Source organism: Moschus berezovskii, chromosome 14 (genome assembly GCF_049115385.1).
Source record: "Moschus berezovskii isolate FMDL1 chromosome 14, NW_MosBer_1.0, whole genome shotgun sequence".
In the NCBI taxonomy this organism is placed as follows: domain Eukaryota; kingdom Metazoa; phylum Chordata; class Mammalia; order Artiodactyla; family Moschidae; genus Moschus; species Moschus berezovskii.
The window spans coordinates 84,564,822-84,636,910 of NC_142473.1; the positions used below are offsets into that span (position 1 = coordinate 84,564,822).

The 72,089-nt window shown below is 39.2% G+C and overlaps 4 protein-coding genes and 1 pseudogene across 4 annotated transcripts; 3 read left to right on the forward strand and 2 right to left on the reverse strand.

The window, feature by feature from the left end:
• Positions 1-10,254: 10,254 nt before the first annotated feature.
• On the forward strand, positions 10,255-11,226 carry LOC148775740 (olfactory receptor 5M11-like). The gene has a single exon (XM_088843424.1). It carries the CDS (start codon positions 10,255-10,257, stop codon positions 11,224-11,226), a length of 972 nt encoding a protein of 323 aa, XP_088699550.1.
• Positions 11,227-21,665: 10,439 nt separating this feature from the next.
• On the forward strand, positions 21,666-22,622 carry LOC148775741 (olfactory receptor 5M5-like). Its single transcript, XM_088843426.1, has one exon. The coding sequence runs from the start codon at positions 21,666-21,668 to the stop codon at positions 22,620-22,622; it is 957 nt and encodes a 318-aa protein (XP_088699552.1).
• A 25,156-nt stretch (positions 22,623-47,778) lies between these two features.
• Positions 47,779-48,738, forward strand: LOC148775742 (olfactory receptor 8U3-like). The gene has a single exon (XM_088843572.1). The coding sequence runs from the start codon at positions 47,779-47,781 to the stop codon at positions 48,736-48,738; it is 960 nt and encodes a 319-aa protein (XP_088699698.1).
• Positions 48,739-57,952: 9,214 nt separating this feature from the next.
• Positions 57,953-59,065, reverse strand: LOC148775743 (olfactory receptor 5AL1-like; annotated as a pseudogene).
• Positions 59,066-70,922: 11,857 nt separating this feature from the next.
• LOC148775744 (olfactory receptor 5AL1-like) lies at positions 70,923-71,864 on the reverse strand. Its single transcript, XM_088843573.1, has one exon. It carries the CDS (start codon positions 71,862-71,864, stop codon positions 70,923-70,925), a length of 942 nt encoding a protein of 313 aa, XP_088699699.1.
• Positions 71,865-72,089: the final 225 nt, after the last annotated feature.

The following is a 72,089-nucleotide window of genomic DNA, read 5'->3' on the forward strand; positions in this document are numbered from 1 at the left end:
CCAAGTCATATACTCTTAGTATATCGGAGAAGGCAATGGCAAGCCACTCCAGTACTCTTGCCTAGAAAATCCCATGGATGGAGAAGCCTGGTAAGCTGCAGTCCATGGGGTCGCTAAGGGTCAGACACGACTGAACGACTTCACTTTCACTTTTCACTTTCACACATTGGAGAAGGAAATGGCAACCCACTCCAGTGTTCTTGCCTGGAGAATCCCAGGGACGGGGGAGCCCGGTGGGCTTCCGTCTATGGGGTCACACAGAGTCGGACACGACTGAAGTGACTTAGCAGCAGCAACAACTCTTAGTATATGCTCTCAAAATATCATCTAACTTTAGATGAGAGAACTTTTCACAAGTGTAATTTTAACATTTTTGTGATTGATTTAGTTTATTTCATCCCCAGGATCATCACCTTCAAGCTGACTAGGTCTATGTTGCCTTTGTTCACTAATTTACAGCCAGTAAATATTCCAAAACCTAGACTACAGGTGGTTCAGTAAATATCACTTGATTTAATAAACTGTCATTATGCCTTTTGCATTATAATTGAGTAATTCAAGCTCTACTCTCTTCAACTTCCCAATGATTTTCATTGGGAACTTCCCATGATTTTCACTTTCAGTGAAAGAAGGTTGCGCAGTCGTGTCCTACTCTTTGTGATCCCATGGATTGAATCCTACTGGTCTCCTGCATTGCAGGCAGATTCTTTACCAACAGAGCCACTACGATGTCCTCTAATTGTTAATAATTTAAAGCCAGATCTTACAACTGCAATGCTTCACCCTCCCACCATAAAGAAGACATGCTTTAAGAACACAAATATCTTTTGACTTTCTCTTAGACTCTCTTCATTAAGCATGTGTGACAAATAGAATGCTCTCCCTGGACATTTGTTAGTTATGTGGATGAAGGAATTGATGGACAAATGAATGCCGCAGTATCCAGTTCAGGTCAGTTCAGTTCAGTTCAGGTCAGTTCAGTTCAGTCGCTCGGTCGTGTCCGACTCTTTGCGACCCCATGAACCGCAGCATGCCAGAACTCCCTATCCATCACCAACTGCCAGAGTCTACCCAAACCCACGTCTGTTGAGTTGGTGATGCCATCCAACCATCTCATCCTCTGTCGTCCGCTTCTCCTCCTGCCCTCAACTGTTCCCAGCATCAGGGTCTTTCCAAGTGAGTCAGTTCTTTGCATGAGGTGGCCAGTGTATTGGAGTTTCAGCTTAAACATCAGTCCTTCCAATGAACACCCAGGACTGACCTCCTTTAGGATGGACTGGTTGGATCTCCTTGCAGTCAAAGGGACTCTCAAGAGTCTTCTCCAACACCACAGTTCAAAAGCGTCAATTCTTCTGTGCTTAGCTTTCTTTATAGTCCAACTCTCACACCTATATGTGACTACTGGAGAAACCAGAGCTTTGACTATATAGACCTTTGTTGACAAAGTAATGTCTCTGCTTTTTAATATGCTGTCTAGGTTAGTCACAACTTTCCTTCCAAGAAGTAAACGAATTTTAATTTCATGGCTCCAATAACCATCTGCAGTGATTTTGGGGTCCAAAAAAAAAAATAAAGTCAGCCACTATTTCCCCATTTATTTGCCATAAAGTGATGGGACCGGATGCTATGATCTTATGTTTTTGAATGTTAAGCTTTTAAGCCAACTTTTTCATTCTCCTCTTTCACTTTTATCAAGAGACTCTTTAGTTCTTCACTTTCTGCAATAAGGGTGGTGCTATCTGCATATCTGAGGTTATTGATATTTCTCCCGGCAATCTTGATTCCAGCTTGTGCTTCTTCCAGCCCAGCGTTCCTCATGATGTACTCTGCATATAATTTAAATAAGCAGGGTGATAATATACAGCCTTGACGTATTCCTTTTCCTATTTGGAACCAGTCTGTTGTTTCATGTCCAGTTCTAACTGTTGCTTCCTGACCTGCATATTGGTTTCTCAAGAGGCAGGTCAGGTGGTGTGGTATTCCCATCTCTTTCAGAATGTTCCACAGTTTATTGTGATCCACACAGTCAAAGGCTTTGGCATAGTCAATAAAGCAGAAATAGATGTTTTTCTGGAACTCTCTTGCTTTTTCCATGATCCAGCGGATGTTGGCAATTTGATCTCTGGTTCCTCTGCCTTTTCTAAAACGAGCTTGGACATCTGGGAGTTCACGGTTCACATATTGTTGAAGCCTGGCTTGGAGAATTTTGAGCATGATTTTACTAGCATGTGAGCTGAGTGAAACTGTGTGGTAGTTTGAAAATTCTTGGCATTGCCTTTCTTAGGGACTGGAATGAAAACTGACCTTTTCCAGTCCTGTGGCCACTGCTGAGTTTTCTAAATTTGCTGGTATATTGAGTGCAGCACTTTCACAGCATCATCTTTCAGGATTTGAAATAGCTCAACTGGAATCCATCACCTCCACTAGCTTTGTTCGTAGTGATGCTTCCTAAGGCCCACTTGACTTCACATTCCAGGATGTCTGATTCTAGGTGAGTGTGAGTGATCACACCATGGTGGTTATCTGGGTCATGAAGATCTTTTTGTACAGTTCTCCTGTGTATTCTTGCCACCTTTTCTTAATATCTTCTGCTTCTGTTAGGTCCATACCATTTCTGTCCTTTATTGAGCCCATCTTTGCCTGAAATGTTCTCTTGGAATCTCTAATTTTCTTCAAGCGATCTCTAGTCTTTCCCATTCTATTGTTTTCCTCTATTTCTTTGCATTGATCACTGAGGAAGACTTTCTTATCTCTCCTTGCTATTCTTTGGAACTCTGCATTCAAATGGGTATTATCTTTCCTTTTCTCCTTTGCTTTTAGCCTCCCTTCTTTTCACAGCTATTTGTAAGGCCTCCTCAGACAGTCATTTTTTTTTTCTTTTTACATTTCTTTTTCTTGGGGATGTTCTTGATTTTTATCTGCTGTACAGTGTCACAAACCTCCAGAGGATATGCAATATTATGTAAACGTGTCACATTTCTTTCTAAACTGTTTGATATTTTTAAAAAAAGTTATCTATTAGTCTGTTTGAATCCCAGCCTCACAATTCATTAGTTATCTCTCCCAGAGAAATTAATTAACGTCTACTAACCTCAGTTTCCAATCTAAAAAATGAAGACAATAGTACTAATGGCCCATGGCTTTGTGAGGATTAATTAAGCTAATATGTGTAAAGCGATAAGCCTAATGCTGGCATATACTAAATATTCAGTGTGTCTGATCTATATAAAGCTACTCCAATTCCATTGTCTTTCCAAAACATTTTAAACAAGAGAGTCCCATATCATCTCCCTACAGAGTTTCAGTTTCTAGGGATAAAGATATGTCTTCAATGAATGCAAAATTACCTGAGAGAGAAAAGCTGAGATCTGTTGTTCAGTCACTGAATTAAATGCACACTGCACTCCCCTTAAATTATTCAGCACACATTTGCCCTTCAATTGTTATCTCCAGGGACCTTAATAGCTGTGAGTATCACATCCCTCAAAAATGTTTGCAGTCTAGTGGTGGCAACAGAAATACAGTAGACAATGAAAGCAGTAAGTTAGCCAAGGATAGGGCAGAGTGGTAATATAATGCAGCATGGAGGTTAGTGGATTCAAGGGAATAGATCGATCAAGATCTATAGATCTATTAGAGCCTGGAGAACTACGTACGTGGATTCGCAACATTGTACTAGAGGCAGTGATCAAAACCATCCCCAAGAAGAAACACAAAAAGGTAAAATGGTTGTCTGAGGAGGCCTTACAAATAGCTGAGAAAGAAGAGAAGTGAAAAGCAAAGGAGAAAAGGAAAGATATATCCATCTGAATACAGAGTTCCGAAGAATAGAAAGGAAAGATAATAAAGCAACTTCAAGTGATCAGTGCAAAGAAATAGAGGAAAACAATAGAACAGGAAAGACTAGAAGCTCTTCAAGAAAATTGGAGATACCAAGGGAGCAGTTCAGGCAAATACGGGCTCAATTTGGGAGAATGGCATTGAAACATGTACATTATCATCTGTGAAACAAATTGCCAGTCCAGGTTTGATGCATGATACAGGATGCTTGGGGCTGGTGCACTGGGATGACCCAGAGGGATGGTATGGGGAGGCAGAGGGAGGGGGTTCAAGATGGGGAACACATGCACACCCGGGGCAGATTCATATCAATGTATGGCAAAACCAATACAATATTGTAAAGTAATTAGCTTCCAATTAAAATAAATAAATTTTTTAAAAAATTAAAAATAAATTCTTAAAGCCCCCCCCTCCCCAAAAAGAAACTGAAACAAGAATTTTAAAAAAAGGTTAGAGAAGGAAAGAGGACAGACTGGGACTTCAGGTTGAGGAAGGGCAGCTTCCCTCCCCACAATTGCAAAAGTGGTTTTGAAAGTATCTTTGGCATTAATTTCTCATTTAAATACTTTCTTCTCTGCAATCACCCACTTTCTATTTTTTTTTTCAGTTTTCTAATTTCATTGAAGCTTTCAATGGTTAAGTCAAAGATCTCTCTCAGCAAACGTCACATCGCATTTGAAAATATGTGGGTTATTTTCAAATATATTTTGATATCAATTTCTAACATAATTCTCCAGTGATAAGAAAACAGACTCTGTATGGTTTCAATACCTTCAGACCCTGAACATTTTGTACCTTCTTTTATGTCCCAGGATATGTTCCAGTGTCTCTTAGTTTATAGTCTGTGGGAACTTGAATAAAATTTGTATCTTGGCTATCGTTTTTCCCGTGGTCATGTATGGATGTGAGAGTTGGACTGTGAAGAAAGCTGATTGCTGAAGAATTGATGCTTTTGAACTGTGGAGCTGGAGAAGACTCTCGAGAGTCCCTTGGACTGCAAGGAGATCCAACCAGTCCATTCTGAAGGAGATCAATCCTGGGTGTTCATTGGAAGGACTGATGCTAAAGCTGAAATTCCCAATACTTTGGCCACCTCATGCGAAGAGTTGACTCACTGGAAAAGAGTCTGATGCTAGGAGGGATTGGGGATGGGAGGAGATGGGGATGACAGAGAATGAGATGGCTGGATGGCATCACCGACTCGATGGACATGAGTTTGAGTGAACTCCGGGGGTTGGTGATAGACAGGGAGGCCTGGTGTGCTGTGATTCATGGGGTCGCAGAGAGTCGGACACGACTGAGCGACTGGACTGAACTGAACTGATTGTGTGAAAATTGTATAAATTTTAATTATGTTGAATTGGTTCATGGTGTTTTCAGGTCTACTATATCCTTCTATGTCCCTATATATTAATTGTATTAATTTTTTAGAGTTTTATATTAAAACTCCAACTAAAAATCCGTTTTTATACTTAAAAATAATTATGAAATACAGTGGCACTTTATGTCACTTCATTCTGTATTCCCTAAGTCTCCTGCAGATGTGTTACCACACTTTTGTAATTTAAAAATAAAAGAAGAAAGAAAAAGAAAAACTAGTCAGTTGGGTACAGGAAGGCAGAAATTCAAAACCTACCCTGCCACTGTCTAGCCATGTGGTGTAGGGTTTACTTTTCCTTTAGTGGAGGGTCTGATTCTTTAGCTGAAATGACAGGAGGGACTCCCTACCTCCAAGTGTCATTCTGAAGCATCAATTAAATTGCCTGTGGGAAAGTGCTCCACGCATAAGAAGTGCTCAGTAAGGTAACTGCCAAATACCTCGTCCATTTCACAGTCCTGCTCATGCCTAATCTTGCCCAGGGTATGTACGTCTATTAGGAAGGACATTGCTAAGAGCCCTGGATTTTAGGGGAAGAGGAAGTTTCACTATAAAAGAAAAAGAAAAACATAAACTAAGACCATCTTCAAAATGTGAAAATGAAATCATTGCTTGCCTTCCACGTAACTCTCAGGGCAAATAATGAATTAGAAAATATGAAAAAATATGTCTGAAACATACGATTAGCTCTTTGATCCCTCTGTGTTACAGTGAATCCCCAAAGGGCTGATTCCTAATGACACACTTGTTTCTGCTGCTGCTAAATACTTCTGAGATTTGCTTTAAGAATAGGCTCCTACCTCCCAAATCCTGCTAGAAATGCATCAATGGTATGCAGCTTAGAGAGGCATCAAGGAACTTTCCTAAGCAGACGTTGAGAAAATAGGTTCATATCCAAACCAGAAGTAAGTCTTTGTATGTCTTATTTTCAAGTCAAGGAGATTGTCGTAAAATCTCAAGCAGGTCCACCAACTTTTACACTGTTTCTCAAAATATGCGCATCAAACCTTCATGTTTCCGTTGCTGTTGTTCAGGCTCCTGGTCGTGTCCGACTCTGTGCCACTCCGTGGATTGCAGTGCACTGGGTTTCACTGTCCTTCACTGTCTCCTGGAGTTTGCTCACACTCGTGTTCACTGAGTCCGTGATGCTATTCCGCCGTCTCTGCTGTTGCCCGCTTCTCCTCCTGTCCTCACTCTCGAGCTCTAGCCCACTGAGCTGGGTTCCTGTCCAGGGTGATCTCACCAGGGCTGAATTCCTGCTTTCTGGATTCTGTCTCCTTCCTTTCTTTCTTCCTTCCATCTCTTTTTGCAGAAGAGAGGATACTCTCCTGCTCCATATACCCTATTGTCAGTTCTGCTGGCCTGAGTGCTGTAGGGATGGCTGATTTCATGTACATATAACCAATGCAGTTGATAGGGCTCTGTTTTCAGAAACTTTACAGATTAAATATAATGTTCTTCCTCACTGTCTTGAAATCCTTAATTATTTTTGAACAAGGATGTTGCATATTTTCTCTGTTGCTGGATTGTGTCTATTGCGTAGATTGTCCTAGTTACCCAGGTTGAATGATTTGTAGCTTTATACTGCCCTTGAATTGGTCCTTTGCTGTCTCTTCCTCCATCAGAGAGATGCTCTCCTTGGCTGTGAGGGAGTAAACCCACAAGTCCTGTTCGGAAGATGCTCACCTGTAATTCTAGGCTAACAAAGGTAGCCAGGTCAGCTGTGATTTTCTTTCTTATGCCCCACAGATGTTTTCGTATCTCTCCACTCTCGTCGGGGTATGCCTGGATTCACACAGGCCACTGAGACTGTGAATCAAGACCGTTTCAGATCCCAGAAGCCATCACTATGTGGCGTATAATAAACAAGAACTTCTGCGATAGTGGAGTGTCCCTTCAGTCTAATTTCCTGCTGTGTATTAATAAACCTGAAATCTCTACACTCTGATCTTTTTCTTTCTAGCATTTTCTCTTCCAGTGACTACTACCTATTCTCTGTCTGGGATTCTTGGGTGCTGAAGAACATGAAAAATCTCCTAAGCCACCTTGTTGCTGGAATATAAGCAGATAACCTGATTTCACTTATTTATTGCCAGACACTTCTTACAGGAAAGCTGAAATAAACCACCAATTAACTTATTTTTCTCCAGTGAATGTTGTGATATCTTGATAAAATCTCATAGGCAGAGATAAATCAGTCTCTCAATGAAGTGAAACATTTGTGCTTTAGTGGAGGTATCAGCTCTGACTTTCTGCATTCCTCTGTACGAATTCTGTACATGCACATGTAGGCCTCATCTCAGTTCAGTTGTTCGGTTGTGTTTGACCCTTTGTGATGCCATGAACTGCAGCAGCCAGGCTTCCCTGTCTATCACTAACTCCCAGGGTTTACTCAAACTCATGTCCATTGAGTCTGTGATGCCATCTAACCATCTCATCCTCTGTTGTCCCCTTCTCCTCCCACTTTCAATGTTTTTCAGAATCAGGGTCTTTTCCAATGAGTCAGCTCTTCGCATCAGGTGGCCAAAGTATTGCAGTTTCAGCTTCAACATCAGTCCTTCCAATGAACACCCAGGCCTGATCTCCTTTAGGATGGACTGGTTGGATCTCCTTGCAGTCCAAGGGACTCTCAAGAGTCTTCTAAAACACCACAGTTCAAAAGCATCAATTCTTTATGACTCAGCTTTCTTTAGAGTCCAGCTCTCACATCCATACATGACTACTGGAAAAACCACAGCTTTGACTAGACGGACCTTTGTTGACAAAGTAATGTCTCTGCTTTTTAATACGCTGTCTAGGTTGGTCATAACTTTCCTTCCAAGGAGCAAGCGTCTTTTAATTTCATGGCTGCAGTCACCATCTGCGGTGATTTTGAAGCCCCCCAAAATAAAGTCTGTCGCTGTTTCCATTCTTTCCCCATCTATTAGCCATGAAGTGATGGGACCCGATGCCATGATCTTAGTTTTCTGAATGTTGAGTTTAAAGGCAACTTTTTCACTCTCCTCTTTCACTTTCATCAAGAGGCTCTTTAGTTCCTCTTCACTTTCTGCCATAAGGGTGGTGTCATCTGAATATCTGAGGTTATTGATATTTCTCCTGGCAGTCTTGATTCCAGCTCGTGCTTCCTCCAGCCCGGCGTTCCTCATGATGTACTGTGTATACAAGTTAAATAAGCAGGGTGACAATGCACAGCCTCGTTATACTCCTTTCGCGATTTGGAACCAGTGTGTTGTTCCACGTCCAGCTCACACAGACCTGCAGGTTCCCAAACGTACACACATGGTGTCTTTGCTCTGGTCCTCGTCCTTGCTCGAATATTCTCCTTTGAATTGCCTGATTGGTTTTCCTTTCTCTTTCAACTTGTTATTTAAAAAGTCGCTTTAACATGAGTTCCTTGTTAATGTTGCTGTTTAAAATTTAAACAAACTTTCCTTCATTTTCTTTCTTTTCCTCCATGCCAGAGTCATTTGAAACATTATTGATTTATTGTGGCATTATCTTTCTGTGTCCCCTAGAATGTGAATGCCAGAAAGGCAGCTATTTTGAAGCTTTGGTTCATTTTTCCGTCTACAGTGCATAAATACATAATGTATTAATTACCAATAAATACTTTTTGGGCTACTTTGTGATGTCCGTAAAGATTTTAGAGTGAAACAAAACAGATATTATTATTCCCATTTAAAATAAGGAAATGAAGTGCTTCTGGGTAAGAATTATTATCTATTATCAGTAACTACTATTAGCATATTCCATATATTAAGTACTTAATATACAATGGAAGGGACGTATAGGTACAAAAGTGCTTTTTTAAAGTGTATTTCTAAATCATAACTACAGTAAGTTTTAGTCATTCATTTGGAAATGAGACAAGAATTGGGCAAGTTTAGAAAAAATGAAGTGTGAAAGAAATAAAAATATAAAAGCATGTGGGGAGTCAAACGAGGGGGCTCAGCACTTATTTAAAGTGAGGATGAGCTAATAAGCTACAAACTGTCACATGTCTAGACAGATGGAGTCATGTTTAATAACTTAAATACTGTTGATGCCAAGCTTGTCTCTTTTCTTTATGAAAACACTGTGTCATTGCTGTCGACCATCCTCAAAAATACTATGTGAGAATTCATTTCATCTAACAATTCTTTGTTCGTTGATTTGTCATGTGTTTATAGGACTCTGGTGACTATGCCCTTGTGTTTTGTTTTGTAATTACATTTTTAAAGTGTGATTCTGGGAACATCTGTGTTAGGATCATCAGGATAAATGTTAAGTGTGAGATCCCACTGTCCCATGTGACTTTCTGACACAGATGTTCTGTAGATTATCTTGATTAACAAGCTTTTTGGAGCAATTGTTTTGTCAAACAGTTTATAAGCCCTGTTTTTCCTATGAAAGATATAACACTGTGAATCGTTCTGTGGGGATTCAGAAATAAATAAAAGATTGCAAATTGTTTGGTATTTCATGCTCACGCTATTTTTTTTCTTTTCTTTTTTAAAGTAGTATATAAATATGCCCTTAGAAATCACAGAACAGTAATGAAGAATAATTTACTCTGCCCTTTAAGAACCAACAAATAAGTATGAAGTGGATCCATTTTAGTGATGTAATGTGCTAAAGAAAAAATGAGAGGATATAGGATGTGTGAGAAGTATAAAGGGATTAACTCAATTTTATGTATGATGGGAGGGGAGTGAAAGGACAGCCTTGAAGCTGGGCTGTAAAGATATGTAGAATGCAGAGCATAAACAGGGCAGAGAGACTGGGAATGTGCAGTTCACTTATGCCCATGGACACAGATGCAAGCATCGTCATCTTTAGGTGCAGATGTAGGAACAAGGTAGGTAAGAGATGGAAATAGAACAATGTAATAGTTCCATATTAAAGAAGCTGAAACAATGGCCTAGTGGAAGCAAAACATCAGCTTACCATAGTATTCATTTTGAATGATCTGGAGGTACAGATAAACATCATTTCAATAGTCCGTAATAAAAAGTGTACCTTCACATCTATGATTCCATCTGTTTCAAGTGCAGGAAATGCCCCTCACCAATGACACCGTGCTAAGAGAATTCATTCTCCTGGGGCTCACGGATCGCCCAGAGCTCCAGCCTCTCCTCTTTGCACTGTTTCTGGTCATTTACCTTGTCACCCTCCTAGGCAACCTGGGCATGATGGTTTTAATCAGACTGGACTCTCGCCTCCACACACCCATGTACTTCTTCCTGACTCATTTATCCTTTGTAGACTTGTGCTATATCTCTACTGCAGCACCACCGATGCTGACTAACCTATTATCACAGAAGAAGACCATCAGCTTTGCTGGCTGCTTTGTACAATGTTACCTTTTCATAGCACTTCTCCTCACTGAGTTTTACATGCTGGCAGCAATGGCCTATGACCGTTACGTGGCTATATGCAACCCTCTGCACTACAGTGTGAAGATGTCCAGGTGCGTCTGCATAAGCTTGGCCACATTCCCTTATGTCTATGGCTTCTCAGATGGGCTCTTCCAGGCCATCCTGACCTTCCACTTGACCTTCTGTAGATCCAACATCATCAACCATTTCTACTGTGCTGACCCGCCACTCATTAAGCTTTCTTGCTCTGATACTTATGTCAAAGAGCATGCCATGTTGACATCAGCAGGCTTCAACCTCTCCAGCTCCCTCATTATCATCCTGATTTCTTATGCCTTAATTCTCACTGCAATCTTCAGGATCAAGTCAGCAGAAGGAAGGCGCAAGGCATTCTCCACCTGCGGTTCCCACATGATGGCTGTAGCGCTATTTTATGGGACACTCTTCTGCATGTATGTAAGACCACCAACAGACAAGACAGTGGAAGAATCCAAGATAATAGCTGTTTTCTACACCTTTGTAAGTCCAGTACTTAATCCATTGATCTACAGTCTGAGGAACAAAGATGTAAAACAAGCACTGAAGAGAGTCCTCGGAAGAATAGTCACTAAGATGGCCATGCCTCAATTTCCAATAAACTGTAGCTCTTAATCTTTGGCTTAAATGTCTTTACATTTATAAGACCTGTTTTCATATTCTTCGTGTCTGTGTTTCAATTGTTCTTCGGACTGAGAGTAAATAAGCTGTACTTAGTCTAGACTGCCTCTTGATGAAAGTGAAAAAGGAGAGTGTAAAGGTTGGCTTGAAGCTCAACATTCAGAAAACAAAGATCATGGCATCTGGTCCCATCACTTCATGGGAAATAGATGGAAAAACTGTGGAAACAGTGTCAGACTTTATTTTTTTGGGCTCCAAAATCACTGCAGATGCTGATTGCAGCCATGAAATTAAAAGACACTTGCTCCTTGGAAGGAAAGTGATGACCAACCTTGATAATATATTAAAAAGCAGAGACATTACTTTGCCAAGAAAGGTCCGTCTAGTCAAGGCTATGGTTTTTCCCGTGGTCATGTATGGATGTGAGAGTTGGACTGTGAAGAAAGCTGATGGCCGAAGAATTGATGTTTTTGAACTGTGGTGTTGGAGAAGACTCTTGAGAGTCCCTTGTTCTGCAAGGAGATCCAACCAGTCCATTCTAAGGGAGATCGATCCTGGGTGTTCATTGGAAGGACTGATGCTAAAGCTGAAACTGCAATACTTTGGCCACCTCATGCGACGAGTTGACTCACTGGAAAAGACTCTGATGCTGGGAAAGGTTGGGGGCGGGAGGAGAAGGGGACGACCGAGAATGAGATGGCTGGATGGCATCACCAACTCTGTGGACATGAGTTTGAGTGAACTCCGGGAGTTGGTGCTGGACAGGGAGGCCTGGCGTGCTGTGATTCATGGGGTCGCGGAGAGTCGGACACAACTGAGCGACTGAACTGAACTGAACTGAAGTCTAGACTGCTGTCCTTTAATATGTTTACCTGGGTTGGCAGTAGTAACATTTCCTTGGGTATTATTAGAAATGAAGCATAGAATTTTCTGCACCTCAGATCAACTATTTCAAAACTGCTTTTAGAATTAAATTTTAGGTACTTTGAAGTCGTTACATTTTGAGGAACCCCTCTCTGAAAATTCCTGCTAGGTATTCCCTGGAGCACTGGCATGCTCTCACTGCTTATACAGTAAACAGGATACACATGCTCTGAGCTCAGTTCTTTGAATTTATTCTCTTTTTCTCACCGTCTATCTTGAGGGGCTAAGAATCCTTAAGAAGACCAACCTTCTGCACTCTTCCCCGAACTTACTAAGTAACACTGTGAACTCTGGGTCACGATAGTGTTTTTCTGGTTCTTATGAATGCACTTGTTTGATGGTCAGTCTGGAAGGAGAAGAGAGAAGAATATATTCATCATTCTTTTCCCAGACAGCTGTTTGTGGATCTGATTTGAGGTCTCTGATCTGTAGGGACCTACTTTCTCCCTCAGATCTGCAAGTGTGAATACACATACTCAAGTCGAGAGAAAGAAAAAACGCTTTTTGTGTCATTGATCTGAAAAATTTAGATTACTTGGGGCTACCTTTCACTTTCTTTTCTAGATATTATTAACAAAAATTTGAAATATTGATTTGAGTCTTGTTTCTTTTCTTATATAAAAGCTTTATATAATTCACATATGTATTGCTTGAGTTGAAAGTCATTCACTTTGCTATATTTTATCCCTGAGTTTGCAATATATTCTTTTTTTTTTTCTGTGCCTTTGTTAACTTGTGCACTATTTAGATGACAGTGTTTAATCAGCATATATTTGGGATATAAAGATATATTTCTTTATCACGTGTTTTTAATTTATCGCTGTTGTCAGAGATGATATATCTTATGATTTTAACTTTGAAAATGTATCAGGACTATGTTTATCCAGCTTTATTGTATGTATTTGACATTAAATATTGTATAAGCTTATGATGTGATATTGTAAATATTTTGATATATTGTATTACAATCATCATAATAATATTAGCTGTCACATCTATCACCTCACAAAAGTACAATTTTTTGTTGTTATTGTTTGGTGGTGAAAACCTTTAACATCTACTCTCCTAGCACTTTCATAGATACATCATGTAGTTAAGTGTTGTCATTATACTGTATATTAGATTCCCAGAAATTGTCTTACAGCTGGAAGCTTGTTCCTTTGGCCAACTTCTTCCCATTTCCCTAACCTCCAGGTCCTGATAATCATAGTTCCATTCTATACTTCTGTGAGTCCAATGTTGCAGACTCCACAAAGAGATCAGAGTATTTAATTATTTTTGTTCTGTTTGTTTGACTTGTTACCCTTAATGTAATATCCTCAAGGATCATTCATGTTGTAGCAAATGGCAGTCACCCTCTTTTATTTCGACTAAATAATACTCCATTGTATATGTCTTCATATATATATATATATTTATATGATATAAACCATAGTAAGAGCTTTGATTTCAATATATCCTTCGGATGATATGTTCTACTGAAAGATTCACCTGTCTCCAGATTTTCCAGTTAGACTAAGAACTACTTAAGCACATGGTTTATACCGTTTTTATCTTTGTATGTCTTGAATAAGATAATAATTGAATACTTGGTAAATTGGAAGAAAATGCAGTCATGCTATCTTCACCTTTATCCTGTATATTTTCTTTTGTGGTCAAATAAATAACATTGCTAAATTACATGCTCACCAGGTTTCCATAAAATATTACTTTCCAACATTGGATCTCACACTTTGCACTGACTTTATTACAACTCATTATGATATCTTGTCTGAGTGATTTTCCTCCCTGTGTCTTATAATTTAATCACTTTATTCTGGATATGAAAGTCTTTTTAACAAGCATTCACTCAATAGTAATTTAGGGAAAGCACTTACAAAAACACCATTCAGATTGAAATGATAACACAGAAACATCATAGTGTATGCATTACGTAACCATTTTATATCTTTATTAATTGTTTTATTGACCCAATTGAAAAAAAGTGGTGATCCATAATGCAAAAATCTCTTGATAATCCAAAGCCATCAGTTCAAAAATTACTACAAAATGATGCAATTTCATGGTGAAAATGTCAAGACTCTAATGAGTATAAATCCATATAAATTAATATTTCTCAGGAGATTTCTCTTGCAATAACATTGCAATTATTTCTTCAGAGTGTGCTGAAAAATGCTTTAGGGATAAAAGCTGCAGATTATAAGGTGGGTATAAATCAGTCTCAGCAGACTCATCGCTTGGGCTGCTAGTATCTCTGAGAGAGCCTCCCCTTGGGTCAGGTAGGAATGAAAATTCTGACCTCTGTACCCGCACTATCTCTGTTTCAGTTTTGGATCTTCAGTAGGAGTCAGATGACAACAAGAGCAGTTTTGAGTCACTGTGTACATATTCCTTATTTAGATTGGTCTGTGTTTACACTCATCATTACACAAATACCATTAGTTTCATTCATTCAGTAATTTAACAGACACTGAGTAACCATATTACAGTGAGGACTTGACAATCATATAAACCTCTTTAGAATAACATCTGTTGAAAGAATATCCCACCCCGCCCCCCAAAAAAACACTGTATGAAGTTATTTAAAAGAGAGACAGATTCAACAGGAATTATACTCATTCTAGCAAAAAATAAAACTCATTTAAAATTATTTAGACACAGTCTGATATTGAATAGATGAGGTCTCTGAAGTCCATGAGAGAAAGTCATCAATGGCAAGATAACAAAATTATTTTCTAAATGAAGACTCAAGAGAGATTTACTGATATAGCATTGGGTAGTAGGAAACCACTGTGTGTACTCTAATCAGATAATGCACCTTGTCCTTACATTTGTGAGGTATTGGACTGGAAAGACAAAGGAGGGAGAAGCGCTGGAGTTTATTATGGCCCAGCAGACAAGGGCGGCTCTCCTTGGGAAATTTGTACTCATTTGAGATGCGTGAGTCCATCAACTACATGACTTATCTGTCTTCTTCATTTACTATCTTAAAATATCATCACTTGCCAATCTATTCTTAGAGACTTATCTATGTCTTTACGACCAGTTGAGATACTTTCTAGACTGAAGCTGAATTTCAGCAACTCTTACTTCCATTTTCTGCTGTCCTTTTCTTGGCTTCAGTATACCCTATTCTCCTACTCATTTCATCTTAAAGGACCACAAAATTGTAGCCTTGGGCACTTAAAATTTTTAGCAAAAGTTGACAACCGTTCAAAATTATTTTAAATGGACCCGGAAGGGGGCAAATTTTACTCCTATAAACATTTCAGTGAGTAGTATTCCAGGTAACAGTGTCACGTGAAGAGGTGACCTTTGTACTTTCACTGATTGATATTTTTGTTGTGGTGGTTTGCTTTTCTTGGTGAGGGAGAAGAGGAAATTCTTGGAATTCCAAGATACTACCAAATATTTACTATGTTTATCAATTTACCATAAATGGCACTTGTGGTTTTTGGATCAATAATTCCTACTAAATTGTAAGTAAAGCTTTTTTTCTTACATCTGTACATAGCAAAGTATAAATATATATGGATATCAATATCCTTGTGAATCAAATTCATTAGGACAAACAAATCTATATTTTCTCTGTTACTTAGCTTATTCTGGTTTGTTCCAATCCAGAGGAAAGCAGTTTCACATTGTTGAGCCAGTGAAACCTAATGTGTAGTTTTATTTCTGTAATAAAAGTAACCTAGACTTTCAAAATATGGTTACTGCCTACCTTGACCACTAATGACCCAGAATTTCAAACTGGGCATTAAAAGAAAAAAAAAAGGATATAAATGTCCCATGAGAAAACCATTTTTAGAAGGATGTCTAGTTCCTTGACTTACTGAAGTTTACTTAATGTTTGTGTGTGATATTTCTCCAACAGAGAGCAAAATATTCATGGTTATTTTAAAACTAGTTCAGCAATGTCTCCAATAATTTTTCTCCAAACTTTAAACTTTTTATTTCGTATTGAGGTATAGCTGATACAATAATTTAATGCAAATTACTTAGTATTCCATATCAGAAAAGGAGTTAAAAATGAAAGAGTTGTGGAGGGTAAATTTAGTTACCCCTGTGATAAGTATCAAATAAACAGTGTTTCTAACCAGAGGAAATACTGGGTACAGTAAAAATTAAATGGAAAGCTATCAAAGGTCATTTTCATAGCCATTGGACATGAGTCTTTGACATATCTCAAGCTCTATAAGCATTTGCTTATGGAAACAGAACTAATCTTGAATTGAATTTCTATTAAAAGTTCAGATATTTTCAGTGGAAAAAAAAGGCTTTAGCTCTAAAGCAACAACTGAATTTATCAAAAATCTTTAATGTTATTTTTATTTGTAAGATGCACGTTTAAGTTTTCAAAGAATTTTTAACTGAGAATTATGTTTTCCAGTTACTATAGGCCGTTAAAGTGTGAGTGAAACAAAAAATGTAATTAGGGCACTCTTGATAATAGCGTGTGTCATGGGTGGCAAAATAGAGGTGAAAAAGAGAGAGGAGGAGAAACTCAGGCGGACATGGTTTTAAAAAGATCTTAATATTACTAATTCCAACACAGACAATTTAAAATGTGTGAAAATTATAAATACTTGAAAGCACTTAAAATATTTGCTTTCATGGTAGCCGTACTGCACAGGCTTAGCTGCCCCGCAGCGCGTGGGAGCGTCCTGCCAGGGATCAAACCCATCTCCGCTGTGTTGCCAGGCAGGTTCTTTACCACTGAGCCACAGGGAAGCCCTGCTGCGTAGTTTTGAAAATAGTAATATAAAAATCTCAGGTTATAGCAAACAATGTTTATCTCTGTCCCATTCAGTTCAGTTCAGTCGCTCAGTCGTGTCCGACTCTTTGCCCTGCCCCATTATCCTCGTTATTAATACATCTTCTTTGTATCAGTGGCAGGATTTTTCTAAAGGTAAAATAAAATAGAAAAGCATAATTGCTTCGTAAAATTGAAGCAACCATGTGCATGGGAGGAAGTACTCCTATCAAAATATAGTCTTTTTTTTCCCCCGAATTGTGCTCATTGAACCCATTTAAAGGAAAGAGTAGGAAGTAGTCAGATTAAATTCTCTCTTTATTTATATATATATATATTACATTTGTTTATTTTAATTGGAGGCTAATTACTTTACATTATTTTTAATTATATCTGTCTTTGTCTTTCGTTGCTCAGTTGCTAAGTCGTGTACGACTCTTTACAATCCCACGAAGTGTAGCATGCCAGTCTTCTCTGTCCATCCCTAGCTCCGAGTTTGCTCAAACTCATGTCCATTGAGTCGGTGATGCCATTCAGCCATCTCATCCTCTGTTGCCCCTTCTCCTCTTGCCTTCAATTTTTCCCAGTATATGGATCTTTTCCATTGAGTCAGCTCTTTGCATCAGGTGGCAAAAGTGTTGGAGCTTCAGCTTCAGCATCAGTCCTTCCAATGAACACCCAGGACTGATTCCTTTTAGGATGGACTGATTTGATCTCCTTGCTGCCCAAAGGACTCTCAAGAGTTTCCAGCACAGTGGTTCAAAAGTGTCAGTTCTTCAGAGCTCAGCCTTCTTTATGGTCCAACTCTCACATCCATGCATGATTACTGTAAAACCATAGCTTTGTCTATAGGAACCTTTGTTGAATTTTTGTCTTTATTAGTTGTTAATGTAATACAGTGACCAAACAGGTGCTAGTATTTAGGGCATAAGTGTAGAGATTTAAAGATTAGATAAGTATCTTTATATCATTGAAATGGAAGCTTTCTATATTCTAAATGAATATTTTCCAAATGGACTTGTCATTCTGGTGAGTGAAAGAATTAGTCGCTCAGATGTGCCTGACTCTTTGTACTCCATTGATTGTGTCGTCCATGGGATTTCCAGGCAAGAATACTGGAGTGGGTTGCCATTTCATACTCCAGGAGATCTTCCCCACCCAGGGACTGAACCCAGGTCTACCTATAATGCAAGAGGATTCTGTACCAGTAAGCCAGAGAAGCCCAAGTGCTTTGGAAAGAGTACTCCTGTTATTTACATAAATTCTGGTTCTCTAATTATTGTATTTTCCTCCCAAAGATCGATAGATTTAAGCCCTGCAAGTTATTTGTTTGACAAATTAACAGAAAATGTTGGATCTAATCCATCTCCATAATTTGGGTAGAACACATACACTCTGGAAAAATTCAAAGATTTGTTACCTTGTAGCTTTCAAGGGTATTCACCCTTCTTTGCCTGTGATGGGGACTTTCAGTTTATTTGACCATTTGCCAATAGAATAAAAACATTTTATTTAAAATGTTTTCTTTTGTAATGTAAAAAATCCATCCTTGTAGAAAATTCATCCTTGGAAATATACCTGTGGGTCTATTTGATTTCTCTTGAAAGCCTTTTGTCTCTGCATGTTCATTCTATCTGAAAGTACTCTTTACTCTTGTGCTTGTAGAAAATACTTAGCTTTCCTTCAAGCTCTTGTTAAATGTTATTATTCTTTGATCCATATGCTGATTCGAGAACACAATGAACTACTCCATTCAAATCTTTATTATTGAACTAATCACTTCTAATGCTATTTTTCTCTTCTTTTATCTCCTTTACCATGAAGACACCAAACAGATCTTTTGAGGCAAGCACTGTTACCATTTACCTTTATTTCCCTGGCAAAGTGGCTCACATACATGTAGGACTGACTGCTGTTTGTGCACAAAAATTACCTTATTATAGTGACTAACTCATATGCCGTCTTGGAAGTATAAAAAATTAAAGTAGATAACTTCTGAGGATACTTCAGTCAACCTCTAGGAACAACTTAGATACTGTAAACATAGTCAATATATTGTTATCTGCATTTCAATAGATCAAGCACACATATTTCTTTTGTTATGCTCTGGTTAAGAACAGGTTTAAAATTCAGATTATTTGCCAATACTGTATTTTGCAAGTTTTACATAAAAAACAATAAATTCTAGTATCTCTTTAAATTTGGAAGTTCTTAAGATCTTAGCTCTTAAGACTTCTCTGGTGGCTCAGATAGTAAAGTGTCTACCTGCAATGCGGGAGACCTGGGTTCATTCCCTGGGTCGGGAAGATCCTCTGGAGAAGGAAATGGCAACCCACTCCAGTACTCTTGCTTGGAAAATCCCATGGATGAAGGAGCATGGTAGGCTACAGTCCATGGGGTCACAAAGAGTCAGACACGATTGAGCGACTTCACTTCACTTAAGATCTTAGAGGGTTCAGTTAATAAATAATCTGTCTGCAATGTTGGAGACTCAGGGTCAATCTCTGTGTCAGAAATACCCCCTGGAGAAGGGAATGGCAACCCCCTCCAGTATTCTTGCCCGGAGAATTCCATGGCAGAGGAGGATGGTGGGCTACAGTCCTTGGGGTTGCAAAGAGTGACACAACTGAGAGATTAACACACACACACACACACACACACACACACACACAAGATCTTAGAACACACAACTTGGAATGACCAGTTAACATTAGACCATCCTGAGTGGCTGCTGACCATTTACCTTGGGAACCACCTCCTCGTTCACTTAAGTTCATTCTTATAATCACTCTGACGGGCTTCCCAGGTGGCACAAGTGGTAAAGAACCCACCTGCCAATGCAGGAGATGTAACAGACAGAGGTTCCGTCCTTGGGTCAGGAAGATCCCCTGGAGGAGGGCATGGCAGCACACTCCAGTATTCTGGACTGGAATATTCCATGGCCGAGGAGCCTGCTGGGCTGTAATCCGTGGGGTCTGACTCACAAAGAGCCGGCTATGACTAAAGCAGCTGGGCACACAGGCACACACTCACCCTTCTGATCGAAATGGCTATATGTAAGCATATAGCTTACAAAAAACACACGACAACATTGAGAATCCACAATGAAAATATACTGACTCTGTAATGAGAAGTCTGGAACAAGAATTCCTCATTTCATTCTTTCATTACCATTTATATTGTCTGAACTGATAATCTTTTCCTGAAAGCACAATCCTTTCATTATAATTGTATCATGTAAACTCTGCATTCAGAATGATTCTATCTCTGTTAATTAGTATTGCTTTTTGTTTTATAACTTCTGGACATTGTAAGTCTGTAAAGAAGATAATTGAACTATTTATTATATAAATTGACCTATATTGAATTGATTGAACTATATGCTGCTAGGAAGGTTAGAGTCAAATTTCTGTTCCACTAGCAGCACACAGTTACCAAATTTTGTTACATGCTATAAACTCCTTAAGTGCTACCTTAGATAAATGAAAAATGAATAAATAAATGGGTAAGCAAACAAAACTAGGATCTAAGTTTTTGCTACTTCTCTTTTCCCCTATCCAAGTCTCTCTTGTTTTATTCACATAAACTCTTCTGAATGAAAAACTCTTCCTCTAATTCATACGGGACTTTGTTATTTCCAAATCTGGAGCCTTTGCCTTTGGTCTGTTCACATAGGAATGCTACATCCTCCTGTACTGAAGGGAGATAGTAGCAAAATGGGAAGTCCCTGGTGGCTGAGACTGTAAAGACTCTGGCTGCAATGTGGAAGACTCAGGTTTGATTCCTGGGTTTGGAAGATTCTCTGGAGAGGAGAATGACTACTCAGACTAGTATGCTTGCCTGGAGAATTCCATGAACAGAGGAGGCTGGCAGACTGTAGTTCATGGGTTAGCAGAGAGTTAGAGATGAGTGATCAGTAAAATAGGCCTCAGTAATTTTTCTTCAAATTCCTATAATGCGGGACTCTCTAATACTCAGTGGTAAAGAATCCACCTGCCAATGCGTCCCTGGGACAGAAAGATCCTCTTAAGAAGGAAATGGCAACCCACTCCAGTATTCTTGCCTGGGAAATCCTATGGACAGATAAGCCTGGTAGGCTATAGCCCATGGGGTCTCAAAAGAGTAGAGCATGACTTAGCAACTAAACGACAACAACAATACAGTAAGTAGGAAATACAACTCTCAAAGTTTTAATTTCTAAGTATGCACCTACTGGGAAGCTTCCATGGTGGTCCAGTAGTTAAGACTCTGCTTCCACTGCAGGGGGCACAGGCCAGGTCCCTGATCCCTGGTCAGCTAACTAAGATCCTGCATGTGGCATGACTAATAAACAAATAAATATGCACATACTGTTAAAGACTGCAAAAGTATTTCCAAACATTTTCACCATTTTGTCCAGTAACATCCCTGGGACCAATGATGAATCCACAATTTTATAGTAATCTGTAAGTAACAGTTGGTGGTTGAAGCCATTTTCAGATAAACTTTGGGTCGTACTTCCCTCACTCCAAAATAAGGTGGAGACACAGGAGCCATTCTGTTTGGAATCCTCTGCACATATTATACACGGCTATTAGGGGTTATGGCCTTATTCAAAGTCTTCCCTCCTTCAGTCTTAGACCATGTCTGAAAATAGGTGTGTGCGAGGGTAACTGGGGGTAGAGGAAAAAGAAAGAAAGGGAATACAAGCGAGAGAGAAGAAACGCGTGATGGACTTCTCATTCACTTCTTATTTTAATCCATCTAGTGAACAATGCTGGCACCTAAGAAAATGGGCAGAGGAAATTCCAGCTTGGTGACTGAATTTGTCCTCTTGGGATTAACAGATCGTCCAGATCTTCAGCTCATCCTCTTTGTGCTGTTCCTGGGGATCTATCTGATCACTATGGGAGGGAACCTTGGGATGTTGCTATTGATCAGGATAGATTCGCGCCTCCACACCCCTATGTACTTCTTTCTTGCCAGTTTGTCCTGCTTGGATTTGTGCTATTCCACTAACGTGACTCCCAAGATGTTGGCGAACTTCTTATCAGAGAAAAAAACCATTTCCTACACTGCTTGTTTAATCCAGTGTTATTTTTTCATTGCCATGGTGATTACTGAATATTACATGCTAGCTGTGATGGCTTATGATAGGTACATGGCCACCTGTAATCCTTTGATTTATAGCAGCAAGATGTCCAAAGGGGTCTGCATTCGCCTGATTGCTGGTCCATATACCTACGGGATCCTTTGTGGCCTGATGGAAACCATGTGGACATATCGCTTGACCTTCTGTGGCTCCAATGTCATTAATCACTTCTATTGCGCTGACCCACCCCTCATTCGACTCTCCTGCTCTGACACTTACATTAAGGAGACATCCATGTTTGTGGTGGCCGGATTTAACCTCTCCACCTCTCTTCTCATAATCCTTACCTCCTACATCTTCATTCTCACTGCCATCCTGAGGATGCATTCTGCTGAAGGCAGGCGCAAAGCTTTTTCCACCTGTGGGTCCCATCTGGCAGCAGTGACTGTGTTTTATGGGACCCTGTTCTGTATGTACGTTAGACCTCCCACAGACCGGTCAGTGGGGCAGTCCAAAATCATTGCTGTTTTCTACACTTTTGTAAGCCCTATGTTGAATCCCATCATTTATAGTTTGAGGAACAAGGATGTGAAGCAAGCCTTTCAGAAACTGATCAGGAGAAATGTACTTCTGAACTAAATTGCAGTGTCTTTTCTTTACATATTAAATAAAAGTTATACTTATGGGAACTGGATCCAAGTTTTACTGCATTCTTGAAATGTCAATTTTAAATCCATGATTAAAAACTATAAGCTATGACAGAATAGTTAAAGACTCTGTTTATAATTTCACATGCGATACATGAGTGTATTGTGTGTAAAGTGTGTGAAGTTGCTCATTCATGTCAAACTGTTTGTGACCCTGTGGACTGTAGCCCACCAGGTTTCACCATCCGTGAGATTTTTCAGGCAAGAATACTGGAGTGGGTTGCCATTTCCTTCTCCAGGGGATCTTCCTGACTCAGAGGTTGAACCTGGGTCTCCCACATTGCAGGCAGACTCTTTACAGTCTGAGCCACCAGAGAATCGTGTCAAAGGTTGGGCATTATATTTGTAGGTATTTCACTTTTACATTTTATATGTGTATATATACATTAGTTTTATATTAAAAAGTTATACATTCTCAGTAAAATGTTTAATATCTAAAAGAATATAAAGTAAAATATTTCCTTCTCTTTGCCCCATCTGATCTTCCATTCTTACTTCTAAAATTGACCATTATTAACAGTTCTTTATTGTCTATATCCACAAATCAATGTATGGCATGGCTATATATATATATATATGTGCAAAACTGTTACTAACACATGTTGACTATGGTGAGCTAAGTTTAGTAGTTTATAATTTTGTGGTACTTACCATGCAGGTGCTTTGAACACATGGTTTATAGAATGTGATCACAACTGCTGATAAGACTTGCTGTCCCCTTGGGGAGAAAATGTATGATGCCACCCTCATGTCCATGACTGACATCCATTTATTTTTACACCTGTGACAGTCATTTTCAAAAGGACATTTTCCTCCTTAGGCCATAATGGGAAGTAAAAATTTCCCAACAATTAATTTTTATATATTAACTCCAGAAACAAAGAATGGCTCATACAAAGATTTAGGGTTTGCTTCTGGAGGAACTGCATCATCTCTAGAGTCTATCAACGCCATTCCAGCCTTCTGGGGTTTTCACGCTTCCTCTCCTCTCTAGTCTATTTTGTCTCCTCTCTATTTTTTCGGGATGTGGCAGATGTTTTCTGTCCATACCACAGTTCAAGTTTTACCCACAATTGTCCTTTGTCACAATCAATTCTTCTATATCCAATTTGGTAATTAATTATGGTGACTCACCTGTAAGCATTTTAATGTTAAAAGTGCAAATATTAATACTAGTTGATTTGAAGTTCCATAGCCCAGGCAAAGTTGATGAATGCTTAGTGGGTATCTACAATGAGCCAGGAATGGCTTCATGCACCAGTGAAACTGCAAGGAACACTAGTGTTGCACAGTTTTACAAAACTGTGAAGATACAAGTCAGAAAATTTTCGTTAAGTGCTATAATAAAGAAAATGAAAGGGCTGATGCTATAGAGGAAATAATCCATTTATTCTGAGTAAATTGCAGTGAGTCTTATAATTGCACAAAACAAGAACTTGTTCATCTTTTGTGCACCTGTCAAAATATACCCATAAGTCCCAGTTCAATATTATGTCAGACCAGGCAGGGTCTGAACAAAATCAGTGTTGAATGTTACTTTCAAAGGAAAAGGATGACACAAATTTTATTACCCCTCAACTGACGTATTTTTTTCTCATTTGTATTTCAAAGCATCCTTTTCACCTTAGACCTTATTTTTGCTCAATATTTCTTGCAGAGTAATGTTTTATAGTTATTAATGCTATGCTATCCTGTACAATTATTTCAATCTTTTCATTACTAGATATTGTTTTGAAATAACTTTAATTTGAAAGTTAGATTGCCTATAAATTCTGTTAAAACATGCATACAAATAACTAATCTTTTAACTTTTAACATTCAGTTTTAAATTTTACTTAAATATCTAGGTATCTATTATTTTTAAGCATACAAACATATTCAGTTGGGTAAAACTAGCCCTTTTATTATTTCAAATGTTGTGATTGAAGGGTCCATGTCTCTATCTTTACAATCTAGCCAGGCTTGACGCTAAATAAAGATTCAGTAATGATTTGCCAACAAAGGTCCGTCTAGTCAAGGCTATGGTTTTTCCCGTGGTCATGTATGGATGTGAGAGTTGGACTGTGAAGAAAGCTGATCGCCGAAGAATGGATGCTTTTGAACTGTGGTGTTGGAGAAGACTCTTGAGAGTCCCTTGTACCACAAGGAGATCCAACCAGTCCATTCTAAGGGAGATCGATCCTGGGTGTTCATTGGAAGGACTGATGCTAAAGCTGAAACTGCAATACTTTGGCCACCTCATGCGACGAGTTGACTCACTGGAAAAGACTCTGCTGCTGGGAAGGGTTGGGGGCAGGAGGAGAAGGGGATGACCGAGAATGAGATGGCTGGATGGCATCACCGACTCTGTGGACATGAGTTTGAGTGAACTCCGGGAGTTGGTGATGGACAGGGAGGCCTGGCGTGCTGTGATTCATGGGGTTGCGGAGAACTGGACACGACTGAGCGACTGAACTGAACTGAACTGAATGATTGCAGCATTAAAAAAATGCCCATTTTGAACTTGAACAAAGTACGTGTCTCCATTTTTACATATATAAGAAAGTTTTTGAAAGGACTGAGTGACTCTGAGGAAACATTATTTTTAAGCCAACGGTTCAGTTCAGTTCAGTTCAGTCGCTCAGTTGTGTCTGACTCTCCGCGACCCCATGAATCACAGCATGCCAGGCCTCCCTGTCCAGCACCAACTCCCGGAGTTCACATAAACTCATGTCCACAGAGTCGGTGATGCCATCCAGCCATCTCATTCTCCGTCGTCCCCTTCTCCTCCCGCCCCCAACCTTTCCCAGCATCAGCCTCTTTTCCAGTGAGTCAACTCGTTGCATGAGGTGGCCAAAGTATTGCAGTTTCAGCTTTAGCATCAGTCCTTCCAATGAACACCCAGGATTGATCTCTTTTAGAATGGACTGGTTGGATCTCCTTGCGGTACAAGGGACTCTCAAGAGTCTTCTCCAGCACACAGTTCAAAAGCATCCATTCTTCAGCGATCAGCTTTCTTCACAGTCCAACTCTCACATCCATACATGACCACGGGAAAAACCATAGCTTTGACTAGATGGACCTTTGTTGGCAAAGTAATGTCTCTGCTTTGTACTGTTCAGAAATTCAGCTGATCCCGTTGTCACTGATGTTTGTAACTGACACTAGCTATAGAGTGCTCCTGGTTATGCGCTCACGCACACATGTTTAAGGCATAAGAGGATTTCACCCACTACTTTCATGAGCTGTTGTTGCGCTATCTAATCATCTCACCCTCTGCCACCCTCTTCTCCTCCTGCTACCCCATGGACTGCAGCAGCCAGGCTTCCCTGTCCTTCACCATCTCCCAGAGCTTGCTCTAACTCATGCCATCCAACCATCTCATCCTCTGTCGGCCCCTTCTCCTGCTGCCTTCAGTCTTTCCCAGCATCAGAGTCTTTTCCGAAGAGTCTGCTCTTTGCATCAGGTGGCCAGATTTTTGGAGCTTCAGCTTCAGCATCAGTCCTTCCAGTGAATATTCAGGACTGATTTCCTTTCAGATGGACTGGTGTGATCTCCTTGCTGTCCAAGGAACTCTCAAGAATCTCCTCCAGCACCACAATTCAAAAGTATCAATTCTTTGACATGCAGCCTTTATGATCCAACTCTCACAACCGTATATGACTACTGGAAAAGCCATAGCTTGGACTATATGGACCTTTATCAGCAAAGTGATGTCTTTGCTTTTTAATATGCTATTTAGATTGGTCATAGCTTCCCTTCCAAGGAGCAAGTGTCTTTTAATTTCATGGATGCAGTCACCATCCACAGTGATTTTGGAGCCCAGAAATATAATGTCTGTCAATTATTTTCAAATTCTATTTGCCATAAAGTGATGGGACTGGATGCTGTGATCTTAGTTCTTTGAATGTTGAGTTTCAAGCCAGCTTTTTTTTTTTTTAGTTGGAGACTTATTACATTACAATATTGTGGTGGTTTTTGCCATACATTGACATGAATCAACCATGGGTGTACATGTGCTCCCCACTCTGAACCTCCCTCCCACCTCCCTCCCCATCCCATCCCTCAGGGTCATCCCAGTGCACCAGCCCTGAGCACCCTGTATCAAGCATCGAACCTGGACTGGCGATCTGTTTAACATATGATAATATACATGTTTCAATGCTATTCTCTCAAATCAAGCCACCTTTTTCACTCTTCTCTTTCACCCTCATCCAGAGGCTCTTTAGTTCCTCTTCACTTTCTGCCATTAGAGTGGTATTATCTGCATATCAGATGCACCTTCCTAAGGAGCAATAACTATGGTAACATAGCTACGTTTTCCTTCCAACCTATCAGAAAGATCAGTGGCTCTAACTGATAGTTTTCTTTAATGAAAACCAGTCCTGGTGTATTTAAACAAACAGTAGAATATTCCAGGGAACAGTAATGCTGTAAGTCTAATATTTTTATTCATAAACGTTTTCTTTGGAGTAGTGGATATTTGAAGAATGTTTAGACTTTCACACTCACACATGCACACATGGAGGAGAGAGAAAGAAATAATCATACTTTTCAAAGGTCAGGCACTGTTTTAATATTGGCTTGGCCAACATGTTCGAGTTCTTCCATCAGATATTGCAGAAAACCCGAATGAGTCTTTCTGGCCAACTTAATATCTGTTGTTTCATTTAATGTTATCCCAATACTATCATTCCTGTTTTAGAGATGAGCATACAGAGACTACAGATTACTCACATAAAATCGCATAACTTAGAAGACTTTCAAATATGTTTGACTTCCAAGTTTATTGCTTCTTTTTTTTAATCTACTAAACCATCTTTTTCTCACTATAGTTTGTTGAAGACAAAAACCACACAATGAATAACGCTATCATTTTCAGTCTTCCAATAATGTTATTGATCAGGCATTTAACAGTTGCTGGACGCTGAATCATATAGTCCACTATGAGAAGACATTCTATTATCTTTAACAAATTCAACATGCTTAATAAAGTAATATTGGTAATCAGATCCTGACTCCATCATTTGTCAACTAAATTAACAGTTAAAAGCATGAACTCTGGAATCAGATTCACTGAGCACATTACTCAAACTCCCCCTGCCCCAGTTTTCTCATCTGTGAGATTAATATACAGTGCTTGGTCATAGGGAAGCTGTGTAGAGGAAATGGATTAATACCTAAAATATTTAGCACAGTGTTTGTTACATAATTTGCACTCACTCAATAAAATTAACTCATTTTTTATTATTAAATAGAAAATTGCTCCCTTGTTTGAGATTCTTTCTTCTCATAGCTTTCTTTATTTTTCCATTATTACATTTGTTACTGTTTAGATATAATACCCTTACAATTTTGGTTATTTAAATAAAACCTATGTTTCCTGTGACACTGTAAACTCTTTTAAAAAAAAGTGAAAAGTGAAACCCCTCAGTTGTGTCCGACTCTTTGCGACGTCATGGACTGTAAGTTGCCAGACTCCTCTGTCCATGGGATTTTCCAGGCAAGAATACTGGAGTGGGTTGCCATTTCCTTCTCCAAGGGACCTTCCCAACCCAGTGATCAAACCCGGGTCTCCTGCATTGCAGGCAGACTCCTTACTGTCTGAGCCACCTAGAAACCCTTTTTAAGTAAGTGCCTTAAGGCCAGATATAATGTTTACTCCATTACTTAGCCTGGTGCATAGTCAGTGTTCCCTAAAACACAAGTATGTGATAGAAGATAGGCAGATAGAAGTACAGAGAACTCTCACAAAGCGAAAATTACAGCTTAAGTCTTATAATGTGGAGAGAATTAGACATCATCTTAACATACTGATGACATCACAAATGTGTATAATTTATTCATGTGTAAGAAATCTGGTTTTATTTTCTTAAACAGAAAAGTTCATCTGGAAATGTTCAGAATAAATCAGACAAGAAAAAAGGATTTGAGCCTCCTGAAACTGACCAGCTGTTCAATTTTGCAACTTTTCTTCTTCATCTTATTCCTGTTTCCCTGTGTGCTCTTTCTTGTTGAAAACTTGGACCTAACTTTGAGATTAACACCATCATCTTGTCACTTCGCCAATCTGCCCATCTCACGCGTTCTGGTTAACATTTTGTTTAAAAAGGTAATTTCCTTGTCCAACTTATTTGAAGAGTATAATATGATTCCATTCCTGGTAATTCAAGATTTCGCTCCTGTTTCTCTCTGTGACCATTACATCCATATGATTACCTACTTTTCATGTAGTTTCATGTGTTTTTCATTAGTTAATTCCAAAATGTGCACTCATGGGGCTACCCTTGCCTATATATGTGATTTTGCATGGATTTGTATACAGAATCACAGTTGTTTCCTGCAGAGCTGGTGATATGGAGCAACATTATGGTGTCTTGCCACTTTGTAACTACTAAGATCAAATGAAATTGTTATTTATTGTAGATCATACTGGAACTCCAAAATATGAATAAGAATATATGGTAATCTCAAAAATTTACATTTTTGCAAATGAATTTTCCTTCTTTTTAATATTTGAAAACCAGAAAAATATCCCTGTGTTTTAATCCTCTTATGAATATGGCACTTCCTGGGAAGAATGAATAGTAAAATTGAAGTAGTATCTCTCCTATACGTTTGTGAGTCTTCATTTGAACTGCCAAATAAATACAAAGCATATAAAAAACACCAAAGCTGAATTACTGCATATTTTTCTTTATACTAGGTCTTATTTTAAACTAGAATGTTTTTCTTTCTGGCTTACTTTGCTCTGTACAATAGGCTCCAGTTTCATCCACCTCATTAGCACTGATTCAAATGTATTTTTTTTAATTGCGAGTAATACTCCATGTCAATGTATGGCAAAACCAATACAATAATGTAAAGTAATTAGCCTCCAATTAAAATAAATTAACTTAAAAAAAAGAATCTGACTCAACTGAAAAAATAAACTAGAATGTTGTGAAGTAATTAGCCTTCAATTAAAATAAATTAATTAATTTAAAAAATTTTAAAATATATACTATAATGATGTAATCATGAAATCACTAATCCTTGATTCAGTTCAGTTCAGTCACTCAGTCATGTTCAACTCATTGCAGCCCCATGGACTGCAGGATGTGAGGCTTCCCTAACCATCACCAACTCCTGGAGCTTACTCAAATGCATGTCCATCAAGTCGGTAATGCCATTCAACCATTTGATACTCTGTTGGTCGCTTCTCCTCCTGCCTTCAATTTCTCCCAGCATCAGGGTCTTTTCTAGTGAGTCAGGTCTTATCATCAAGTGGCCAAGTAATGGAGTTTCAGCTTCACCATCGGTCCTTCCAATGAATATCCGGGAGTGATTTACTTCAGGATAGACAGGTTGGATCTCCTTGCTGTCCAAGGAATTCTCAAGTCTTCTCCAACACCACAGTTCAAAAGCATCAATTTTTCAGCTCTCAGCATTCTTTATACTCCAACTCTCACATCCACACATGCCACAAAGTAGCATACAAAGTGACTTCTGAAAAAACCATAGCCTTGACTAGATAGACCTTTGTTGGCAAAGTAACATCTCTGCTTTTTAATAGGCTGTCTAGGTTGATAATAGCTTTTCTTCCAAGGAGAAAGGGTTTTTAATTTCATGGCTGCAATCACAATCTGCAGAGATTTTTGAGCCCCCAAAATAAAGTTTCTCACTGTTTCCATTGTTTCCCCATCTATTTGCATGAAATGATTGGACCAGATGCCATATTTGTTTTCTGAATGTTCAGTTTTAAGTCAACTTTTTCACTCTCCTCTTTCACTTTCATCAAAAGGCTCTTTAGTTCATCTTCACTTTGTGCCAAAAGCGTGGTGTCATCTGCATTCCTGATGTTGTTGATATTACTCCCAACAATCTTGAATCCAACTTGTGTTTCTTCCAGCCTGGCATTTCTCATGATGTACTCTGCATATAAGTTAAGTAAGCAGGGTGACAATATACAGCCTTGACATACTCCTTTCCTGATATGGAACCAGTGTGTTATTCCATGTCCAGTTCTAACTGATGCTTCTGGACCTGCATATAGATTTCTCGGGATGCAGGTCAGGTGGTCTTGTATTCCCATGTCTTTAAGAATTTCCACAGTTTTTTGTGATCCAAACAGTCAAAGGCATTGGCATAGTCAGTAAAAGAGAAGTAGACGTATTTCTGGACTCTCTCACTTTTTCTATGATCCAATGGATGTTGGTGATTTGACCTCTGGTTCCTCTGTCTTTTCTAAATCCAGTTTGAACATCTGGAAGTTCACAGTTCATGAAAATATGAAGCATGGCTAGGAGAATTTTGATCATTACTTTACTAGCATGTGAGATGAGTGCAACTGTGCAGTAGTTTGAGCATTCTTTGGCATTGCCTATCTTTGGGATTGGAATGAAAACTGACCGTTTCCAGTCCTGTGGCCACTGCTGAGTTTTCCAAATTTGCTGGCACATTTAGTGCAATACTTTCACAGCATCTTTTAGGATTTGAATTAGTTCAACTGGAATTCCATCACCTCCACTAGCTCTGTTCATAGTGATGCTTCCTAAGGCCCACTTGACTTCACATTCCAGGATGTCTGGCTCTAGGTGAGTGATCACACCATCGTGATTGTCTGAGACATGAAGAGCTTTTCTGTATAGTGTTTCTGTGTATTCTTGCCACCTCTTAATATCTTCTGCTTTGCTTCAGTTCAATTTAGTTCAGTTCAGTCGCTCAGTCGTGTCCGACTCTTTGCGACCCCATGAATCACAGCATGCCTGGCCTCCCTGTCCGTCACCAACTCCCAGAGTTCACTCAAACTCACCTCCATCGAGTCAGTGATACCATCCAGCCATCTAATTCTCTGCCGTCCCCTTCTCCTCCTGACCCCAATCCCTCCCATTATTAGAGTCTTTTCCAGTGAGTCAACTTGTCCATGAGGGGCCAAAGTATTGGAGTTTCAGCTTTAGCATCAGTCCTCATTAGGTCCATACAATTTCTGTCTTTTATTGAGCCCATCTTTGCATGAAACATTCCCTTGGTATCTCTAATTTTGTTGAAGAGATCTCTAGTCTTTCCAATTCTATTTTTTTCCTCCATTTCTTTGCACTGATCACTGAGGAAGTCTTACTTATCTCTCCTTGCTATTCTTTGGAACTCTGCATTCAAAGTGATGTATCTTTCCTTTTCTCCTTTGTCTTTAGCCTCTCTTCTTTTCTCAGCTATTCATAAGGCCTCCCCAGACAACCATTTTGCTTTTTTTGCATTTCGTTTTCTTGTGGATGTTCTTCTTCACTGCCTCCTGTACAATGTCATGAACTTCCGCCCACAGTTCTTCAGGCACTCTATCTATCAGATCTAATCCCTTGAATCTATTTCTCATTTCTGCTGTATAATTGTAAGGGATTTGACTTAGGTCGTACCTGAAGGTCTGGTGGTTTTCCCTACTTTCTTCAATTTAAGTCTGAATTTGGCAATAAGAAGTTCACAATCTGAGCCACAGTCAGCTCACAGTCTTGTTTTTGCTGACTGTATATAGCTTCTCCATCTTAGGCTACAAAGAATATAATCAATCTGATTTTGGTATTGACCATCTGGTGATATCCAAGTATAGAGTCTTCTCTTGTGTTATTGGAAGAGGGTGTTTGCTATGACCAGTATGTTTTCTTGGCACAACTCTATTAGCCTTTGCCCTGCTTCATTCTGTATACTTGCCTTGAGAACCCCATGAACAGTATCAAAGGGCAAAATGATAGGATACTGAATGAGGAATTCCCCAGGTCGGTAGGTGCCCAGTATGCTACTGGAGATCAGTGGAGAAGTAACTCTAGAAGGAATAAAGGGATGGAGCAAAAGCAAAACCAATACCCAGTTGTGGATGTGACCGGTGATAGAAGCAAGGTCCGGTGCTGTAAAGAGCAATATTGCATAGGAACCTGGAATGTTAGGTCCATGAATCAAGGCAAATTGGAAGTGGTCAAACAGGAGATGGCAAGAGTGAACATAGACATTCTAGGAATCAGTGAGGTTGGGGGCAGGAGGAGAAGGGGACGACCGAGAATGAGATGGCTGGATGGCATCACTGACTCTGTGGACATGAGTTTGAGTGAACTCCGGGAGTTGGTGATGGACAGGGAGGCCTGGCGTGCTGTGATTCATGGGGTCGCGGAGAGTCAGCCACGACTGAGCTACTGAACTGAACTGAACTGCTTCATTCATACTCCAAGGCCAAATTTGCCTGTTACTCCAGGTAGTCTTGACTTCATACTTTTGCATTCCAGTCTCCTATAATGAAAAGGACATCTTTTTTGGGTGTTAGTTCAGAAGGTCTTGTAGGTCTTCATCAATTCAGCTCAGGCACTCAGTCATATCTAACTCTTTGCTACACCATGAACCACAGCACGCCCGGCCTCCCTGTCCATCCCCAACTTCTGGAGTCCACCCAAATCCATGTCCAATGAGTTGGTGATGCCATCCAACCATCCTATCCTCTGTCATCCCCTTCTCCTCCTGCCCTCAGTCTTTCCCAGCATCAGGGTCTTTTACAACAAGTCAGCTCTTCACATCAGGTGGCCAGAGTATTGGAGGTTCAGTTCCAACATCAGTCCTTCCAATGAACACCCAGGATTGATCTCCTTTAGGATGGACTGGTTGAATCTCCTTGCAGTCCAAGGGATTCTCAAGAGTCTTCTCCAATATCATAGTTCAAAAACATCAATTTTTCGGTGCTCAGCTTTCTTTTAGTCCAACTCTCACATCCATACATGACCACTGGAAAAACTATAGCCTTGACTAGACATCTAGGTTGGTCATAGCTTTCTTTCCAAAGAGAAAGCGTTTTAATTTCATGGCTACAATCACCATTCGCAGTGATTTTGGAGCCCCCCAAATTAAAGTCAGCCACTGTTTCCACTGTTTCCCTGTCTATTTGCCATGAAGTGATGGGTCTGGATGCCATGATCTTAGTTTTCTGAATGTTGAGCTTTAAGTCTTTATAGAGCAGTTCAACTTCAGCTTCTTCAGTGTGACTGGTCGAGGCATGGACTCAGAGTTTTTTTTTTATTGTGATATTGAATCGTTAGCCTTGGAAACAAACAGATCATTCTGTTATTTTTTTTGAGATTGGATCAAACACTGCATTTTGGACTCCTGTGGAATATGATGGCTACTCCATTTCTTCTAAGGGCTTCCTGCCCACAGTAGTAGATATAATGGTCATCTGAGTTAAATTCACCCATTCCAGTCCATTTTAGTTCACTGATTCCTAAAATGTCGGTGTTCACTCTTGCCATCTCCTGTTTGACCACTTCCAATTTGCCTTGATTCATGGACCTAACATCCCAAGTTCCTATGCAATATTGCTCTTTACAGCATCGGACTTTACTTCCATCACCAGTTACATCCACAACTGGTGCTGTTTTTGCTTTGGCTCTATCTCTTCATTCTTTCTAGAGTTATTCCTCCACCAATCTCTGGTAGCATGTTGAGCACCTACCAACATTGGGAGTTCATCTTTCAGTGTCCTCTCCATTTGCCTTTTCATACTGTTTATGGATTCTCAAGGCAAGAATACTGAAGTGGTTATCCTTGATTGTGCATGTCCAATTCAGTTACTTGAAACAAAACAAGCAAAAAAAAAAAGTGATAAACTATTTAAGTATTCCAGCTGTTTCTGAGGCATTGTCCTTTGTTTACATCTGTCTCTTCCATTGCCTGTGACCTTCCTAGTTGAAGGATTTCTGATTCAAATTATTTGCTTTACATCTACTGTGTTTTTCACTTAGATGTTGTAAATTGTAAGTTGCTTTCTTTATTCTTTGTTATGTGAGACCTAAGAACAATAAATACCCTCTGTTTACATCATATGTCATCGAAATTCAACTTTTAAAAACATAGGATTAATTTGTTGTGTGACCTGCAACAAGAATCTAAGCTATTGTTTTTCCACACAGCGAACTAATTTCCCTAATATTATTAATTAAATAATCCATCTCCTTCTTATTAATTTACAGTTAACAATACTTTAAAAGTATCAACTCATTTACTAAAATAACTCAATAAAATCCATGAGTTTAGAGTTTTAGAAAACTTGATAGGTTTAGAGCATTTTTATATGCTTCACTTTATGAAAAGAAAATGTTTTTTAAGAACATAAATATAGTTGACACCTGAACAACATGGATTTGACCTGCATGGATCCACTCATATACCATTTTCTTTTCAATAAATACTATTGCAGTCCTACTCTATCCAAAGTTGGTTGACTCCTCAGATGAAGAACTGCATATCTAATGCAAAGTTAAGGCAAATTCTACAACCAGTGGCATTTATGTCCTTAATCCTACATTGTTCAAGGGTCAAATGTATATGTATACATCACAATAAAATTTGATATACAGACAAACATGAAAAATATATAGCATAAATCATCCACTACAGGTAACTACTCTTTAAGTTTGAAGACAATTCATTTTTCCTCCATGTTTTATGTACTTTATTGAAATATGCTCACAGAGTAGATGACGCTTTACTACTTACACTGCTCCCTGCCTTTTTTTCCCAGCAAGTCAGTCATTCATCAATATCCAGGGGTGGGGGGCTGGTTCTAAGACACCTCTCCTCCCTCCCCACCAAATGCAGGGGTGATAAATTCCCTTATACAAAACGGCATAGCATAGCACAGTTGTCCCTCCAATTCAGAGGTTCTGCTTCAGTGGATTCACCAACCATGACTCCTGGATAAATTGCCAAATTCAGGGTCCACAAAAATAAAATCCTGATGATATATCAGGATTCTGGGCTTCCCTGGTGGCTCAGATGGTAAAGAATCTGCCTGTAATGCAGAAGACCTGGGTTCAATCCTTGGGTCAGGAAGATAGAATGGAAAGGGGAATAACAACCCACTCCAGTATTCTTGCTTGGAGAATCCCATGGGCAGAGTAACCTGGCAGACTATAGTTCATAGACTTGCAAAGAGTTGGACACCAGCGACTGACACTACTATTACTACAATATCAGGATTTTATATACCATGCAAGATTCTTTCCAAAATATGTTTCTAATACTCTGTTATATATCCAATTTTAATATTTTGTCACTTTTTCTAATTAGTAAAATGCTTCCCTGGTGGCTCAGTAGTAAAGAATCCACCTGCCAATAAAGGAGACACAATCCCTGGGATAGATCCCAAGGAGAAGGAAATGGCAGGAAGATACACTGGAGGAGGAAATGGCAACCCACTCCAGTATTCTTGCCTGGAAAATTCCATGGACAGAAGTTGCTAGCTGACTACAGTCCATGAACATGACTTATGACCAAAAGAGTTGGACATGACATAGTGACTGAATAACAACAAATTAGAAAATACCAATTCCATAATAAATTCTCCTACTCAAGATTGGTTTAGAATGGCCCAATATTTTTAAGATTAAATACTGGGAAGCAGTAATGTTGAGTAAGAAAGTGAGTCTCCTTTACCATTTTTGCTGTTGTTGTTCAGTCACTAAGTTGTGTCCGACTCCTTTCAACCCCATGGACAGCAGCACGCCGGTCTTCCCTGTCCTTCACTATCTCTGAGAGTTTTGCTCAAACTCATGTATGTTCAGTCAGTGATGCCATCCAACCATCGCATCCTCCGTTGCCTCCTTCTCCTGCCCTCAAACTTTCTCAGCATCAAGGTCTTTTCAAATGAGTTGGCTCTTCCCATCAGGTGGCCAAAGTATTGGAGCTTCAGTTTCAGCATCAGTCCTTCCAATGAATATTCAGGGTTAATTTCCTTTAGGATTAATTGGTTTGATCTCCTTGCAGTCCAAGGACTGACTCTCAAGAATCTTCTCCAGCATTACAATTTGAAAGAATAAAGTCTTTAACTCTCAGTCTTCTTTATAGCCCAACTGTCTCATATGTACATGACTACTGGAAAAAAAAAAAAACACACAAAAACAAGCAAACATAGCCTTGTACTTACTTTACTGCAAAATTATCTTCTTTGCAGCAAAGCTCTTTGCAAAGTTGTTTGTGTTTGTATGCTGCCTCCAGTGTGTGTACTCCCAGTCCTCATGAAATCATTCCAGTCATCCTTTTACTCCCATTATTCAATATAGAGTCCCCTTAACAAAATCATGCTATTTAATCTATCAGCCATATTTGCCATAGTTTTTCCTTCTTTGATGAATTTTCTCACATTAGAATTTTCATGCCCCCCTGAATTTCTTCCTGAATATCCATCCTTAGTTTCATTGCTGGTTTCTCTTCATTGCCTTGACCTCTAAATGTTGGACAGACACAAGTTCAAGTCCTTGTCAGTTTCATCTGTTTATATCTACACGTTTTCCTTTACTTGTTAATTTCATTCAATCTTATTCCATTTAACAGTGTCCATATGCAAATTGTTCCCACTGTAACTCTTCACCTTAGTACATTCTGCATTCTAAACTCTCATATTCAACATCGGATTGATGGCTTTACTTGGTAGCGCATTAAGCATCTTAGATTTAGTGTCCAAAACTGAGTTTCTAATACCATTCCCTTTCCTTTCTCAGGTCCGTTTCTCTCAAACTCCTCTGAATCCTATGATTGCTCCAGGCAAATACCTTAAATCACTCTTGACTTGGAGGAATTCAGAGTGCTACCTTCCAGTTTATCTGGCATCCAACTTGGTTTACCAGCTAGAATGCTACTCCATGTTTATATCCATCATCCTTTCAGCTAGGTTCCCTGTTCCTATCCTTTTTCTCTTCAGTCGATCGAAAAGCAGAGTAATTTGTTAAAAGAGTAAATTAGGTTATCTCACTCCCTGGCACAGAATCCTCCAATCGTTGCCCATTCCACCCAGTATAGAAATCAGATTCTTTTTTATGGTTTTTTCCAAATTTATTTTGAATTGGAAGATAATTGCTTTACAATGTTGTGTCTACTTGTGCTGTACAACAATGTGAATCAGCTTTACATAGACATACCTTGTCTTCTCAAGGAAACTCCTCTTGAGTTTTCCTCCCAGTCCCCCCTCCATCCCATCCCTCGAGGTCATCACGGAGCATCAAGTGAGCTCCCTGTCCTCTACAGCCATTTCCCACCAGCTGTCTATTGCACACATGGTGGTGTATATGCCAATCCTACTTTCTCAATGTGCCCCACTCTCTCAGATATGCAGATGACACTGTTCTAATGGCAGAAAGCAAAGAGAAACTAAAGAACCTTCTGATGAAGGTGAATGAGGAGAGTGAAAAAGCTGGCTTAATACTCAACATTCAAAAAACCAAGGTCATGGCATCCAATCCCATCACTTCTTGGCAAATAGATGGGGGAAAACTGGAAACAGTGCTATATTTTATTTTCTTGGGCTCCAAAATTCCTGCAGAGTGTGACTATAGCCACAAAATTAAAAGATGTTTGCTCCTTGGAAGAAAAGATAATAAATCTAGACAACTTCTTAAAAAGCAGAGCCATTACTTTGCTGACAAAGGTCCATATAATCAAAGCTATGATTTTTTCAGTAGTCATGTAAGGATGTGACAGTTGAACCATAAAGAAGGCTGACTGCTAAAGAACTGATGCCTGCAAATCATGGGGCTGCAGAAGACTCAGAGTCCCTTGGACTGCGAGAACATCAAACTGGTCAATCCTAAAGCAAATCAACACTGAGCATTCACTGGAGGGACTGATGACGAAGCTCCAAGGATTTGGCCCCCTGACGTGAAGTACTGACACACTGGGAAAGACCCCTATGCTGGGAAAGATTGAGGGCAGGAAGAAAAAGGGGGTGACAGAGGATGAGATGATTGGATGGCATTACTGACTCAATGGACATGAGTTTGAGCAAGATCCAAGACATGATGAAAGACAGGGGACCCTGGCGTGTTGCAGTCCATGGGTTTGAAAAGAGCTAGACCTGCTTAGGGGCTGATCGACAGCTCTTCTTCCTGGGTCCACAAGTCACTTCTCTATGTCTGTGTCTCTGTTCCTGCCCTGCAGATAGGCTCATCAGCACCATTTTTCTAGATTCCATATATACACACTAATATATGATATTTATTTTTCTTTTTCTGACTTACTTCATTCTGTATAACAGGTTCTAGGTTAATCAATATCACTTCAAAAATTTTACAGGAGTCCACAGAACTGGGAATGATTAGCCTGTTTATGGCTTTATGACTACATTTATCTTAATTCTTCCCCCTCCCCCCATTCCCTTCTTTCTATATATATATTTATTTTTTAATATTTTGGGGCATGCCAGCTTGCGTGTGTGTGTTCTAGGCTCCTCTGTCCATTGGATAATCCAGGCAAGAATACTGGAGTGGGTTGTCATGCCTTCCCTCAGGGAGATCTTCCCAACCCAGGGATCAAACCCATGTCTCCTATATCTCCTGCATTGGCAAACTTGTTCTTTACCACTAGAGCCACCTGGGAGACCCCGTGGTTGCATTTGCTCCCTCTGCCTAGGATGCCTTTCTTTGACTTCTCAATCTTTCACCCCCTGGACACTTTCAAGTGTGAAATGTGAGAACAGTAGAGTTAGATTATCTAGGCCCAAATTCTGGCTTGGTTGGTATGTGCCATGACAATACTTATTTATATAATGCCTTGTGTTTTGTTTTCAACATCATAGAAATAAAAATGGACATAGTAACTGCTTCTGGTGTGGCTTTGAGGATTAAATGTGTGTGTAAACTATGCAAATATAAAGGATGTAAATAAACTGCGTAAAAGATCTAGAATCATGTCTGTGTTATCATAAATGCCACATCAGCATTAATTGCTAGTACATTACTTCTCTTCCCTAACTTACTTTTTTCCCCCCAATATCATTTATCATTATACCAAACTTTTAGTTGGTTTGTTCCTTTGTCTTCTCTGTTATGTATTATGTGGGAAGAAGTTTGGGTCTCTTATCAGTCTCTTTATATGTATTTGTTGACACAAGTTGGAGATTCAATAAAGATTCTCAACAGAGTTGTAAGAGTTTATATTTTTTTCTGCACTAACATGAATAATGGAGAAGGAAATGGCAACCCACTCCAGTGTTCTTGCCTGGAGAATCCCAGGGACGGGGGAGCCTGGTTGGCTGCCGTCTATGGGGTCACACAGAGTCGGACACGACTGAAGTGACTTAGCAGCAACATGAATAATTATATATATATATAGTTTTCACTTGCCAAGCTCATTTTAAAAAAATAATATTTTATCTTTTATGCATATTAAATCATTGTTGTTTAGTTGCTATGTTATTTCCAACTCTTTTGCAACCTCAAGGACTATAACCCACTAGTCTCCTGTGTTCATGGGATTATCCAGATAAGAATATGGAGTGGGTTGCCATTTCCTTATGCAGAAGGTCTTCTTAACCCAGGGATTGAACTCGTGTCTCCTTCATTGGCAGGCAGATTCTTGATCACTGAGTCACCAGGGAAGCATTAAATCTTTAGTAAATTTTATGTTAATCATTAGTAAAATTTAAATTTTACTAACAATTAAATAAATAAACATAAAAGAGGAAACATTCTTTGAAAATAATGAGATTGGTATTGTTGGGAGTCAATCTGTCAAAACTTTTTGAGAAATTCATTTATTGCTCAACAATAATTTATTAAGTCCACAGTTGTGTCAGGAACTACAGATAAAGTGGCTAAAAAATGACTCCATTTAGTTATGTTTTCTTTTTTGTTGTTGTTTTTTAATTCCTAAATCAAGTTACATAAAGCTTTTTATTTTCTTTACCCAGTTTTTGGTGCTTAATTTCTAATATTAGTTTCAATCTTTCTTATTTAACTATGAAGGAGGATACAGCTATTCATTAATAATTTTTTACATATACCTTCATTTGTATTTTTATCTTTTATTTGGGCTTCCCTGGTAGCTCAGATGGTAAAGAACATACCTACAGTGTAGGAGACCCTGGTAATAAACACACCCACATACACAATTATTTCTCTGATACTTTTAAGCTGAAAATTTGACTTATTCCTTGAAGCAAGTTTTTTACTGGTTTTCACAGAGTAAGTTGATTTGAGGTCTTCCCAGGCAATGATAAAGAATCTGCCTGCCAGTGCGGGAGACGCAACAGACGCAAGTTCAATCCCTGAGCTGGGAAGATTCCCTGGACTAGGAAATGGTAACCTACTCCAGTATTCTTGCTTGGAAAAGTTTGTGGACAAAGGGCCTTGGCAGGTTACAATTCATGCAGTAACAAAGATCTGGACACAGCTGGACACCAAGCAGTGGCACTGACTGGACTTCGTCTGATAATTTCACTGTCTTGTTTCCATGGTGATGAGACTTTTGTGCCCTCTCTAATTTCTAGAAAATTATCAAACCATAAGCATGAGCATTTTTAATCATATTTTGGTTCATAATTTCTATTCTAGAGTTATGAAGAAACCAAAACTTTGTCTAATTATTGCAGCTCACACACTATCACCTAATCCAAACTCTGCACACAGGGTACATGGCATCTCACATTGGCAGTACCTATATTTTACATTTGCTGTCTCCATCTGAGTTAGCTTTTACCTAGCTGACTGTTTAGGATTTAATTTTTTAATTCAGGGAAATATTAAACCCATTGGTATCCTTTAATGAATTCTAGCAGGACCTTCCCTTATGTGTTAAAAATATGAATTGTGAGAAAAAAATAGTAGCAGCATTGAATTTGAAAAAAATTAATAGCCAGTCCAGGTTCGATGCATGATACAGGATGCTCGGGGCTGGTGCACTGGGATGAACCAGAGGGATGGGATGAGGAGGGAGGTGGGAGGGGGGTTCAGGATGGGGAACACATGTACACCCAGGGCGGATTCATGTCAGTGTATGGAAAAACCAATAAAATATTGTAAAGTAATTAGCCTCCAATTAAAATAAATAAATTAAAAAATTAATCAGTGATTCTATTACCAAATGATTTGGTGTTAGTGAATATGAATTATCTTTCCACAAAATTTACAAGTTCCCAAGTGCCTGTTGCTTGCCTATAATATATAATATGAAAGAAACTAGGTTAGTATTTCCATTTCTAGTCAGGTTGCAAAAATTCAGAATATCTGGGAAAACTAAGAAAAATATAATTTTTTTGTAGCTATCATTTTTCACTTGTCTATTTTTATTGAATAATTGCTGATCATTAAGTAAAGAGAAACTGAAGTCAGAGTGTGCTTAAGTGCCAGTGATGAAACTGTCTCTGTGGGTCTTATTACAAAACTCTTCCCTGCAAACAAAATCCCCTACTGTAATTGCTGAAAATAGATTTACCTTTTAATCAGTTTCAAGGAGACTTATTAAAATGACGTTTCTCGGCTTTTTCTTGGGAATGTATTAACAGAAACAAATTTCAACTAATAATGTTTCAACTCAGGATTAATGAATATGGGGTGCAGTTTGAGTGTGTTGAAGTGATCATCTGATTCCTCAGGGATGAATCTGTCCTCAGCCTTGAAGCATCGTCCTTTGGGAGATCAAACTGCAGACTGCAGTGGGAAGATTAGAGGTTTTGGAGCAGGATGTAAGTTTGACTCAGGCTCATCAATTACCTCCCCACACACACTTGGGAAAGTCATAAACTCTGAGTCCCAATTAAGAAAGAAAAATACTACTTATAACACCAGGCACTTTTGATGAATAAACCTTTAACGGACAGTAAATGAATTTGCAAACTGCAAATCGATGCTGCTGTAATAATTGCAAGTAGAATAATAATAATAATGGTGATAACTGTGACTAAGATTTATTGGGTCCTAATTATGTGCCAAGCAACGTCCTAAAAAGATCTACATACTTTATATTATTATTCCTTACAAAACACAGTGAAGCTGGAAAAATATTCCCATATTTAAGATAAGAGAAACTCAGATAATTTAAATACTCTGTCTTAAGTCACAGCTGATTAAATCATTAGCTAGTATCGAGAATCAAGGTCTACCTGTAGAATGGCTGGATATATCAAAATTAATGCAATCTAAAATTCTCAGGAATGCACTATTATTGTGTCCCTTTCAGAATGTCTAACACAATTCTTGGAAACTTGTGTCATTTGTAGTAGTAGTATAAAAGATGATAGATAGACAAATACATGCTTGCATATACACATGTGTATATCACTAAATTGCTTTACATATCTCAACCAAAGAAGCTATTTTCCTTTCCTCAAATAAATATCCCACTTTGGAATCCCTTATCACACCAACATAAGCCAGAGAGCAACAAACTATGAAAGTACATCTCTAAATTCTCTTGTTTTTGAAGTACACACACATCATCTGTAATACGTATATTTTTTCACTTTGAATTCCATTTTTTTCTATCACATTCAGAGGTGACAACTCTACAGTCTGAAGGTATATATATATATATTTTTTTCTTGTGTGAAGATTTGCTGATCTGAATGATAATAGTTTTAATAAATATGTATTAGCATTTCAAACCACAAGCTGAAACAACTACTTATAGATTTTCAATGATTTTTATCTTTTTACTAAAACAATAATTATCATATAATCAGATTTTTTACTATGGAAATTTTCAAACCTATACAAAATTACAAGATTGATACAATAATTTCCTCTATGAAAACTGACAGCTTCAACATGTCTGTTCATTGTCAGATGTGTTCCATCCATACCTCTTGTTGTTCAGTGGCTCGGTTCATCTCTAGGTCCATTTATGTTGTTGCAAATGGCATTATTTCATTTTTTATTTATGGCTCAGTAGTAGTATTCTATTGTATATGTTTTAATTGTAAGGACATATAGGATGGATAAACAAGGTCCCATTGTATAGCACAGGGAACTATATTCAATATTCTGTGATAAACCATAATAGAAATGAACATGAAGAATATAAAATGCATGCTCAGTCACTCAGCCATGTCCACTTCATTGCAGCCCCACAAACTAGCCTTTCAGGCATTATATATATATATATTTATACACAGAGATATGAATCACTTTGCTCTGCAGAAGAAATTAATGTCAACTATCTTTTAATAAAAAAATTAAAAAAAGAAAATGTGGCATATACATACATAGGAATATCAGCCTTAAAAAGAAATTCTGCCATATGTGACAACATAAACGAGCCTGGAGGATATTATAAGTAAAGTAAGTCAGTTAGAGTAGGATAAATTGCTCATTATTCCACTTATATAATGTATCTAAAATAGTCCTTCAAAGAAATGATCTAATGGCGGTTGCCAGGATCTGGGAGGAGGGGTCAATAAGAGTTGTTTAGGAAAGAAAAGTGTCAGTTATACAAGATGAATAGCTCTAGAGATCTCCTGTAGAACACTTTGTCTATAGTTAACAATATCTTGGTGTGTACTTAAAAATTAAAGTGGGTAGATCTTAAGTGTCCTTACTACAGGTAAAAAAAAAAGAAAGAAAGAAACAGGGACTTCCTTGGTGGCCCAGTGGTTAAGTATCTGCCTGCTAATGCAGGGGACACAGGCTCTATCCCTGGTCTGGAAAGATCCTACATGTTGCGGAGAAACTGAGCCTGTGGACCATAAACTCACAAACTTCTGAAGCCCCTGTTCCTAGAGCCCATGCTCCACAGGAGCACAGCCACTGGAATGAGAAACCCACACACTGCAATGAAGACCAAAATGAATAAATTAAAAATGACATAAAAAAGAGACAAATCAAGGAAATCGTGGTGTCATAAATGACAAGTGAGATAATGTACAACATTTTCAAATTTCAGAGGAATCTAAGCCTTGACAAAATTTTATTGTGTTTATCGATCATATAATAATCACACAAGCTAGAAAGGACTGGTGTCAGTGCTGTGGGAAAAAAACTGGGTGGAAAGGACAAAGGTTAGGAGAAACTGGAAGCAGGGGACAACTTTTTCAGGAAGTTTGTCTACTACTGTGAGTACCATTTTCAAATTTGAAATTGGTTTAAAGTTGATTTTCTAGTTTGAAATTTGTGAAAAAAAAGAACCTGGATTTCACCATTAATGATAACATTTTCTTTACTGTGCAGATTCACCAAGATAGAGTCTGACACTGTGTTCAAGTGGTTCCATTTTTCAGGTAGTTTTTTGGAGTAAATATGTTTATTTTTTTTAATATTCTGATTTACTTCCCTTTTTAAAGTAAATATTTTTTGAATATTCTCTATCATACAGTTTACTGAGTCTTTACATACATTAATTCATTCAATATTCATTAAAACATAAAACATGTTTTACTTGATTTTACAATTGAGGAAGCTGAGATCTAAAAAGAATACGGACATTACCCACATTCCCATAATTTACTCAGAATTTAAATGTTGTTCTCACCCTTTCACAAAACTTGAGTTCTTATTTAAATGAATGAAAGTTTATGGTCTTTGTACATTGCTATCTTTAATACAGCCTACTTTTTGCCTCTGTGGAAATTTTCTGACAGGTACACTTGAAGTATAGTTCTTCAGAAATACAGGTAATTATATATTTTTTTCAAATCCCCAGTATAATTTGTTCAGCTTATCATACTTTGAGTGAAACAGAGAAGGAGATATTACATCTTTCAGATGTCTCTAGAGGTTCAAATTTAGACTCAGAGGGATCTAGGAACTATTAAATCACCCAGACAACTTCGGAATGAGTACATTCGGAGCCAGAATCATGGCTAAGCAGGTGAGGTCATGTGAAGTTTGTAGAGAGAATAGTAAACCGTCCACCTGGAACTTAGCTTTCCACTAGAAACCTTTCTCCTTTATGAACTGCAGTATTAAATGGAATCATAATACCTTTAACATCTTAACTGCATTTCTTACTTTCATATTCTCTGCATTTCAGTCCTTTCTACAGGATATCTATTTGCACTTCAAATGCTTTTAGAAAACTTTTTAGAAGTTTGATCTCCTGAAATTTTGCTTAACTACAGTTTTCATGTTTGACTTCTCTAAACTTCTCTAAACATTAGGTTCATACCAGAGCAAAATGGACATGTCTGCCTGTGCTGTCACCCACTGGGCAGCAGAGCTTGATGGGTTAGGAATATCGGCTCTGCAGTCAAGCAAGCCCAGTAACACCCCTCCTGTACCATCTACTCTCTGCTGCTGCTGCTGTTGAGTCGCTAAGTCATGTCTGTCTCCTTTGCAACTCCATGGACTGTAGCCCACCATGCTCCTCTGTCCATGGGGTTTCCCAGGCAAGAAAACAAGAGTGGATTTCCATTTCCTTTCCTAGGGGATCTTCCCAACATAGGGATTGAACCTGCATCTCGTGCACTGGCAGGCATATTCTTTCCTGCTGAGCCACCACGGAAGTCCCTACTCTCTGTGGCCATAGCTCTAAGCCTGGGTTTTTTCCACTGCTACTCAGATATGATGGGATAGAAATTTCATCAGAGTGTGTTAGCCAGAAACCATACCACAAGTGAATTCAGGTTTTGTACTAGGTAGAGTATCTGATAAGGACAGCCCTCAACTTCAACAGATAAATAATAATAGTATTAATAAATAAAATTTGAAGTATGTAGGAGTTACACACAGTAACATCTCGAGGCTCCTTTTTTTGCTAATATTACATGGTTCTACTATGTGGGAAATAAAGACAGGATCAAAAATAAAATCCAAATAGTTTAACATTGGATTTAGAGAAACTAGTCTTATTTTTTCAGGGCTGTCAGAAATACAAGTAACTGTTCTGAAGCGTTCATCAAGAACTCCTATACATGCTTTCACAAAACTTTGTTTTCAACTGAAGGTAAGTACTTTGGATATTTTAAGCACCTGAAATATATTGACACTTGTTTATAGGAAAAGGTATTTATCTATATATAGTATAGAATAAATTATCTAACAGACTACTTCATTAATGTTATCTCTCAGAAACAAACTGCAAAATGTGGTAAATTTTTGAATTGGAAAATAATCCTAAGTCTCTTTAGTTCTTATGCAAACGAAATTATATTGTCCCATAGATTTGATTAATTTCTTTTTAACTTACATAGCATCAAGTACTTATTTTACAAAAGTAAGCAAGTAAGTCATGCTAGATCATTTTTGTGTTTTAAAGCTTTGGGGATTTACACAAAATTGACAAGCAGGGAAATATAAGTGTACTTTCGTTTATCTATTAGGTATTTTTAACTGCACTGCTACTGCTGCTGCTAAGTCGCTTCAGTCGTGTCCGACTCTGTGTGACTCCATAGACGGAAGCCCACTAGGCTCCCCCGTCCCTGGAATTCTCCACTGGAGTGGGCTGCCATTTCCTTCTCCAATGTATGAAAGTGAAAAGTGAAAGTGAAGTCGCTCAGTTGTGTCTGACCCTTAGCGACCCCACGGACTGCAGCCTACCAGGCTCCTCCATCCATGGGATTTTCTAGGCAAGAGTACTGGAGTGGTTGTTACCAAATCCAAGTTCATTCTGCTTACTGCAAGGCAAACCAATTAACTGTGAGTTTAGGTGTTGAGGCAAGGAAAATTGACTTTATTCAGAAAGCCAGCAGACCAGGAAGATAGCAGACTGATGTCTCAAAATAATCATCTAATCGGGATCTGGATGACAGGTCCTTTTATAGCACAGAGATGAGGGGAAGGTGAAGAAGTAAATGAAAAAGGCCATTAGTTTTGCAATTATCTCCTGGAATGGCAAGCCTGGGGCAGAGGATGTGTTAATTCCTTCCCTCCTGTAGCTATCCACAGGCGGACAGGGTCCTGGACAAATGCACTTTGATTTAACATTCAGGCAGAGGGGCAGGGTTTTCCGAAGTAGACCAATGTGTATGAACAGTATCTTTCAGTGAACAAATGCAACAGAAAACAGAGGTTAAAGAAAAGAAATATATCCAACACGGAGTAAGTTATTCCCTGTAACGTATATACATGGGCACCAAAACCTGGGTGACACCCAAAACACTGGACTGTTACTATCAGTTGTCCCAAGTGCTTTCTTTCAGATACTACTTGATTTTTCATCGGCATCTTCCCATATTTTCTACATCACAAAGCAAAGAAGCGCCGCTTCTTTGTAAAGCAAAGTAAGGTTAAGAAGACTACTCTGAGAGTGATAGATTCCTTTCCCTGGGGTAAGAAGCCACTGGAGAGCGGCAGCTACCTTTTGCCCACAAGGCGGTGTGACGCAGGAGTAGAAGATGCTAATGATCCCCTTCCCCAACACTGGCAGAACAAACTCTACCAAATCCGTCAGATTAAATGGCTGAAGTGAATCTTACTTTTGTCACTGAATTCATTCTCAAGGGAATTACAGACCGGCCAGAGCTTCAGGTCCCCTGCTTCGTGGTGTTTTTGGTCATTTATCTGGTCACGGTGCTGGGCAACCTGGGCTTGATAACCTTGATCAGAATCGATGCTCGACTCCACACGCCTATGTACTATCTCCTCAGTCACTTGGCCTTTGTTGATCTTTGCTACTCCTCTGCTATCACACCAAAGATGATGGCAAACTTTGTTGTGGGGCACAATACTATTGCTTTCCATGCTTGTGCAACGCAACTGGGCTGTTTTCTCACCTTCATGATCACGGAGTGTTTCCTCCTGGCTTCCATGGCCTACGATCGCTATGTGGCCATCTGCAGTCCCCTGCGCTATTCCACACTGATGTCAAAGGGAGTCTGCATTCAACTAGTGGCAGTTCCATATGTGTACAGCTTTCTGGTTGCCCTGTCCCACACCATCATCACCTTCCGTCTAACTTACTGTGGCCCCAATGTTATTAACCATTTCTACTGCGATGACCTCCCTCTCTTGGCTCTGTCCTGCTCAGACACACGCGTGAAGGAAATACTGATCTTTGCCTTTGCTGGTTTTGATATGATCTGTTCGTCTTCCATTGTCCTCACCTCCTACCTCTTCATCATCACCGCCATCTTAAGGATCCGCTCCACCCAGGGGCGACGCAAGGCCATCTCTACCTGTGGCTCCCACATGGTGGCTGTTACTATTTTTTATGGCACACTGATCTTCATGTACCTGCAACCCAAGGCAAACCACTCACTGGACACAGACAAAATGGCATCTGTGTTTTACACTGTGGTGATCCCCATGTTGAACCCACTCATCTATAGTCTAAGAAACAAAGAGGTGAAAGATGCCTCCATGAAAGTCTTGGGCAAAGGTTGTGACACTTTAAAGATATTAAAATTAAGAAAATAGCAATATTGTATTAAATACAAGAAGAAAAATAAGTCAGTCTTTCCCTTCTTGACATTGCCTGTAATTTCTTTACCAGTAAACTGAAAATGTGATTATTACTTCAACAGACCCTGATAATTACTACAAGGACCCAGGTCAATTCTGGAAAGTAAGTTTGATTCTGAGTCCTGCTCAGGACGTAGTAGCATTTAAAGACCATGAAATCATCTTCAAAAGCAAACACAAATATACTCCCAAACACATATACATGTATCCCAAACAAAGGTAGCAGCATCTTTTTCTTAGAACTCAGGACTCTAGAACCAAGACTGCATGAGGTTGAATTCTATCTTCTTCTTTTATTAGCTGTGAAACTCAGGACAATTGACCTGAATTCTGCATGACTCTCTTTCCAACTTTACAAAATAATGGGAACCAAATGGTTGATTGGTTTCAAAGGTTAAACAGGTCAATGTTTATGAAAGGCTTAGAACAGTATCCTATTAGAGTAAGTGATATGCCTTCTAAGTCACTTCAGTCCCGTTCGACTCTTTGTGCCTCCTTGGACTACAGCCTGTCAGGCTCCTCTGTTCATGGGATTTATTGGGCAAGAATACTGCAGTGGATTGCCATACCCGCCAGGGGATCTTCCTGACCCAGAAATCAAACCTGCATCTCATCTGTCTCCTGCAGGCAGATTCTTTACCACTAGTGCCACCTGGGAAGCCTATAAATTCTATGTGTTGTTATATAAATGTTTTTATGTGTAACTAAAAATCAATTAGTTAAGTTCTCAAAAGTTTATCAGTCTTAAATAAGAAAGACAAAGCTTAGTTAGATTTCTACTACCTTCCAGGATTTTAATCACCTAGTTCCACTTAATCTTATATATCAAATCTACTGGAGTGTAAAGTTTCATTTCTAGGTCTCAATAATTTATGAATTGTCTAAGGTCACATAACTAATGATAGGAATATTCTAAGTTCAAATTCAAGTCTTATTTGAAGTCTGTTTTCTTAACACTTTCGATGTTAAGAGTAAAGGGAATATCTTTTTCCAGCGCTTCACTTTCAGTCTGTATGTGCCCCTCATTTCAAGGTGGGTCTCTTGTAGACAACATGTATAGGGGTCTTGTTTTTGATTCATGTCAATGTATGACAAAACCAATACAATATTGTAAAGTAATTAGCCTCCAATTAAAGTAAATAAATTAATAAAGAAAAAAGAGTAAAGGGTATTATAGATTGCACTCTAAGTCTCTCAGTCGTGTCCAATTCTTTGCAACACTTTGGACTGTACTCTACCAGGCTTCTCAGTCCATTGGATTCTCCAGGGAAGAATTCTGGAGTGGGCTGCCATTTCCTGCTCCAGGGGATCTTTCCAACCCTGGGCTTGAATTTGCCTCTCCTATGTCTCCTGCACTGCAGGCAGAATCTTTACCACTAGAGTCACCTGGGAAGCCCTAATTATAGATCATGTGTTATTGTTATTCAGTTTGCTAAGTTTCCTCAGATTCTTTGTGACCCCGTGGACTGTAGCCTACCAGTTTCCTCTGTCCATGGGATTTCCCAGGCAAGAATACTGGAGTGGGTTGTCACTTCTTTCTCCCAGGGTTCTTCCTGACCCAAGGATTGAACTCAGGTCCCCAGCATTGGCAGGCAGATCCTTTAGCACTGAGCCAGCTGGGAAACCTAATTATAGGTTATCTACTTAAATGTGTCATTATCAGATTGTTAAATATATTTGGAAGACATGGTTTATAAGAAATTATATTTTAAAAATGAATAAATTCTTATATGTTCAAATAGTAATATTCTTAGGCTACAATGTCATTTATTCAATCACCCTTATAGGATCATGACATGAAATTTAAAAATTAGTGATTCTAAGTTCTTTCACAACCAAGGTAAGAGAAACCCAAATAAGACGGTAGGTATTGCAAGGGGGCATCAGAGGGCAGACACACTGAAATCATAATCACAGGAAACTAGTTGATCTGATCACATGGACCACAGCCGAATGTGGTCCACTGGAGAAGGGAATGGCAAACCACTTCAGTATACTTGCCTAGAGAACCCCATGAACAGTGACAAAGGGCAAAATGATAGGATACTGAATGAGGAATTCCCCAGGTCGGTAGGTGCCCAGTATGCTACTGGAGATCAGTGGAGAAGTAACTCTAGAAGGAATAAACGGATGGAGCACGAGCAAAACCAATACCCAGTTGTGGGTGTGACCGGTGATAGAAGCAAGGTCTGGTGCTGTAAAGAGCAATATTGCATAGGAACCTGGAACGTTAGGTCCATGACTCAAGGCAAATTGGAAGTGGTCAAACAGGAGATGGCAAGAGTGAACGTCGACATTCTATGAATCAGTGAACTAAAATGGACTGGAATGGGTGAATTTAACTCAGATGACCATTATATCTACTACTGTGGGCAGGAATCCCTTAGAAGAAATGGAGTAGCCATCATGGTCAACAAAAGAGTCCGAAATGCAGTACTTGGATGCAATCTTAAAAATGACAGAATGATTTCTGTTCGTTTCCAAGGCAAACCATTCAAGATTACAGTAATCCAGGCCTATGCTCCAAACAGTAATGCTGAAGAAGCCGAAGTTGAACAGTTCTATGAAGACCTACAAGACCTTTTAGAACTAACACCCAAAAAAGATGTCCTTTTCATTATAGGGGACTGGAATGCAAAAGTAGGAAGTCAAGAAACGCCTGGAGTAACAGGCAAATTGGGCCTTGGAACACGGAATGAAGCAGGGCAAAGGCTAATAGAGTTTTGTCAAGAGAACACACTGGTCATAGCAAACACCCTCTTCCAACAACACAAGAGAAGACTCTACACATGGACATCACCAGATGGTCAACACCGAAATCAGATTGATTATATTCTTTGCAGCCAAAGATGGGAAAGCTCTATACAGTTAGCAAAAACAAGACCAGGAGCTGACTGTGGCTCAGATCATGAACTCCTTATTGCCAAATTCAGACTTAAATTGAAGAAAGTAGGGAAAACCACTAGACCATTCAGATATGACCTAAATCAAATCCCTTATGATTATACAGTGGAAGTGAGGAATAGATTTAAGGGACTAGATCTGATAGATAGAGTGCCTGATGAACTCTGGACGGAGGTTCGTGACATTGTACAGGAGACAGGGACCAAGACCATCCTCATGGAAAAGAAATGCAAAAAAGCAAAATGGCTGTCTGAGGAGGCCTTACAAATAGCTGTGGAAAGAAGAGAAGCGAAAAGCAAAGGAGAAAAGGAAAGATATAAGCATCTGAATGCAGAGTTCCAAAGAATAGCAAGGAGAGATATGAAAGCCTTCCTCAGTGATCAATGCAAAGAAATAGAGGAAAACAACAGAATAGGAAAAACAAGAGATCTCTTCAAGAAAATTAGAGATCCCAAGGAAACATTTGATGCAAAGATGGGCTCGATAAAGGACAGAAATGGTATGGACCTAACAGAAACAGAAGATATTAAGAAGAGGTGGCAAGAATACACAGAAGAACTGTACAAAAAAGATCTTCACGACCAAGATAGTCACGATAATGTGATCGCTGACCTACAGCCAGACGTCTTGGAATGTGAAGTCAAGTGGGCCTTAGAAAGCATCACTACGAACAAAGCTAGTGGTGGTGATGGAATTCCAGTTGAGCTATTTCAAATCTTGAAAGATGATGCTGTGAAACTGCTGCACTCAATATACCAGCAAATTTGGAAAACTCAGCAGTGGCCACAGGACTGGAAAAGGTCAGTCTTCATTCGAATCCCAAAGAAAGGCAATGCCAAAGAATGCTCAAACTACCGCACAATTGCCCTCATCTCACACGCTAGTAAAGTCATGCTCAAAATTCTCCAAGCCAGGCTTCAGCAATATGTGAACCATGAACTCCCAGATGTTCAAGCAGGTTTTAAAAAAGGCAGAGGCACCAGAGATCAAATTGCCAACATCCGCTGGATCATGGAGAAGCAAGAGAGTTCCAGAAAAACATCTATTTCTGCTTCATTGACTATGCCAAAGCCTTTGACTGTGTGGATCACAATAAACTGTGGAACATTCTGAAAGAGATGGGAATCCCAGACCACCTGACCTGCCTCTTGAGAAACCTGTATGCAGGTCAGGAAGCAACTGTTAGAACTGGACATGGAACAACAGACTGGTTCCAAATAGGAAAAGGTGTACGTCAAGGTTGTATATTGTCACCTTGCTTATTTAACTTATATGCAGAGTACATCATGAGGAACGCTGGGCTGGAAGAAGCACAAGCTGGAATCAAGATTGCTGGGAGAAATTTCAATAACCTCAGATATGCAGATGACACTACCCTTATGGCAGAAAGTGAAGAGGAACTCAAAAGCCTCTTGATGAAAGTGAAAGAGGAGAGTGAAAAGGTTGGTTTGAAGCTCAACATTCAGAAAACAAAGATCATGGCATCTGGTCCCATCACTTCATGGGAAATAGATGGAAAACAGTGGAAACAGTGTCAGACTTTATTTTTTTGGGCTCCAAAATCACTGCAGATGCTGACTGCAGCCATGAAATTAAAAGACACTTACTCCTTGGAAGGAAAGTTATGACCAACCTTGATAATATATTAAAAAGCAGAGACATTACTTTGCCAAGAAATGTCCGTCTAGTCAAGGCTATGGTTTTTTCCGTGGTCATGTATGGATGTGAGAGTTGGACTGTGAAGAAAGCTGATCACTGAAGAATTGATGAGTTTGAACTGTGGTGTTGGAGAAGACTCTTGCGAGTCCCTTGTACCACAAGGAGATCCAACCAGTCCATTCTAAGGGAGATCGATCCTGGGTGTTCATTGGAGGGACTGATGCTAAAGCTGAAACTGCAATACTTTGGCCACCTCATGCGACGAGTTGACTCACTGGAAAAGACTCTGATGCTTGGAAAGGTTGGGGGCGGGAGGAGAAGGGGACGATGGAGAATGAGATGGCTGGATGGTATCACCGACTCTGTGGACATGAGTTTGAGTGAACTCCGGGAGTTGGTGCTGGACAGGGAGGCCTGGCGTGCTGTGATTCATGGGGTCGCGGAGAGTTGGACACGACTGAGCGACTGAACTGAACTGAAAGTTTTTTTATTATTTTGACAGTTCATAAAACTTAATTAAATTACTGATTTAATATTATCATTTTACCATTTTGGAAGGTGATTTTGGCAGTTACAGTCGTTATATAAAATACAGTTTGAGGTTTATAATGTTGTTGTTGTTTATTTGCTCAGTCATGTCTGACTTTTTTGTGACCCTATGGATTCTAGCCCACCAGGCTCCTCTGTCCATAGCATTTTCCAGGTTAGAATACTATAGTGGTTTGCCCTTTCCTTCTCCAAGAGATCTTCCCAATCAGAGATCAAACCTGAGTCTCCTGCATTGGCAGCTGAATTCTTCACCCCTGAGCCAATGGGTAAGCCTTGAGGTATATTGTACAAGGGAATTTTTCTGCCTCTGCACTTAATTTGTAAGGAACCCATGTATGTTGCCATGAGGTGTGTTTGGAACCTTGTGAGTTGAATAAATTCTCAGATTTTTAAATCAGGTTTCCCAGAGAACATGGTGCTTCTATTCGCGGCACTATGCCTTGTGAGTGCATATTTATATGATGGACATTCACACATATGCTCACTTTTCACATGCAAAACACATAGAAACTACACATGAAGTTTCTCTTTCACAGGTAAAGAAGTTCACACCTAAAGAACCTTAATGCCTCACTTGAGGAACTCTGATCTTCTGGAGTTTCACTCTACCTTTTTGCTTCCAATGATCATTTACAACAGCAATGTTGAAACACTAATTGGAGTTTTCATGTCTATGCAATTTTAATCCCTTACCATTAGCAGTCATTTCATAAAGTAATCCTGACTTTTCTCAGGGAAATTCAAGAAGAAATTCACATATAATCAATAGTTATGTTATTCAGCTTCTTCCTAAACAGACACATACAATTCTGTGTGGCCTTTAAAACTGTACTGTGAAACATCATTCCCGCAGCTAAAATATCATAACCCACATTCTTAGGCAGTCTTAGGAGCAGCACTTCCCCAGGTCTATCCCAGGCCTGCACTCACTCTAGCTGAGTCAACCTGCCAAAGTTACCAGCTGCAAGCAGTAGACACAAGAGATGCATCCACACAAAGATACTCCTTCAAGACAAGGAGAGGTAGATGTTTTGCTTAATTCGTAGAAACAGAAATCAAATGTCAAACGTAATGAGGAGACAAAGGAATGAGTTCCAAACAAAAGAGCAAAATAAAACCCCAGAACAAACCCTAATGAAATGGTCTTTAGATAAGTGTTTACCTGATGAAGAGTTCAAAGAAATGATCAAAGGAGGCTCACCAAACTCAGAAAATGAATGGAGAGATTCAGTGAAAAGTATCAACAGAGACAGAAAATATAAGAAAGAACCAACAAAACTGAACACAATAACTGGAATTTTAAAAGATATATATATATATATATATATATACATGAGAGGGAATCAATGTTAGAGAAAAATGATTTGGAAGATAGAATAGTGAAAATCACCCAATAAGAACAGCAACAAGAAGAAAAAATTTATAAAAATGAGGAACGTTTAGGGGACCTCTGTGTCAATATCAAGTATAATAAGATTCACATTAAAGGGGTCCCTGAAAGAGAAGAGAGAGAGACAGGGGCAGAAAATGTATTTGAAGAAATAATATATACAGGTATTCTTTTCTCCATAGCTCCAGATATGTTTCTAATGAGTAATCATGTTTAAAAACAACTGGAATAGATGATGATCTCTTGTTTTACCTCGTTCGTTTCACTTTTTACATTTCATTTAATTTATGTTTTCCAATTTCTCCATCTCTTCTTCTTTTTCTTCTGTGCTTTCACATTTTGTTTATTTGGTTCTTTTTTATATCATTTTTTTCTTTTTTTTAAACTTATTTAATTGGAGGCTAATTACTTTAAAATATTGCATTGGTTTTGCCATACATTGACATGAATCCGCCCTGGGTGAACATGTGTTCCCCATCTTGAAACCCCCTTCCACCTCCCTCCCTATAAACCTTTATCAAATGTAATAGAAAAGCTTTTCTATACACTTATATAAATAATATATATATATAATATATGCATTTTAGAAAAATTAGAAATTTTTGCCTAACTAAAAATTGATGACATTTGATTCTACTTATTTTACTTTGAATAGAATGTTAAATTTCTAATTAAAAAATAGACATGCAACAAAAGTTTACTGTGTAGCAGGGAACTATACTCAATATCGTGTAGTAACCTATAATGGAAATACTTTCAAAAATAATATATTTGTACATATATATATTTTAAAAAGGCAGAAAAGTACCCTAACCTGAGGAAGAAAACAGACCCTTTGGTGCAGAAAGCAATCTCCTCTCAATTCTTTTCAGTTTCTTGAGTGACAATTGAATGATTTTAAAAAGGACAGCACACTTTCTTTACAACTTATTTTTACATGATATATTTAAACAAAGACCATCACTCACTTATATAATTTATTTACTAGCAACAAAGAAAAAGAATAAAAATATCTGACATTTATTGAGTGCTGGCTATTCCTTCGCCTGATTTTGAATTTTAGCAACTGATTTAATCCTCTTCAGTCAGTCAGTTCAGTTGCTCAGTTGTGTCTGACTCTTTGTGACCCCATGGATCGCAGCACGCCAGGCCTCCCTGTCCATCACCAACTCCCGGAGTTCACACAAACTCATGTCCATCGAGTCAGTGATACCATCCAGCCATCTCATTCTCTGTCGTCCCCTTCTCCTCCGCCCCCAATCCTTCCCAGCATCAGAATCTTTTCCGGTGAGTCAACTCTTCGCATGACGTGGCCAAAGTATTGGGAATTTCAGCTTTAGCATCAGTCCTTCCAATGAACACCCAGGATTGATCTCCTTTATGATGGACTGGTTGGATCTCCCTGCAGTCCAAGGGACTCTCAAGAGTCTTCTCCAGCACCACAGTTCAAAAGCATCAATTCTTCGGTGCTCAGCTTTCTTCACAGTCCAACACTCACATCCATACATGACCACGGGAAAAACCATAGCCTTGACTAGACGGACCTTTCTTGGCAAAGTAATGTCTCTGCTCTTTAATATGCTATCTAGGTTGGTCATAACTTTCCTTCCAAGGAGTAAGCGTCTTTTAATTTCATGGCTGCAATCAGCATCTGCAGTGATTTTGCTGCCCAGAAAAATAAAGAATGACACTGTTTCCACTGTTTCCCCATCTATTTCCCATGAAGCAATAGGACCAGATGCCATGATCTTCTTTTTCTGAATGTTGAGCTTCAAGCCAACCTTTTCACTCTCCTCTTTCACTTTCATCAAGAGGCTTTTGAGTTCCTCTTCACTTTCTGCCATAAGGGTGGTGTCATCTGCATATCTGAGGTTATTGATATTTCTCCCAGCAATCTTGATTCCAGCTTGTGCTTCTTCCAGCCCAGCATTCCTCATGATGTACTCTGCATATAAGTTAAATAGGCAGGGTGACAATATACAATCCTGATGTACTCCTTTTCTTATTTGGAACCAGTCTGTTGTTCCATGTCCAGTTCTAACTGTTGCTTCCTGACCTGCATACAGGTTTCTTAAGAGGCAGGTCAGGTGGTCTGGGATTCCCATCTCTTTCAGAATGTTCCACAGTTTATTGTGATCCACACAGTCAAAGGCTTTGCCCAAGATAACAGCTATTACTTGGAAAAACTAAAATTGTTAGCCAAACTGTGTGAAGGAAGAGTCCATGTTCCTAATCACAATTGATAGAGAACAAGCAAGGAGTTATATGGCAGGAAAGAGCTCCAGGGAACTAACCTGCCACAGGGTCAGGATCAGTGTCACCAAGGGCTCAATGTCAAGGTGGCTCTCTGATGCTACTCTTTGAGCTGAATGCAAGAAGAGGAGTGTTAGGAAGATTATTCAGTGTGTTGAAAAAAAATATTGCTATTAATCTTTGCCTTATTTTCCAGATTATCTATGCAGCAAACTTGAAATATAAGGTACCAAATGTTGGTCTATCGAAGTATGACCCATATGACACAGAATTCAGACAAAGTCACTATGCCTGATGTCCCATTTGTTTACTTATAAAGATGTCTTTTCAAGCAGATGAAGATATCGCCATCTCTGGTTCTCTCTCTATCTTTCCTGGTTTGTCAGTTTTTTTCCCCTTTTACAATTTAATACCTCAGAATTTACAAAATGCCTTTCGCGTGTAAATCACCAAGAACGACAGAGTGGGTAAGACATATTGAGTAAATATCAACATGGAAGTGAGGAATTTGGCTCTATCATTTATCAGCATTTGGACTCTAGATAAGCCACAACTCCAAGTCCTCTGATTCCTCCCTGTCCTTGATTGTTTCAGTAATTTGAAAGCCAAATGCAACTTTTCTACAATATATTCAGTGCATTCTTTACTTCCTGATTCCTCAGGCTATAGATCAATGGGTTTAACATGGGAATCACTACCATGTAGAACACCGAAGCAAATTCATCTGTGTTCAGAGAATGGCTTAATTGGGCAGGAGATACATAAAAATATGGTGCATAAAATATGGTGGTGGAGGTGAGAAGGGAAACACAGGTAGAAAAGGCTTTCCTTCAGTGGAACAGATCCTCAGAATGCAGAGGATGAAGATACAAGAAATGGTCACGATCAGTAGAGAGCAAAGGGTGTTGACCCCAGCAGTGGTCACCAGCATCAGCTCCTTGACGGGAGTGTCAGAGCAAGCCAGAGTGACCAGGGGAACATCATCACAGTAGAAGTGGTTGACCCTATTGGAGCCACAGAGAGACAAGAGGAATGTTGCGATTGTCTGCGCAAGACCCACAGCAAATCCATAAATATATGTGCTAGCAGTGATCCGATTCCAGGGTGTTTTAGGCATGAGGATGGCATACAGTAAAGGATTGCAAATGCAACATACCTATCATAGGCCATGATTCAGAGCAAATACTGTTCACAAACTACTAATGTGATGAAGCAGCACACCTGAATGGCACATGCATAAAGTGTTATACTTTTAACTTTACACAGAAAATTCGCCAAGGTGTTTGGGCTGACAGATGAAGTAAAAGAAAAATCAATAAAAACCAGATGGCTGAGAAAAAAATACATGGGTGTATGAAGCTGCGGGCTGACTTGTATTAGCACAAACAAACCAAGATTAGCCGGGACACTACCAAAATAGATTACTAGGAATACACCAAAGAAAGTGGCTTAAAGTTCTGAATTATCTGTGAGTCCCAAGAGGATAAACTCAGACACTGCAGAGTAATTGCCTTTTGCCGTAGTAGAGATTTAATATTTTTGGTTAACAATAAAACCCCCTAGAGCACACAATCTGAGTATTCTTGTCTCCCTTAGAGATAATCAAGCAGATGTTGGGAACTGATTTTGATCTACCCTGATTTTATGTTGGACACATTCAGAGGAGACACTCCATGCAAATTCTGGTTTCAGAATGAAGTGATTTGTTCTCTACAGAATTTCCAAAGTATGAAATTCTGTGGGGTTTGGAAAGATAGAAAGATGGCATTTTATTTAAAATCTAACATAATTGAATAATTTCTTATCTATTTTTAATAAAATAAAATAAAGACAGTGATTTGAGCACAAATAATTTTTTAAATTATTGAAATACTTTAAACAAACATGCTAATTCTTTGAAAATTGTTAATTAACAAAAAACAATAAATCAAAAAAATAATTTCAGAAGGGGTAGTATGAAAGGTAATTTTAAATTCTGACCATCTCTAGATCACCTGTTCAGGATGACTTTTATTTTATTTTGTTCTCTTACTATGATTTCTAGTTTTCTTTCAATTACTATGTAATATTTGGGAATTAAAGGGAGAAAAGCCCTTAGAAACATAGATAGTCCTGCTTTTTCTGAAATATGCATGGGATGATTCAAAATACATTAAAATAATTCAGAAAACATATTTATCAAGTGGCTCCTAACATCTAAATGCAAAACAGGAGAAGAAAAAAAACTCAAGATAATTTTGTAGAACTATAAACTGGTTTCTGGCTTATTAAAAGAAACAGCTTTTAGTGATCTTTATTTGAGCAGATATGTTTGGCTTTTTTAATTTTTCTACTACTTCATTTCAGATCATCTTTCCATCAACCCTATCAACTGGTGATAAGCTATCGTCTTCATTTTCAGATATGGAAGCTGAGAATGCGAGCTTAAACCCTCTTGCTGTTTCATGATTAGTGTGGGGTGAAGCAAAATAGCTCATGAACTAGTTCTGGACTCCCTGACCTCAATTCCTAGTTTATAGAAATGAACTCTTTTCATAGAGGCAAGAATTTCCCCATTAATCAGAAAATTTTGGAAAGGCGATCTCTAAGTTTAAAATCTTGGAAAGGCGGTCTCTGAGTTTAAAATCTTGGAAAGGCGGTCTCTGGGTTTAAAATCTTGGAAAGGCGGTCTCTGGGTTTAAAATCTTGGAAAGGCGGTCTCTGAGTTTGTCCACATTAAATACTTGAAATATTGCCTTTCATGCAGTGTGTGCTAAGTGAGCGAATTTTAGCTCTTCAAATGGGCTTCCCATGCGGCAGCACAGGAGCAAAGAATCCTGCTCCCAATGCAGGAGATGTGGGAGACAAGTGCTGGATCCCTGGGTTGGAAGATCTCCTGGAGGAGGAAATGGCAACTCACTCCAGCATTCTTACCTGGAAAATCCCATGGACAGAGGAGCCTGGCTGGCTGCACTCCATGAGTCAGACACGACTGAGCACACACACATGGTTTTTCACTCCATTAGTATTAATAGTATTTAGATTTAGGCTTATTCTCAAAAGAAAAGACTGTGCAATCCCGTCATACCAATGACTGTAGGTTATTCTTTTTGCAATATTTTGAGGTCTCTTTCCATTGCTTCATTGACTTGTGATCTCAGATCATTGCCTTTCCTGGCTCTTAATTTTTCTAGTACTTGTATTTCTCTGATGTGTTGGAGTCTGTGTAGGTCTTGCTCTGACATTACCAAACTCACCAATATCTTCAGTCATTTTAGTTTCTTCTCTTTAAACGGAAACTTGGATCATCCTTGAACATGTATGTCTCTCCAGGTTTCCAAAGGCTGTTCTTTCTGAAACTATCAGCATATGTTAAACCTGTGAGGTGAAATAAGGCATTGTTCATGTTGGAACATTCTTTCCTGTCTTTTGCTATGTCTTGCACTCAGGTACACTTCCCTGACGCTTGGAGACTTGTCCCCATATTCACTGACATCACATATGCATCCAGGTCACTCCCTCTTATTCACTGAAGGCTCTGGTATTGATGCCATCATGTTTATCTTCCACAAATCTGCATCAGGATCATGAACACCGCTTATTGCGTACCTTGGTTTCTTAGATCCTTGATCTTGGAATCAGGGACCCCACTGCTATTCCACTTGAGCATCCTACTCCTGTGACTCCATTTTGAAGCTTATTTTATGTGACAACTGATTAAAATCGTAGCTATCCAAAATCAAAAACTCATGACCACAACTTTCTGAACTTTCCTTTCACATCAGTTATGACACTACAAGCTTTTATGTATCCACTCAATCACTTTAACCCTAAGTATCCTTTACCTACTGTCACCTCCTTTATTCAATGCTCACCCTAAACAGCTTAGACTCTGTGATCAATTGCCACAATGACTATTCACAACATACAAATTCTCTTTCTAATATATAAACTTGTATTTTGGTTCACAAGCTGTTTTGTTCATCCCATAGGTTTATCCTCTACTTATTTATTTGATCTTCCCCATCAGTTCAAAAACAAGATACATGCTGAAATAATTACCAATGGCCTGTGACTTCTTTTCCTTTTCCTCTATCCACCAAACCCTCTCCTCTTCATTCTTTCAGTACCAAACATCCTGGAAAGTCATTTGCTTCATCTTTAGCACTTCTATATCAGCTTGCATTCAGAAATTGTTCTCACCATAATCACAATACAATTACTCATTCCAAGTTCACCAACAATCTCCTCCTTCCCGTAGGCAATGGAGACTTCTTTTGTGCTGTTGCTGTAGCTCCAGATATCCCTGACATTAGTTTTCATGAAAACCATTGTTTTGGTCTGGTTTGGTTTGAAAGTCATCAGAATCCCATCTTTCTGTCTACTTTTACTTTTCTTGGTGGCTCCACTCCCTGTGTTTATGTTTTAATTAAAGCATTACTTTATATTTCATTCCTAAGCCATCTTGTGTCATTTTTTGCACACTCTTGTGGAGCTCTCATCAAATGATCTAGGGATGGTTGTCACTTTTGTGTTGCAAAAGTCTAAATTTCTAGGCCAGATTTCACCTCTAATCTCTAGATATATATTCAAGAGATTCCCAGGCAACTTCACTTAGGTATTCCCAAAGTACCTAAGTATAGTATACTTAAAAGAGAATTCAGCAATTCAAAAACCATCCTATATTTTTCATCTGCTTTGAAGTGTGCATTTTCTAACTCAGTCAGTGGTGTCATCTTCCAGCCAGTCATTCAGGCACAAAGCCAAGAAAATATACTTCATATATCTTTCTAAACTCCACTGATAAAAATTAGATATTGAACATACTAATTATTTAACTTATTTTTTTTCAAACCAGTCTACTTATAATTTAGGCCTCTATCATAAGTTTGTATTATTGTCCAAACATTTATCTTATCCAGCCTTTCTCTGTTCATTGTAACTAGAGTGTACTTTCTAACATGCAAATCAGAGCTTGCTATATCTTGCTGACATAGGATAGAGTCCAAAAGGTTGGCTAACTTAACCTTTGATAAGCAATCCCTTCTTTTCAGACTAGACTCAGTTCTTGTGACATTTTTCATGCAATTCCCAGGCTTCAGCCATCATGAGTACTATCAGTTTCTCAGATGTGATCATGAATTTTGTACATAGTTGAAGCAGAAACCCATCCTTCTGTCTTTACAGTCTAGTTGGCTTTATCTTTCTATGTGTCCATCAGATCTCAGGTGGAATTTCACTTCTTCCTAGCGGTGTTTCATTACTTCTCAAGTGTTATGTCTAACTATTCCTTTACCTATTAATTACTTTGTAAAATAATCTAAATTTCAAATTTTTGAAAAAAACATACAGTTATTTTCCATCTTCCCCAAACCTTGTAGGAGCTAGCCCCGTTTAGAAACTTCAAATGTACTAGCAGAATAATGGAACACATAAATACAAGTTTTGTGTTACCCTAAACCCTTTTCTGGAGAAGGCAATGGCACCCCACTCCAGTACTCTTGCCTGGGAAATCCCATGGATGGAGGAGCCTGGTAGATTACGGTCCATGGGGTCGCAGAGAGTCAGACACGACTGAGTGACTTCACTTTCACTTTTCCCTTTCATGCATTGGAGAAGGAAATGGCAACCCACTCCAGTGTTCTTGCCTGGAGAATCCCAGGGACGGGAGCCTGGTGGGCTGTCGTCTATGGGGTCTCACAGAGCCGGACACGACTGACGTGACTTAGCAGCAGCAGCAGCAAACCCTTTTCTACTACTTCAGTTACCTTGATTTTTCCTCGCTACCTGCTGCCTTTGAGCAACCCACAATGAAACCAAAAATGTGTCCAATATACCGTGTGGCAAACTCTGTGAATGTCAACAAAATTTGACATTACTTAACTGTAGTGGGTATATTTTGTATTATTTGTTGGTCCCTCCAGAATGTGTTCCATGTGTTGCATAATTTTAAGCAATTTCTGAACAAAACAATGCAATGATGTCTCACAAGCATAAACGATCATTATGGCTAATCTTTAGGAACTCAGTTTGCTTAACAGACAGGGCTTGATCACTTGAAATTTCAGATCATTCTGCTGAATCTAAGTAAAATAAAACATTAATAATTACTAGCAAAGATGATTTTAACATGTGGGAAAGCAACTCAGAAACATTTAACTGTTTTTATTTACTTTTTATAATTTAGTATGAGCTTTATTGGGGTTTGCAAGGGCACTAGTGGTAAAGAACTCTCCTGCCAATGCAGGAGACATAAAAACAAGGGTTCAAATCCTAGGTAGGGAAGATACCCTGTAGGAGGACATGGTAACCCACTTCAGTATTCTTGCCTGGAAAATCCCTTGGACAGAGGAACCTGGTGGGCTAGAGTCCACAGGGTCACAAAGAGTCAGACATGATTGAGGTGACTTAGCACGCATACATGCACATGAGCCTTATTAAATTTTTAACTTTATAAGAAGTCAGTGCACATTAAAACGGTAAGTTAGCTTTGCTGTTGGACTTTGCAAGGCTAACAAGTAATAGTTTATACTCCACCAAATATCCAGCCCTACATCTGCAACCCACTCAATTAACTGCTGAGTTGTAAGGATTAATAATTAAGCCATGAGTTTAGAAGCTTGGAGGTACAGTTTGTTCAGTCTCAGAAAATTGTTGTTTGAACATTCTGTTCAAAGAAGAAAATAATTTAAAATTAACTTTATTTTTTTCCTGAGGTCTAATGGAAAGCACTTAAAGGCATGCAAATCAGAGAGAAATGAACACTTCTTTTCTTCAAACTCTCTAACAAATTCGCCTCATTCCACACATGTATAGAGTGATAAATAGAGAGACATACAGATAGAAATTTTGTAAACAATCTTATTACAAAGAAAGAAAGAACAGTTATTAAATGTGGACATTTTATCCTAGGAAGACTGTTATGATTTTTATAACACCATTTTCTCTAGTAGAATAAAAGCATAAATGATAAAGAACCTTAAACATAAATTGTACAGAAGTCATCATATTTGTTTGCATTTTATTTCTAGCCAATCTGTAATGATTTAACTCTGTGGTTTTCCTTAGAGGCTTGGTAGAAATTCAAGAAAGTTTGAAAGAGATCTATCTGCATGAACAAGGCTATGAGTGTCTCAAATACATTCCTAAATTATTTTAAGAATATATCTTAAACATTTTCCTTCTGTCAAAATCATAAAATCTATCTTCAGGATTTCTTATCAGAGTTCATTTCACTTCAAATTTTTTTTTCAATTCATTCTATGATCACTATTGCTTCAACTATCTAATTGTTTTTTTAAAAGAAAATCCCCAATTTTTAGAGACCTGAAGCAACAATGATTTTCTATCTCTTGTAATCCCGTGGGCTACGGACAATCTCTCTCCACATTGTGGTGTCAGCTGGGCAGTAGGCTGGCTCTATGGTCCATGAAGACCTCAGTCACATGGCTGATATTATCCTTGATGAAGCTAGACCTCAGTCACATGGCTGATATTATCCTTGATGAAGCTGACAGCTGGATGTTGTCCATGTGATGAGATGGACTTGAGATTCCAATGAAAACATGGTGGTTGAGTTCAAACATTTAAAATTTCCCTGGGAAAAAGTTCTAGCCTTAGAAGTTGTGCACTTTTAAGCATTATATTGACTAAAGCAGGTCACAGGGACGATAGCTCTGAGCTACATGTTGGATATTTCGAAAGATTAACAGATTTGATTTAATCTCAGGAAGAGTAGCTTCTGCAAGGAATCCAAAGATGTTGGAAATATCTGAGTTGGAAAGGAATGATATTTGAGTCTCTGGAAAACTGAAATCAGCATTACTGCACAGGCCTTGGAGAAAAGCCAGACATTCTGATGAAGAAATAAAATGGTTTTCTGTGTTCTAGTACACCCTGGTAGAAACTAAGTGCCAGATGATGAGACAGCAAGTAAACATTTAGCATCTACTGTTTATTCTGTGCTGGATAGTATAGCATCCACCAACTCAAATTTCAGTCCAGCCCAATAGCAATCCATCAAATGGAAGTCATTCGCTTACAACCTGGTTAAATTAGGTTGAGATGTTAGTAACAAATTATATGAACAAGGGATGCAGATTTTATATTGCCTGTCTCTGCCACACAGACCCCCACACAGTCCATGCTACAGTTGAATAAGCTAGGGGATCCAAATTAGGAGGTCCCAAATAATATTTGGAGCTTAAGGGGGTTCAAAGAAAGAGGTTCCAAATAAGATTGGGGTGGCAAGAGTGGTAGCGAATCTGCCTGCCAACACGGGAGATGCAAGAGATGGGGGTTCAGTTCCTAGGTTGGATAGATTTCTTGGAGCAGAAAATGACAACTCATTGGAAAATTCCAAGAACAGAAGAGCTTGGAGGACTACAGTCCAAGGAGTCACAGAGTCTGACATGACTGAGCACACACGCACAAATAAGATTTGAGCCAAGAGCAAAGAAGGGCTTTTACACCATGTTGGAAATACAGGCGGCCCTGATTGATAGTGGTGAAAGCAGGTTATCTCAGTGGGTAGAACATTACCTTCTATTTCAAAGGGGGAGACTGTGGCCTGAAGATCACAGCCACTCTCTGACCCATAGATGGTGATAAATAACACTGGACACTTGTTAATGGGACTGAGGATACCAAGAACTTGGCACTTTGGAGAAGAGCACTTTAGATGAACTTATGAAAAGCACAAAGCATGCTGATTTAATTTTTTTTTTTTTTCTTTAACTACCAAGAAGTCACTGGGCTTAGCAGGTGACGCAGTGCTAAAGAATCTGCTTGCTAAGCAGGAGACAAGAGTTTGATCCTTGGATCAGGAAGACCCCCTGGAGAAGGAAATAGCAACCCACTGCAGCATTCTTGCCTGGGAAATCCCATGGACAGAGGAGCCTGGTGGGCTACAGTCTGTGTGGCCACAAAGAATAGAATATGGCTTAGTGACTAAACAGCAAGGAGTAACTATTGCAGAAGAGGTCTGCACAGATGAAAAGGATTGGAAAACCCATCACAGGCACACTCGCCACCTTCCCTCCTCCTCACAGCCCCGGGATCATCATGGACAGCATCGTCACAGCGTCGGGAATGAAAACCATGTGTGTTCCCGAAAACACGGCTCCTTCCTACTGCTGCCAGTGTGAGCGCCCAGTCTGTTAGGAGCAGAGACCTATGCCAAGTCCTGAGTGCGGCACCCCTCTTTTGCAATAAAAATCAGAAAAACATGATACAACAGTTATATCAGACCCCTTCAATGTTGGACGAGACAGCAGTTCGTCCTCACTGAAATCCATAGATTGAAAAGCAATTTTTTGTCCCAAGACCCATTATCCTAGGATGTGTCATCTTTCAATAGTTTAAAGGGTGTTTTGTTTTTTAAATAATAAGCCATAGAATATTCCCTCAGAAGAAATACAGTCACTCTACAGCAATGAAAGTTTGGCATGGCCATGGCATATAATGAATGGTCTTAACCAATTATCTCAGTTGGCTTGATTGGACTTATGAATTGCAATCTGACCACACAGCCAAGTCACCAGCTCAGAAAATGATTTGGCTGCATCGGTGCACTGTCCTCCATGATACACTGTAGGTAATGAACCAATGGGATTATATGTTATAGTGTCCCTAACAGCATGGGATCATAGGTCTGGAACCAAAGACGTGATAGTAGAATTTATCCTTCTCATCATTACATCCTGTGACCAATTTTCTGCATTTATGTCTCCTATTCCTATAATACTAGGCTCTCTGGATTGTAGGATGAGGATCCCAGAGGGCAAATATTTGCACCAGCAGCTCAATCAGTGTTTTAAGAAACTGGAATCTTTGACTACTTCAAACCAACAGACTGGCAGACAAGGAAGGACTCAGTGTGCCAGTTAAGATAATCAACTCGGATTTACTTAAGAAATTATGGACTTCCCTGGTGGCTCAGGCAGTAAAGCATCTGTCTACAATGCAGGAGACCTGGGTTCGATCCCTGGGTCAGGAAGATTCCTTGGAGAAGGAAATGGCAACCCACTCCAGTACTCTTGCCTAGAAAATCCAATGGAGGGAGGAGCCTGGTGTCCATGGGGTCACAAAGAGTCGGACACAACTGAGCGACTTCACTCACTTACACAATGGAGCCAGGAAAAATATATATGAAACACAGGAATTCATATGGCATCTTTAGAACTTCTGTGCCCAGTGATAATACCACGGCTAGTGGGAAACTTCACAAACTGTTAATATAAATTAACAAAGACGGGGCAATTAATTTCTCAGTAATAATGCAGAATAAAATTTATGTCACTGCACCCAGAAGTAATCAGTGGAGCTAAAGTGCAGGCTGAACATAGAAGGGAGAGTGCTTAAATGATCATGTTAAAATGTTCAGACAGGAGGATTTGGCTGTTTCATACAAAAACAAACACATTTTTTACCGTACAAATCAGCAATTTATCCAAAGAATTTGAAAACATGCATTTACATAAAAAATATGCATAAAAATATTTATGGCTGAGTTATTTATAATTGTTAAAATTTTGAAGCAACCAAGATGTCCTTCAGTAGGTGAATGGATAAATAAACTGTGGTACATCCAGATAAAGGAATGTTATACAAAGCTAAAAAGAAATGAGCTATTAGCTATGAAAAGACACAGTTCAGTTCAGTCACTCAGTCGTGTCTGACTCTCTGCGACCCCATGAATCACAGCACGCCAGGCCTCCCTGTCCATCACCAACTCCTGGAGTTCACTCAAACTCATGTCCATCAAGTCGGTGATGCCATCCAGCCATCTCATTCTCTGTCGTCCCTGTCTCCTCCTGCCCCCAATCCCTCCCAGCATCAGTGTCTTTTCCAGTGAGTCAACTCTTCGCATAAGGTGGCCAAAGTATTGGAGTTTCAGCTTTAGCATCAGTCCTTCCAATGAACACCCAGGATTGATCTCCTTCAGAATGGACTGGTTGGATCTCCTTGCAGTCCAAGGGACTCTCAAGAGTCTTCTCCAGCACCACAGTTCAAAAGCATCAAATCTTCAGCACTCAGCTTTCTTCACAGTCCAACTCTCACATCCATACATGACCATTGGAAAAACCATGGCCTTGACTAGATGAAAAAGACAACCAAAAAAAGCTACGTACTATATAATTGGGCTTCCCTGGTGGCTCAGAGGTTAAAGCGTCTGCCTCCAATGTGGGAGACCAGGGTTCGATCCCTAGGTCAGGAAGATCCCCTGGAGAAGGAAATGGTAACCCACTCCAGTATTCTTGCCTGGAGAATCCCATGGACTCTGGAGAAGCCTGGGAGGCTACAGTCCACGGGTCGCAAAGAGTCGGACACGACTGAGCGACTGAACAGACGGACGGACGGACTATATAATTACAACTTTATGACATTCTGGAAAAGGCAAAACATCAGAGACAATCAGAAAATCCATGTTTGCCATGGGTGAGGGCAGTGGGGATGAGATGAATAGACAGAGCAGAGAGGATCCTTAGAGCAATGAAAAATACTCTGTGCAGTAGTACAATGATGGATTAAATCATTACACATTTGACTAGAATCAGAGAATGCACAATACCTAGAGTGAAACCTAAGGTAAATTATGGACATTCCGTGATTAAGATACATCAATGAAGATTCGTCTATTGTAACAAGTGCACCATTTGGTGAGTGGTGCTGAAAACTGGGAGGTTATGCATGTGACAGTAAGGGGTATAAGACCAAAGCTCTGCATCTCCCTCTCCATTTTGAGGGAGGTGGGAGGGGGGTTCAAGATGGGGAACACGTATAAATATAAAACTTCTCTAAAAAATAAACCCTTTCAAAACATGCCCAACCATATAAATGGAACACTGTAAAGATAATAATAAGTTCATTTTACAGACATTTTAAAACCAAAACACTTTAACCAAGCAATATATTATATTTAACTTTGATTCAACGTGGAGGAAAAAATTTACATGGTGTTTATACTATTTGTGTAGCTCATTTCTCTCAAGATAGCCAAAAAATCCTCAATATTAGAGAGAAATGAGACAAAATTATGATTTTAAAGTGCTTTATTTTTCATCTCTATTAACAAAGCATTTTATGATCAAAGAGAATGAATAGTTTCTATCTCTTTTTTAGAATTCGACGATTAAAATATTTATGAGATACCTACTACGTGTAAGTCAAAATAGGAAAATATCTGTTTTCAAGGAGGAAATAAAACATCAGCAAACTGAGTCACAAAGGACAAAGGCTACTCTGCCTGCTGATTCTGAATCACTGCACAAGCCTCGATTTAAAATGTGCTAAATCTGTACCCTGCGGAGAAGGCAATGGCACCCCACTCCAGTGTTCTTGCCTGGAGAATCCCAGGGATGGGGGAGCCTGGTAGGCTGCAGTCCATGGGGTCACGAAGAGTCGGACACGACTGAGCGACTTCACTTTCACTTTTCACTCTGATGCATTGGAGAAGGAAATGGCAACCCACTCCAGTGTTCTTGCCTGCAGAATCCCAGGGATGGGGGAGCCTGGTGGGCTGCCGTCTATGGGGTCACACAGAGTCGGACACGACTGAAGTGACTTAGCAGCAGCAGCAAACCTGTACCCTTATGGCAGAAAGTGAAGAGAAACTAAAGAGCCTCTTGATGAAAGTGAAAGAGGAGAGTGAAAAGTTGGCTTAAAGCTCAACATTCAGAAAACTAAGATCATGGCATCCAGTCCCATCTCTTCATGGCAGATAGATGGGTAAACAGTGGAAACAGTGGCTGATTTTTTTTTTTGAGGGGAGTGGCTCCAAAATCACTGCAGATGGTGATTGCAGCCATGAAATTAAAAAATGCTTACTCCTTGGAAGGAAAGTTATGACCAACCTAGAGAACATTTTAAAAATCATAGACATTACTTTCTCAACAAATGTCCATCTAGTCAAGGCTACGGTTTTTCCTGTAGTCATGTATGGATGTGAGAGTTGAACTATAAAGAAAGCTGAGTGCAGAAGAATTGATGCTTTTGAACTGTGGTGTTGGATAAGACTTTTGAGAGTCCCTTGGACTGCAAGGAGATCCAAACTGTCCATCCTGAGCTCCACTGGGAGCTCAGTCCCAGGTGTTCATTGGAAGGACTAATGTTGAAGCTGAGACTCCAATACTTTGGCCACCTGATGCGAAGAGCTGACTCATTGGAAAAGACCCTGATGTTGGGAAAGATTGAGGGCGGGAGGAGAAGGAGACGACAGAGGATGAGATGGTTGGATGGCATCACTGACTCAATGGACATGGGTTTGGGTAAACTCCAGGAGTTGGTGATGGATAGGGAGGCCTGTCGTGCTGTGGTTCATGGGGTCGCAAAGAGTTGGACATGCCTGAGTGCCTGAACTGAACTGAAATGTATACCCAGCATATCTTTAGTAACAACACACTTCTTATTTTTTATTCAAATATATATTTTCAATAATTTTTCTCAAAGCATTTTTTACCTCCCGATTCCTCAAGCTGTAGATCAATGGGTTTAGCATAGGAATCACCACTGTATAGAAAACTGAGGCAAATTTGTCTTTGTCTAGTGAGTGGCTTGACTTGGGCTGCAGGTACATAAAACTGAGGGTCCCATAATACATAGTAATAGAAAAAAGGTGAGAGGCACAGGTAGAAAAGGCTTTCTGTCTCCCTACAGCAGAATGGATCCTTATAATGGCAAAGACGATGAATACATAGGATATGAGAACGCTGATAAGAGAACAGAAGATGTTGAATCCTGCAATGGCTAATAACATCAGCTCTTTGACTCGCGTATCAGAGCAGGCCAGAGAGATCAAGGGAACATCATCACAGTAGAACTGGTTGATCACATTAGGGCCACAGAAAGTCATGTGGAATGTAGCCATTGCTTGTATGAATCCCACCAGGAATCCATAAATATAAGAGCTAGTGACCATTTGGATGCAGAGTTTCCTAGGCATGAGAGCTACATAGAATAAAGGGTGGCATATGGCCACATACCGATCATAAGCCATGACAGACAGCATTAATAATTCCCAAACTGAAAATGTGATAAAGCCACATACTTGAGTGGCACATGCATAAAGTGAAACGCTTTTAATTTCACGAAAAGTGTTTACAAGGGTGTTTGGTGTGATGGTGGAGGAACCATACAAATCCACAAAAGCCAGATGACAGAGGAAAAAATACATGGGTGTGTGAAGTTGAGGACTCACTTGTATTAGCACAATCAAACCAAGATTACCCAAGGCAGTAACCAAGTAGATCAACAATAAAACACAAAAGAAAATGAGCTGAAGCTCTGGGTTATCTGTGAGGCCCAAGAGGATGAACTCAGTAACTGCTGAATGATTGCTTTCTGCCATGAAATAAGCAATTCTACAGTAAATTCCACCAGAGCACACACTCTGAATAATCTTGACTCCGTAAGGAATGATTAAGTGTGAGAAGGTATCCCTGGCTCTCCAGGATGTTCTACTAAATTCAGTTAAAGTAGAGTCTTGATAAGGACTCTGAATTATGTGTAGATTTACTTGTGAATTTACTGTAAAAAAATCTGGTCCAGGCGGAAATTCTACTAAGAAGCTGTA

Coding starts and splice junctions, on each gene's coding strand:
- LOC148775741 (XM_088843426.1), top strand. CDS start 21,666: ATGCTGGCACCTAAGAAAATGGGCAGAGGAAATTCCAGCTTGGTGACT.
- LOC148775742 (XM_088843572.1), top strand. CDS start 47,779: ATGGCTGAAGTGAATCTTACTTTTGTCACTGAATTCATTCTCAAGGGA.
- LOC148775740 (XM_088843424.1), top strand. CDS start 10,255: ATGCCCCTCACCAATGACACCGTGCTAAGAGAATTCATTCTCCTGGGG.
- LOC148775744 (XM_088843573.1), bottom strand. CDS start 71,864: ATGGCAGAAAGCAATCATTCAGCAGTTACTGAGTTCATCCTCTTGGGC.